The 69,456-nt window shown below is 56.1% G+C and overlaps 1 protein-coding gene across 1 annotated transcript; it reads right to left on the bottom strand.

Annotated features, from left to right (window-relative positions):
- Positions 1–30,848: 30,848 nt before the first annotated feature.
- Positions 30,849–59,351, bottom strand: PRSS38 (serine protease 38). The gene is made up of 6 exons (XM_064595625.1): positions 59,346–59,351; positions 47,365–48,106; positions 38,302–38,485; positions 37,535–37,806; positions 31,508–31,650; positions 30,849–31,103 (listed from the first exon to the last, which is right to left on the bottom strand). Exons 1-6 carry the CDS (start codon positions 59,349–59,351, stop codon positions 30,849–30,851), a joined length of 1,602 nt encoding a protein of 533 aa, XP_064451695.1.
- Between the last annotated feature and the right edge of the window lie 10,105 nt (positions 59,352–69,456).

Genomic DNA, 69,456 nt, shown 5'->3' with positions numbered 1-69,456 from the left:
GCCAGGGTCCCCAGACCAGACCCCAGGGCAGGGCCAGGATCCCCACACCAGAGCCCAGGGCAGGGCCAGGATCCCCAGACCAGAGCCCAGGGCAGGGCCAGGATCCCCACACCAGACCCCAGGGGAGGGTCATGATCCCCAGACCAGAGCCCAGGGCAGGGCCAGGGTCCCCAGACCAGACCCCAGGGCAGGGCCAGGATCCCCACACCAGACCCCACGGCAGGGCCAGGATCCCCACACCAGAGCCCAGGGGAGGGTCATGATCCCCAGACCAGAGCCCAGGGCAGGGCCAGGGTCCCCAGACCAGACCCCAGTGCAGGGCCATGATCCCCAGACCAGAGCCCAGGGGAGGGTCATGATCCCCAGACCAGAGCCCAGGGCAGGGCCAGGGTCCCCAGACCAGACCCCAGTGCAGGGCCAGGATCCCCAGACCAGAGCCCAGGGGAGGGTCATGATCCCCAGACCAGAGCCCAGGGCAGGGCCAGGGTCCCCAGACCAGACCCCAGTGCAGGGCCAGGATCCCCAGACCAGAGCCCAGGACAGGGCCATGATCCCCAGACCAGACCCCAGGGGAGGGCCAGGATCCCCAGACCAGACCCCAGGGCAGGGCCAGGGTCCCCAGACCATGTCCCAGGTTAGATCCATGATCCTCAGACCTGAACCCCACAGCCGACATAAGGACAGATGACAGATTCTCTGAGGCTAGCTTTTTGTGATTCTGCACGGCTCGAAGGAGAGCCTGAGACCTTGCGGCTTTGGGGAGGTGGGAGGTGGACAGGGTAGGAAGTGTGCCCGCAGCCCTCAATGTCTCTGGGCTGCTTGCCTCCAGCCTCAGCCTGGTGCAGCTCTGGGGGGTGGGGAGCTCCTTGTTCACCCGTGGCAGCCCGGCTCTCCTCGGCGTGCCCAGACCCCAGGGCAGGGCCAGGATCCCCACACCAGACCACAGGGCAGGGCCAGGATCCCCAGACCAGGCACCCGGGGGATGGCATCCCTGTCTCAGCCCAGGCTGCTGTTGCAGAGGGGTCTGCGTAGGGTCCAGGATAGCCCCTCCTGCCCACAGCCTCTCTGCACTGGGCGCAGATTGGCAGCGAGCACCCCTGGAGCCCCCTTGGGCCTGTCTGGCTGCCAGAGAGGAGGTGTCAGAGGGGGCAGCCGCAGAACAGGCAGCTTCTTCCCACCCGGCTTCTTCCAGGGGCAGCCAGCTTGGCCCGGAGGCTCATCTGCAGCCCCGGTCTCTCCTGGGCAACCCCCCCCTTACTGGTCTCCACAATCTTTCCCAAAGCTGGGGGTTCTGCCCCTTCGGCACTGGCTGGACCTTCAGGTCTGTCCTGATGGCCAGTGTCCCCTCCTTTCCTGTGGCCCACCCCCTTCAGGGGCTGCGAAGTCAGCTTGGACTGTCCTGAATCTCTCCTCTGCCAGGGGAAGTCCACCACTTGGGACTCCAGGCTGCGTCCCAAGATCGCCTGCCCGTGATGGAGGGGCACCTCTGAGTTCTCAGTGGGGTAGTCCGCTGGGAGGGTGCCTGGTGGCGATCAGGTGGGCTGGCCACGGAGAGCCGGGAAATGGGCTCCTGGACCTCTGCCTGTTGGGGTGCCTCCCCAGCTGGGTTTGCACATGGGGGGAGGCCTAACTGGCTGCATTTGCAGCCTGGAGAGCGGCCCCAGAGACAGACAGCGGTCTGGGCTGGTTGCCTGGAACCGGGGCGGCAGGGGGGCGGGGGGGCAGCCCCACAAGACCGCAGCGTCTCTGCCTCTCGGCACTCCTCTTCCAGGGGCAGGGGAGTATGTCAAGGCTGTGTGCTGCTGGGTTCTGGATTCTGCCGGGGGAAGTCACCCCCCTCTAGCTGGGGGCGCAGAGTGGCCTGGAGGGAGGGCCCTGGAGGGGCTGGGCGGGTCCAGCAAAGGAGGCCTCAGAGCTGCTGGACTGGGAGCGCCTCCTGGCTGGGGGGGGGTCTCTGCCCGCCCCTTCCTCCCCCCAGGCCTCTAAGGGGGAGGGTCGCTGGCTGGGGCGCTGTGTGAGCCTGGAGGGACGGCCGGTACACCATCCGCGCCCCATACCCGCACAAGGGAGTGGACACCCCGGCCTGACTCCCGGAGGGCGGGGCGCTGCTGAGGGGCCTGTAGTGACCAAGGCCGCCCAGGGCAGGTGGCCTCTGTGTGCTGGAGTGGAGGGGCTGGGGGCGGCCAGGGGGAGCCTGGGGCCCTGCACTCCTGCCTGCCCCCCAGGGCTGGGCCCTGCCGTCCTGCATCCGCAGCTCAGGCGGGTCAGGGGGCTCTGTGCCCCACCCACGGGGCCCCGCGTGAGCCGGGCAGCACTGACAGGGAGGCTGGCATGGGAGAGGCTCTGGGAGGCTGCTGGGCACAGAGGCCTGTGCGTGGGTCAGGGACCGCCGGCCGGCCGCCACAAGGTTGGAGCGAAGCTGCTGAGGGCCTCTGTGGCCCTGCCTGCCTGCCCCCGCAGGGCGAACCTCCAAGGGTCCCCATCTGTGCCCCCTCTGGCCCCACCCATGCTGGACGGCACCCTTTGGGACGGCCGAGTCCCTGCCCTGAGTGGTCTGATGGGCGTGCATGGGTGTGCATGCGAGTGTTGTGTGTAGGGGACAGGGCGTGGTCGTGGGTGGCCTCGCGGTTCTGCATGGGGCCGCACAGCTGCCGGTGCCGGGCCATCCCATCCGGGCCCCACGGCCACCCCAGAGGGCAGCTGCTCAGACCCACTCACGGGTAGGAAGACTGAGGCACTGGGGGGTTTAGTACGCATGAGGTCCCAGGGGTACCCCCTGCCACCCCACTTCGGGGTTGACGGGTGAGGGAGGAGACTCAGAGGTGTGCGGGGGGTCGGGCGGGAGTCTGCAGGGCTGGGTGTGGGACGTGTCCTTGCTGGGCCCTGTGTTAGCCGCCCGGACCCCAGGGGCCCGGAACAACAGAGGCTGCATTCCTTCCTTCTGTAGGTAGCTGGGAGGCCTGACGCGGAGCTCCTCGGAACGGCTCAGCCCTGAGGGAGGACGTGGCCCTGTTCCCACGCGAGGCCCACCCTGCATGGGGAGCTGGTAGTCCCTGGCCTTGGCACCACAGGCCCGGGGAGGAGGACGGTGCCCCAGATCCACGAGCTGCTCTCCCCGGGGCCGGGGAGCCTGCAGGGTCTCTGTGTGGGGTCGACAGGACACAGAGCCCCAGGCTGAGCTCTGCAGCCCAGTCCACGCATGCAGCCCCACCCGGGGCCCCTCCCTCGCCCAGGAAGGAAGGGATTTCCCACTGGGTGCCTGGCAGATGGTGTGGGTATAGCTGACAGGCCCTGGGTGGCAGCTCGGGACCAAGACAGAGCAACTTCTGAGCCTGCCCGGGGGCTGCCTGTGTGTGGGGGGGTCTGCACGGTGGGGGTTCTGTGCTCAGAGCAGGGTCCAGCACCAGAGAGGAGGGTCTCACGGGCATCTGCACACCCACCTGTGATGACTCTGCATGCTGAGGCCCCAGCCTGCTACCCTTGCTTCTCCAGCCACTCAGGACCTCAGGGGAGGCCCCAGGGCCTGGACAGTGCCCTGCTTCTTGCAGGTGCCCCCCAGGGTCCAGGGCCAGCATCCTGTAACCCGTGATGGAGGCTAAGCACACGCTGTGGCCAGGGGCATCTGCCGCCGTGGAGGGTGCCTGATGGGGGGCTCCACCCAACTCTCGTTCAGGTGGACCCCGCCTGCCAATCCTGGAATGCCCCATCCTCTTGGCCACTTGATGAAGCACCCCACCAACCCCTGGACCACCCACAGCTGCTGCCCGAGACTCTGTGGGGCCCTGCCAGGTCCGTGGCCCCAAAGAGCCCCCAGGACGGGGCTTATCCCACTCCCCTCAGCACCAACTCTGTTCCCTCTTGCAGGTGGTACCTTCTCCAGGTCGCTTTCCCAAACCCGGGCATTCTTCTGAGTCCCGGTCTCCCCTGGGCTCCGTCCCATTCACCTCTCCTTGGGCCCTGAGGGACCCAGCAGAGCCCCCTTGGCCCAAAGGGATGCTGGCAGGTGCTGGGAGGGGGACTGCCCTCCTGCCTGGGTGCAGCATCCGCCAGAGAAAGCAGGTTCTGTGGCCCGTGGCCTTCCTTGGGCCTGGGGTAGGGACGTGAGACTCAAGGGGTGAGAAGGGGGCCACAAGCACCTCAGAGAAGGGGGCTCTGTGTCGGGGTGTGCCCAGCCCAAGGGGGGAAGCTCCTCTGGAAACCCCCCAGCAGTCCCAGCTGCTTCCTTCTAAACCCCCTGCCTGAGGGAGATTTCCAAAATCACATCTGGCATTTTCTAAAGACAAAACGTTAATGGTTAATGTGATCGTTAATCCTTGGGAACCGGCAGTTCTGCTCCAAGTGGAAACAAGAGTCCAGAGGAGGTAGATGGGGAGGAAATGTGAGCTCGGGGCTGCTTCTTCTGGGCTTTTGGGCCCGGTGAGCTGTAGGGAAGGGGGCGGCCAGTGGGGCCCAGGTGGGCCCGGAACTCTCTCTGTTTGGCTTCCCTGCCTGGGCTAGCTGCCCTGACTACAGTCCCCAGAGGGAGGACTGGACGCTTGCCCTGGATGCTGACAGGTCCTTGGACATTGCTCTGTCCCAACCTGCTGTGGGCCCCCTCCAGGGTGGGCTGGGGTCTGAGCCCCTGGGGCCCCGCATGGGGTCAAGTGAATGAGCCGTTTAGTAAACGAACCAATGAGCAGATCAATGGTGGGACACCCTGATGGGGATCCTGAGGCTCGGGAGGGAGGGAGCCCGTTGAGGCTGCACAGAGCCCTCCCAGGCCCTCCCTCCACTCAACACACAGACAGACATGCTTTGTCCTCTCCCTGGGCTAGCTGACAGCCCAGGCCTTGCTCCTGGGGTCACGGTGGGAGGGGCTGCTGGACTCCAGGTACCTTTGCCCAGTGAGACTCGGAGTGGGGCCTCGTGTGGGTGGCTGGTTCCTGCACGCTCGGTGAGAGGAATCCTGCCTATCGGATCTGGCCCTCGGACAGAATGTGAGAAATGAGGCCCCAGGGGATGCGGCTGGACCATGTCTCCCTGGCAGGCCGGGCTCTGGAGCTGAGACTGCCCGGGAACCAGAGGCCCTGCGGGGGGAGGCATCAGACTGAGAGTGCCAAGCACACTCCTGAACATAGGTCACCAGCAGGCCTCTGAGCCACGGAGCACCCCCCACGTCACATCACATGCTGGTGTGGGCTCCTGGACCTCTGTGCATCCGTGTGTCTGTGTCCCCCTCTCGGTGACACAGAGAAGGCCCCCATGTGTACGCACAGCAGGGTGGGCTCTGCGACCCATGGTAGTACGCACGTACTCTGTGGGCACGGTGCATCCTCAGTGGATCGTGGGCGCTGTGTCCTGGCTGGATCGTGGGTGCCATGCATCCTGGGTGGATCATGGGTGCATCCTGAGTGTGTCGTGGGCACTGTGCGTCCTCAGTGGATTGTGGGCGCCGTGCGTCCTCAGTGGATTGTGGGCGCTGTGCATCCTCAGTGGATTGTGGGCGCCGTGCATCCTCAGTGGATCGTGGGCACCGTGCATCCTGGCTGGATCATGGGTGCATCCTGAGTGTGTTGTGGGCACCGTGCGTCCTCAGTGGATCGTGAGCGCCGTGCATCCTCAGTGGATTGTGGGTGCCGTGCGTCCAGTGGATCATGGGTGCTGTGTCCTGGCTGGATCGTGGGTGCATCCTCAGTGGATCGTGGGCACTGTGCATCCTCAGTGGATCGTGGGTACGTGCGTCCTCAGTGGATCGTGGGCGCCATGCGTCCTCAGTGGGTCATGGGCGCCGTGCGTCCTGGCTGGATCGTGGGTGCATCCTGAGTGTGTCGTGGGCACCTTGCATCCTCAGTGGATCGTGGGTGCATCCTCAGTGGATCGTGGGCACCGTGCATCCTCAGTGGATTGTGGGCACCGTGTGTCCTCAGTGGATCGTGGGAGCCGTGTGTCCTGGCTGGATCGTGGGCGCCATGCGTCCTCAGTGGGTCATGGGCACCGTGCGTCCTGGCTGGATCGTGGGTGCATCCTGAGTGTGTCGTGGGCACTGTGCGTCCTCAGTGGATCGTGGGCGCCGTGCATCCTCAGTGGAGCGTGGGTGCATCCTCAGTGGATCGTGGGCACTGTGCATCCTCAGTGGATCGTGGGTGCCGTGCATCCTCAGTGGATCATGGGCGCCGTGCGTCCTCAGTGGGTCCTGGGCGCCGTGCGTCCTGGCTGGATTGTGGGTGCATCCTGAGTGTGTCGTGGGCACCTTGCGTCCTCAGTGGATCGTGGGTGCATCCTCAGTGGATCGTGGGCACCGTGCATCCTTAGTGGATCGTGGGCACCATGTGTCCTCAGTGGATCGTGGGTGCCGTGTGTCCTCAGTGGATCGTGGGTGCATCCTCAGTGGATCGTGGGCACCGTGCGTCCTGGCTGGATCGTGGGTGCATCCTCAGTGGATCGTGGGTGCCGTGCGTCCTGGCTGGATTGTGGGTGCATCCTCAGTGGATCGTGGGCACCGTGCATCCTCAGTGGATCGTGGGCGCCGTGCATCCTCAGTGGATCATGGGTGCATCCTCAGTGGATCGTGGGCACCGTGCATCCTCAGTGGATCGTGGGTGCATCCTCAGTGGATCGTGGGCACTGTGCATCCTCAGTGGATCGTGGGTGCCGTGCATCCTCAGTGGATCATGGGCGCCGTGCGTCCTCAGTGGGTCGTGGGCGCCGTGCGTCCTGGCTGGATTGTGGGTGCATCCTGAGTGTGTCGTGGGCACCTTGCGTCCTCAGTGGATCGTGGGTGCATCCTCAGTGGATCGTGGGCACCGTGCATCCTTAGTGGATCGTGGGCACCATGTGTCCTCAGTGGATCGTGGGTGCCGTGTGTCCTCAGTGGATCATGGGTGCATCCTCAGTGGATCATGGGCACCGTGCGTCCTGGCTGGATCGTGGGTGCATCCTCAGTGGATCGTGGGTGCCGTGCGTCCTGGCTAGATTGTGGGTGCATCCTCAGTGGATCGTGGGCACCGTGCATCCTCAGTGGATCGTGGGCGCCGTGCATCCTCAGTGGATCATGGGTGCATCCTCAGTGGATCGTGGGCACCGTGCGTCCTCAGTGGATCGTGTGTGCTGTGCGTCCTGGCTGGATCGTGGGTGCATCCTGGCTGCGTCCTGGGCACTGGCAGGGGCATCTGTGCTCCACGGCCCCCTGGCTTGAGCCTTGTCCTACACCCGAGGCAGCAGCTGGGCCACACCACTTGCTTTCCTTCTCGCATGGAAGAGTTCCACTTCCCAAGCTGACTTTCAAAGGCACGGGTTTATGTTTCCAAGGTTCAGAAGAAACTTGTCTAAGATGCTCCAGGGGATAAGTCGCTCCTTTCTACTTGTTTTTGTGCGTTATCCTTGCTGTTTACAGAGGCTGAGTGTTTGAGCACTGGGGCTGGTGGGTGGATGGAGAAGCTGAAGAGGGCCAATGCTGGTCTCCCCCACCTTGGGATGCCGTATTGCAGGCTCCCTTCCACCCGCCCTGGTCTCCCCACCCCTGGGTGGCTCCTCAGGAGGTTCCTGCAGGAGATGCTGAAGGGGCCAGAATGATGCCCACTGGGTATGTGGAGGTCACTGTGGCCGAGGGGAGGGAGCCCCAGAGAGCTCCCAGCTCCAGGCAGGGGATGCTCAGGGCTCAGCCTGACTTCTGTGCCAGCTTCACGTCCTCCCCAGGGCTCCCGGCTCTTCGTGGAAGTTTCTTTGCTGAGGCCAGCAAGCTCACTCTTAACTCTGGCGGGCTCACCCCCGGCCCCAGGGGGTTTTCAGACTGAGCCTGCATGTGCTATGGGGGACTCGCTGGGTGGGTGGCAGAGGGCCAGAGAGAGGGCCTCTTCCTGTCTCTCAGCCTCATGGGCTCACCTCCTGGCAGGGCTGCGACCAAACCACTGGGCACCAACCTGGGAGGACGATGGGACCACTGGGAGGCCGCCCACGGCCTGAGGGATGTCTTTGTCTCCGGCTTTGAGCACGCCCTGCACACCCACCTCCCTCTCCTGGCCGGGAAGCCCAGAGGGACAAAGGCTCTCCGTGAGGGCAGAGATGTGCTGAGCCAGGTCACAGCCCTGTGACCACACGCACCCTCCAAGAATGCCCCAGCCACTCCCGCTCTGTGCCCTGGACCTCAGCCCCTCCCTCCTGGGCCCCAAGGGTCCTGGGGCCGTGCTGCCCCCCAGCAGCCACCCTCAGGAATTAGAGTCACTGAGGCCCTTCGTCATCCATGCCAGGCACACAGCCCCGAGACCCCCGATGGCCCTCGGGCTGCTGCCCTCCCAGGCCCTCTGGGGTCACGCGCTGAGCTAGCTACGGAGAGCTCTGGCCTTGGGTCCTGCGGGGGCCCTGGCTGTGGCTTGCTTCAGGCCCAGCCCTGCAGGCTTGCCCTGGACTCTAAGCCGGGGCCCTCGGTGGCTGGTCCTGCCTCACCTGGACGCTGGCCCTATGCTTCCAAGGACCTAGGGAGGCTCGGGGCAGGAGGGCCCTGGGCAGGGAAAGCCTGTAGGAACAGTGAGGCTGTCTTCGGGCTTTGGGAGGCAGAGGCCCAGTGTGGCCTGCGCCTGGGAGCAGGGAAGTGCTAAGTAAGGGGTTAACAGTTGTTTCTTCTGGTGAGAGAAGCAGAAGGAAGAAAAGTCCACTCTCCTCCCCCTCCTACTTTTCTTCCTTTCTTCTCCCTGTGAATTCCGGGAATTCCTTCTCAATCTCCTTTCCTGCTGGGTGTGATCGAGGGGCGGGCACTTCTACAGAGTCCTTGCCCTGCAGCCTCCAGGCTTGGAACTCACTGCCTGACCCAGCCATCCGAGGTCCAGGGTGGGGCCTGCTGAGACCCGCCCCGGGCGTCTGGGCTGGTCCCCACACCCTGTGGCCACAGGCACTCAGGGCGAGGCCGGGACCCCTGGTTGGAGGCTGGAGCCTGGACTCTGCCTATCTGCAACCGACTGAAAGACCCAGCTGGGGATCCCGGGGTGGAGCCAGGGACATCGCCTTGAGCTCCACCCACCCCTGCTGGCCACAGTCTCCAGGCCTGGCCCTTCCTCCGTGCCCAGTGGGATCCCCTACGCTCATCCCTACCCCCACAAAAGATGTCTGCTGCATTGGGGGCAGGCGGGAGCCCTCCAGGTGTCCTGCTCAGTCAGCACCCACCCTGCCTGCCAACCCCCCCCCACCCCTGGCCCTGGCCTCTTCCAGCCCCAGACAGGTGCCATCTGACTGGCTGTGTCCTTCCAGAGCTGGCCCCCATCTGGTCCAGGGGGCCCTGGATGCAGTTCCAGCCACCATTCCAGAGCTGCCACTGCCTCTGTGTGATGCAGGCCAAGTCCCTAACCTTGCAGGGGCTCTCGCAGTAGATGGGACCCAGAGGTGGGCTGCACTCCAAGTGCGGGTTCTGTGGGCCAGCTGCCAGGAGGTGACAGAGACTCTACTGGGGGCCGCAGAGGCTGAAGCCTGGCATGTCTCTGGCCAGCTCAGGAGGGTTTCAGAAAAGGGGCGCAGACCAGAAGAGTGCAGACGTGGGCTCAGTGCCAGTCTAGGCCTGCAGGCTCTACCACTCCCCACCCGGCCCCCAGAGGGAAGGGCATCTCCTGCCGGCTGTTGAACCAGGGCCTGTGCAGGCCCTGACCCCAAGACACACAATGCTGTGACATGGACCAGGCACCTTGCAGGGCTTTGGTGAGACTCTGCATCCTATTGCCTCACAGGTGAGAAAACCAGCCTGGGCAACGCCCCTCCCCTCCCTGTGGAGATGATGCTCCTCGTGGGAGGTAGTCCTCCCCATGGAGATGATGCTCCTCCCTGTGAGATAGTCCTCCTTGTAGAGATGATGCTCCTTCCTGTGAGATAGTCCTCCTTGTAGGGATGATGCTCCTTCCTGTAAGATAGTCCTCCTTGTAGGGATGATGCTCCTCGCTGTGAGATAGTCCTCCCCGTGGGGATGATGCTCCTCCCTGTGAGGTAGTCCTCCCCGTGGGGATGATGCTCCTCCCTGTGAGATAGTCCTCCTTGTAGGGATGATGCTCCTTCCTGTGAGATAGTCCTCCTTGTAGGGATGATGCTCCTTGCTGTGAGATAGTCCTCCCCCGTGGGGATGATGCTCCTCCCTGTGAGATAGTCCTCCTTGTAGGGATGATGCTCCTTCCTGTGAGATAGTCCTCCTTGTAGGGATGATGTTCCTCCCTGTGATAGTCCTCCCCGTGGGGATGATGCTCCTCGTGTGAGGTAGTCCTCCCTGTGGGGATGATGCTCCTCCCTGTGAGATAGTCCTCCTTGTAGGGATGATGCTCCTCCCTGTGAGGTAGTCCTCCCCGTGGGGATGATGCTCCTCGTGGGAGGTAGTCCTCCCCATGGGGGTGAAGCTCCTCCCTGTGAGGTAGTCCTCCCCATGGGGATGATGCTCCTCCCTGTGAGTTAGATCTCCCTATGGGGATGTTCCTTCCTGTTGGATAGTCCTTCCTATGAGACAGTCCTCCCCATGGGGATGCTCCTCCCCGTTAGACGGTCCTCCCCGCAGGGATGCTCCTCCCTGTGAGATAGTCCTCCCCCTGAGGATGCTCCTCCCTGTGAGATGGTCCTCCCGCTGGGGATGCTTCTCCCTGTGGGGTTGGCCCTGGGGAAGAGGAACCCTGGTGTGATGGATGCTGGCCTCAGAACCACAGCTGAGGGATACATCTTCCTTGTCCCCGCAGGGATGAGGTCTGCAATGGCCCTACTCCATGTCAGCCCCCCGCCGCTGCAGCCAATACAAGGGCCATGCTCCCTGTGACAAGCGCTCAGCCTGCTCTGGTGTCCACGGTGGCTGCAGGCCTGGCGGGCTGTCCCAGCATGTCCCTCTTCTGCAGCCCACCCGTGGCATGGCATGTCCTGAGGGGCGAAGGGAAAGCCCATCAGGCGGCCCCTACAGAGCCTGCCCTGCGCAGCACCGCAGCCCAAGCAGAGGGGCCTCCGGGTTTCAGGGGTCCCCATACAGACCTGGGCCCAGACGCAGCACCCGGGTGCTCTCAGCCCGGCAGACGCTGAGATGTGTGTTATTTCACCTGCGGGGTCCCAGCGTTCCTGAGCAGGGCTGGGGAAAGTCGTAAAAATGGTGCGGTAACCTATATATTATTTTTATGCCAGTGCTTAACACGGCGCCTTTGACACACATGAGGGAGCCCTGTCATAAATCAGGCCCTGGGGTTCACCGTGCGCACACGCAGGAGGCCGCCTGCGCCTCACACGTGCACTCTGGCCCCAGCGGCTGCCTCCGGGGAGCCGGGCCTCGGGGCTAGTGTTTGAGACCCTCAGCCTGGGTCTGGGGTCCAGCTGCTGGCTGGCTCCCCTGCCTCCCACAAAGTTGTCTTGAGTGCAGGGGCAGGGAGGGGGCCAGCCCGTGACAGCTTTCTCCAGCTCCAGGCCAGAAATGGAGGGAACGCCTACACTGCATTTGGCAGCCACGCCCGCCTGCCGGTGAGAGTGTGTTCTCCTGGAATGTGTGCGTGCATGTGTGACTGTGTGCTCTCTGGGTGTGTGTGCATGCGTGTGTGTGTGTGCAGGTTTTCTGGGTGTGTGTGCATCTGTGACTGCGTTCTCTGGGTGTGTGCATGTGCATGTGTGCATTCTCTGGATGTGTGTGCCTGTGTGTGTGTTCTCCTGGGTGTGTGTGCATGTACGTGTGTGTGCATTCCCTGGGTGTGTGTGCATGTGTGCAGTCAGCCCTGGGCACCCCTCCCACCCTGACCCCTCACGTGTGGGTCAGCCAGCCCTGGGCACCCCTCCCACCCCTGACCCCTCACCTGCAGGTCAGTCAGCCCTGGGCAGCCCTCCTACCCAGACCCCTCACCTGCAGGTCAGCCCTGGGCACCCCTCCCGCCCCTGACCCCTCACCTGCAGGTCAGTGAGCCCTGGGCGGCCCTCCTGCCCCTGACCCCTCACCTGCAGGTCAGCCCTGGGCAGCCCTCCCACCCGGACCCCTCACCTGCAGGTCAGTGAGCCCTGGGCGGCCCTCCTGCCCCTGACCCCTCACCTGCAGGTCAGCCCTGGCACCCTTCCCGCCCCTGACCCCTCACCTGCAGGTCAGCCAGCCCTGGGCACCCCTCAGACCCCTGACCCCTGACCCCTGACCTGCCGGTCAGCCCTGGGCCCACTCTGCTCCTGGCGTTCAACTCTCTCCTGCCATCACCTCAGACAGACCCTCGTTTGGTTTGCCCTGTCATTTATGGGCTGAACCCCCCCCAGGGACCCCTGAAGCCCCCGGCCCAGGGTGGGTGGGTCAGTTGTGGGGGAGGTGGACGTAGCCACAGTAAGGGCCAATGCGGGCCACAGCCCACAGACTGCACCCGTGGGCCTGGCAGCATCTGGGAAGGAAGGGCTTCCCACCCCCAAAAGAGGAGGGGATTTGGGACCCTCAGGTGGGAGGGTGGGGCAGGCAGAGGTGGGTGGGAACAGCTGGAGGGCCTGGCTTCGGCTCCTTTCCCAGGGAGTGTCTGCTCCTGGGTGAGGGGTGGGCCCCGGCAGAGGGGAGCTGTGGTAGCCCAGAGTCCCCCCAAGGCCCAGGGCAGGAGACAGGCTGAGGACCTGGAAAAAACGCTCTCATTGTGAGTGTAAACAGGGCTCCACCTCTGCCAGATGTTCCTGGAAAATGTTTAGGATCTGCGTCAACATATTGCCATCAAAGTTTTATTAATCAGAGGCATTTGTTGTCAAGCCCCGCCTGACCCCTCTGGACCGTCCAGGAGGAGCCTGGGCCTGGGGGGTGTCCAGCCCGGCCTCGGGGTCAGCGGGAGGGGTCAGCGGGAGGGCGTGCATCAGGGCTGGGCTGCCCCTGTCCCGCCCACACTGTCCAAGGCCACAGCGACCAGCCTGCCGAGTGACAGAGACCCAGCAAGCACCAGGGTTCCCACACTCAGAGCAGCCCCTCTCCCAGGCTGCTGCAGAGCGCAGCCGCAGTTTCCAGAGGTTCTGGACCGCACACAGCCGTGACCCTTTTATGGGGTGGGAGACTCGTAAAGAACCAAAAGCCCCACTTAGGAGCTGAGAGCTGGGCTGGCTCCCTGGCTAGGGAGAGGGAGGCCAGTGCAGGACTGACTCCTGCGGGAGGAGGTCCTGAGGAGGGGGGTCCTGGGGAGGGGAGTCCTGGAGGTGGGGGTCCTGGGGGAGGGGAGTCCTGGGGGGGTCCTGGGGGAGGAGGTCCTGGGAGGGGAGTCCTGGGGGAGGGGGGTCCTGGGGAGGGGAGTCCTGGGGAATGGGGTCCTGGGGAGGGGTTTTGGGGAGGGGGTTCTGTAGAGGGGGTCCTGGGGGAAGGGAGTCCTGGGGCTCTGGGTAAGGGGTCTTGCGAGGGGAGCTGGTCATGGGAGGGGAGTCCTGGGGGACGGTGTACTAGGGGCATCCTGAAGGAGCTCCAGAAACCACCCAAGCAGCACCTCCTCCTCAGCGCTAAGCCCACGTGGGTGGGACCCCTCAGACCAGGAGCCCCACCAGCCCACGTCTGATCCTGCCATGCTCTCTGCTGCACAGCCCTCCCCAGTCCCCTGCCCCTCCCCCAGGCCTGACACAGGGGTGGGAAGTTCTCAGTTCTCTCTTCTCTGGGAGGGAGAGCTGGGCTCCCAGCTGTCCTGGGAGAGCATCCCAGAGATGGTGGAGGTGAGGGGGAGGCTGGGAGCTGATGCTTAATTCCACACAGAGATACTGCCTGCTTTCGCAAGAACCGCATGTATGTACATATGTATTTTTGCTAGCTCTGGCCAGGGCTGGGGAGCTGGTGGACCGTGAGAACAGTCCCCCACCCCTGCTGGGGCCACCCCAGCTGACTCACTGGCCCTCTGGGTCAGACTTGGAAGGAGGGAGCACTATGTGATCCGCTCTTGGGTTCTGTCCTGGCCCCAGCCAAGGAGTTTGGCAGCCTGGGTCTGTTTTGGGCATTAAGCTACGTGGAGAGGCGCAGCGGGCTGGAGCATGGGGCGAGTGAAGGAAGGGCTGTTTTTGTGATCAGCGGGGCCTGGGTCACTGGGGAGATGGAGCCTGAGAGGGTCCTGGGTGGGCAGGTGGGAGCCTGGTGCAGCCCACCTCCTCCATGACCCCAGCAGTGCCTGCCCACTCCATCTCTGCTTTGGCTGTGGGATGGTGGGCCTGGCCTGAAGGTGGAGGGCATGAGGTTGGGCCTGGGGTCTGGGGAGTCCCTGCCCCCTCTGCCTTGAGGTCCCAGGGCCTTGGGCTGTGGTGGATGCAGGCTGGGGTGCAGCACTTACCATGGCCTCTCTCTTGAAGGAGTTCTGGGACAGTCAGGGTTTGAAGACCCCCCCCCCCACGGTGGTGGGGGCATTCAGGCCGCTGTGGGTGGGTGAGGGGACTCTGCTGCCCTCTATTTTCCCTGGGGCGGGGGTCTGGCTCCAGCCCTTCTGAAGGTGGGGCAGTCCCAGCGCTTAAGCACTGACTGTATACGGGACTGCTGGTGGTTCTGGGGCGGAGGAGTCTTGGTGGGAGGGGGTCTAAGCCGGCTGCCAGGTGTGCATTCCCTCAGGTTACTCACCTGCAGACGGGGAGAGGGCATTTGCCTCGGGTGCGCAGGTGCCTCTCTGGTCAGGGTCCCTCAGACCGAGGGCTGGTAGGGTCGTGCGCCCGCGGCAGCGCGCACTAGACCTGAGCTTTGCGCAGAGAACGTATATTACATTTACATCCGCCACCAGGCCCGCCCCGGGCCACCGTCCCGGGAGCAGGGAGCGAGCGGCTACCCGGCTCGGTGGGCCTGCGAGGGGGCGGGGCGAAAGGCGGGACCTCCAAATGGGGAGTCCCAAGAGAGGAGGGGCGAGGGGGGGCTGCCGGAGGGGAAGGGTCTCTAAAGGGGAGGGTCCCGGGAGGGGCGGGGCGAGGGGAGGGGCTCCCCGAAGGCAGGGTCCCGGGAGGGGCGGGAAGAGGGGAGGGGCTCCCCGAAGCCAGGGTTCCGGCAGGGGCGGGAAGAGGGGAGGGATCTCGGGAGGGCCAGGGAGTCCGGGAAGGGCTTGGGGTCCGCCGGGGAAGTGGCGAGGGCAGGGGCGGAGGCTCCCGCAGGCCTGGGGGTGTTCAGAGCTTCTGCGTAGCCACAGCACCGAGGCCAGGGGCGGGGGTCCTAGGCGGCTGCAGGCGTGCCTATGTTCTCCGCGACCCCTCGAGAAGTGGGGACGGGGAGCGGAAGTGGGGCCACGCCCGACGGGGTCTGCCAAATCTGCCCTGAGCGGCGGCCAGGCGCTTTTCGCCTCGCAGACCCGGGGTCCCTGCAGACTCTGGGAGAGGAGGGGCTTGCCGTGGTGGGATCCCTGGCAGGCAGCACAACCCAGGGGGCACACTGGAGTCTGGGGGGGCGGCTGGCGCGGGCTGTGTGGCCCTCCTGTTCCCTCTCCCCCTCTCTTCCCACCAAGGGTAACATCCTGGCCTGGATGGGCGCTGGGCAGGCAGGGAGGGGGTGGTGCCACCCCAGGAGGTTGGCTGCGCACAGCTTTCTTTGAGCAGGTGCAGCTGACTCGAGGGACCATGTCATTACTTAGTTTGGGCGCCTAGGGGCCAGCTGGGTCTTGATTGGGGGTGGGGGACTGTCTGGCATTTGGGAGCATTTGGGGGCCAGGGAGTATCACTTCTGTTGAGCTCCGAGAGCTTCTGAGGAGCGGGACCCCATGGACAGCACTGTGTGAGGTGCAGAACCTGGTGGGGAGCATGCGGTCAGCAGGTGCCTCCACCTGGGCTTCCGACAACTAGGTGCCCTTCACGCGTCCCCACCAAACGCATGGTCACCTGAGGCTGGGAGAGGCGGATCAGTCAGCCTGGGCCACAGGTGGTGGGGCTGGAGGGGAGCTGGCCTGTCAGACGATGGGTGTCCACTGCCCGAGAGACGGAGGCCTGGACTGATGGACAGACGGAGCAGCGGGGCACAGCTCTGTCCAGACTGCCAGCCGACCTTGCACGCCCAGCTGTCTGTCCTCCTCTGCCTGGAGCAGGGTGTCCCTGCTGAGCCGCCATCCTTGGCAAGCCTGGGGTGGGCATGGCTCCTTCTCCCAAAGACTGTCCTGGGGCTGAGGCCTCCACCCCGTCGGGGACCCCAGCTGGGGTGGGGTATCAGACCTGGGCGCAGAAGCCCTTGGACGGCAACCTCATGCCAGAAACGGGGGCCAGTGGTCTCCCAGGGCTTGTGTCCCTCTGCCCAGTGGGGGCCTGGGAGTGCACTTGGGCCTCAGTCCTGCACCCCCTCCTGGCACCGGACTGCTTTGCAGAGCCCCATCCGTGCAGCAGGAAGCCCGTTTTGCTCTTGCCACCCGTGTGGTCACTGAACACAGTGTCTAAACTACACGTCTGGTTGCAACTGGACGAGCTCCCACCACGCCCAGGTGGCCCACCTGCCTGCCCCTTGTGGCGCTCCTTGCCTGGCCTGAGACCCAGCACTCCCCCAGCAGTGCCTCTGGCAGGTAGGTGGGCAGGGCAGACCAGAAGTGCCCCTCCACGATGTGACCAGGGCCCTTGGCTTGCTCAGTGTCCTGGCAGGACTAAGGGCTTTATCTTGTCCTCTGGCTTGTCCAACTCCATGGGGGCTCAAATCCTAGATCTGGACCGACCTGAGGAGAAGGGGTGTCCTGGCTTCTCCATTAGGACCAAAGAGGCCTGGAGGGACCTGTGCGGCTCCACTGAGACCCAGCTCAGCCCCCCCCCCCATGATGCCCCAGGGGCTCCCACCTCTGGCCTTCCCATCCGTTTCCCTCTCCTGGTCCTCCAAGACGGGGCCTCCCTGGGTCAATCCTCCCTCCTTCTGTTCCCCACTCCCCCTTCTCTCCCTGCCCACCCTCTCCCTCCTCCCTTCTTCTCCCATGGCTCCCTCCTCCTTGTGCCCCCTCCTCCCCTTCTCACCCACCTGCCCCCTTCTGTCCTTGGCCCTCCTCCCCTGCTCCCTCCTTCCCTCTTCTCCCCCTCCCCCTTCTCCCTCTGCCCTCTTGGCTCCCTCCTTCCCTTCGCCCCCTTCTCCTTCAGATTCCTCTTCTCCCTCCTCCTCTTCCCCCTCCTCTCCCCTATCCCCCTGCCCTTCCTTCTTCTGCTCTAGTCCAGGATATTCTTGGGAGCTTGCAGGGTTTGGCACAGAGTCCCTCACTATCACACGGGCCCACGCCTACCTTAACCTTACCACACAAATTACACGTGAAAAACACAGATGCCTGTTGCTGAGACTGGGACACATCCCAGAGCCCCCAGGCCCTCATGTCCCTCGGAACTGGGGACAAATCAGCTTCTCAGAATCATTGGTTATTTGAAAACGTCCGGGAAAAGAAGGTGTTTGTTCGCGTTTAAATGCCACGTGACATTCCTCTGCTTCATGACCTTCTATTTGTCTCCCTGCTGGACCCGACCAGGGAACTCACTCTTGAGCACTAACCCGCCTGCCCGCCTCCACCTGCTGATGCCGGGCCCGTTGGGCCTGCCGCGCGCCCCGCCCCCGCCCCAGTCTGGCCACACCCCCGCCGAAAGTTAGCCCCGCCCCCGCCCGCGGAGCGTTCCCCTACCCCGGCCTGGCCCTGCAGGTTGACTGCAGACTGCCTAGGAGCCGCGGAGGGTAGGTGAGCACCAGCCGTCGGTGAGGATGCTGCTCGGGTGGCAGGTGTGGGGGCCCAGGTACTGCAGGCGGACCTGCCAGAGCCATGTGCGCAGAGGCGCGTCCCGGCCCTGGATGACCTTGCCTTGCGTCCGAGGGGCTCGTCTGATGCTCCGGGCAGGGGTGGCGGAGGCGTCCTCACCGGCCTGCAGCGCGGATGACTGTCCACCTTACAGAAAGACCCCAGGCGCCGTGCCCGTCTTCAGACGGCTGTGCGCTCCCGTCCTCACTGGGGTGGGAGAAGCAGGCTGAGGCCACGGCAAGGTGAACAGGCTGTCCCAGCTCCTCTCGCTCCTCCTTGGGGAGCCGGTGAAGCCTGCCGCCCCGGGGGTCCCAGGCTGTGGGCGTGCGGAGGATGGACTGGCGATGCCCAGCGAGGCCTTCCGCCGTGCGTCGGTACCCATTCTCTGCTGTGCGTCCGCCCTCCCCCGTGTTCCCCTAACCAGAAGGCTTTCTTTGGGCCAGTCCTTGCCTGGGGCGTCTTTCCCCACGTTCTTGCTCTCGACGTCCCGCGGGCAGCCGCGTCCAGCTGGGAGCTGAGGCTTTTTGTGAAACCCGGCCCCACACTGTCTCTTGGCTGAACACCAGCCCCCGTGCTTACAGTGATTATGGATTTGCTTGGACTTGTTCCTTTGGTTTTACACTTTGATTCCACTTTTACCCATTTTTCTCTTATCTACTTTCTTGCCTTGCTTTTTATTTTATTTTTATTTATTTATTTATTATTTTTATTTTATTATTATTTTTAAGAATTTTATTTATTTATTTGACAGAGAGAGACAAAGCGAGAGAGGGAACACAAGCAGGGGGAGTGGGAGAGGGAGAAGCAGGCTCCCCACTGAGCAGGGAGCCCGATGCGGGGCTCGATCCCAGGACCCTGGGATCATGACCTGAGCCGAAGGCAGACGCTCAACGACTGAGCCACCCAGGCGCCCCTATTTTTTTATTTTTTAAAAGCTTTTCTTTATTTATGTGACAGAGAGAGACACAGCAAGAGAGGGAACACAAGCAGGAGGAGTGGGAGAGGGAGAAGCAGGCTTCCCACGGAGCAGGGAGCCCGATGCGGGGCTCGATCCCAGGACACTGAGACCATGACCTGAGCCGAAGGCAGACGCCTAACGACTGAGCCACCCAGGTGCCCCTTGCCTTGCTTTTTATTTTATTTTTATTTTTATTTATTTATTTATTATTTTTATTTTATTATTATTTTTAAGAATTTTATTTATTTATTTGACAGAGAGAGACAAAGCGAGAGAGGGAACACAAGCAGGGGGAGTGGGAGAGGGAGAAGCAGGCTCCCCACTGAGCAGGGAGCCCGATGCGGGGCTCGATCCCAGGACCCTGGGATCATGACCTGAGCCGAAGGCAGACGCTCAACGACTGAGCCACCCAGGCGCCCCTATTTTTTTATTTTTTAAAAGCTTTTCTTTATTTATGTGACAGAGAGAGACACAGCAAGAGAGGGAACACAAGCAGGGGGAGTGGGAGAGGGAGAAGCAGGCTTCCCGCCGAGCAGGGAGCCCGACATGGGGCTCGATCCCAGGACCCTGAGATCATGACCTGAGCCGAAGGCAGACGCCTAACGACTGAGCCACCCAGGTGCCCCTTGCCTTGCTTTTTATTTTATTTAATTTTTTATTTTTAAAGATTGTATTTTTCAGGAATGTGGGGCTGGAACTCAACCCCGAGATCAAGAGTCCCACGCTCTTCCGACTGAACCCGCCAGGCGCTCCTTGCCTTGCCTTTTAAACGGCAATTTTGTTTTAATATTCTTCCCTCCCTTACTGATTGCCCCCCGCCCCCCGACAGGCTTGAAGTTTGTACCTGAGGGTTCTATCTGTTCCGTGCTGTCCCTCGAGCTGTTGCCTGCCTGTTTCACAAAGACTTAGGTAGCACCTGACCAGTCCCAAGGCAAGAAAAGCCCAGGAGAAAGTTGGAGCTCCCATTACCCCATTTTAGCCTGACTTTCATTCCCAGGTCAGACACTGGACAATGTCCGTTTGCAGTCATGCACACGTGCTGTTCTGTTGTTCATCTTCCTTCTCACACGCTGGCCTGTCCCTCCAGGGTTATGTTCCCTCCCCGAGCCCTTATGTGACGGTGGGCTCTGGTGTTAAGTCCCCCCGTTTTTGTTCATCTTGAAAGGGTTTTATTTTGCCTTTGTCCTGGAGGAGCAGATGTGTTCCATACACAACTGTAGGCTGGCATGTTTTCTCTCACAACTTCACAGCTATTCTAGTGCATCGAGGGTTTATTGTTGCAGAACAGATGATGCTAATACTCAGTGACTCAACAGTTATTTTCTGCCATTTCTGTGGATCGGAAATTGGGGTGTGGGGCCCTGGTCTGTTTTGCCTCTGGCTCTATCATGAGGTTGCAGTTGGATGTGGGCTGGCTTCAGCGTCTGGGGGCTTGAGCATCCTGTAGACCTGCTTCCAGGGTGACCCACTCCCGTGGCTGTTGGCTGGAGGCCTAGCGTCTCTCCACGAAGACCCTTCCAGGGCTTGACTGAGTGCTCTCCTCTGGAGGCAGTGGCTTTCTCCAGAACCTGCCCCCAGCATGGATGCTGCTCGGCTTCCAGCCTCCAACTCACAGGTCACCACTTCCCCACACGGGACCCACTACCCAGGGAGGGGCCACGCAAAGGCACGGGGGGGGGTGCCTCTGGGAGGTGACCCCAACAGCCCCATCGCAGAGTAGAGGTCTGCACAGCTCTCCTGTACTGCAGAGTTCTACTCTTTCTCTGGGTTCCTGCAAGATAGCCTCTTTGTTGTTGAGGTTCCTCGGCTTCCCTGTAGTGTGTCTAGGTGTAGGACAGGTGTGCTTCCTGCAGCTGTGGATTTACATTTTTCTTCTCCGTTTTTTGGCAGTATAATTAACGCACAGTGTTATGTTAGTTTCAAGCATACAGTACAGCGATTCAACACTTCCACACATCACCCAGTGCTCATCACGACAAGTGCCCTCCTTAAACCCCATCACCTGTTTTCCCCATCCCCCCACCCACCTCCCTCTGGTCCCCATTAGTGGTTCTCTGTAGTTAACAGTCTTTCTTTGTTTGCCTCCCTGTTTCATTCTTTTTTTTCTGCTTGCTTGTTTGTTTTGTTTCTTAAATTCCACATATGAGTGAAATCATAAGGTATTTGTCTTTCTCTGACTAACTTATTTCACTTAGCATAATACCCTCTTGTTCCATCTGCATCAATGCAAATGGTAAGAGTTCATTAATTTTATGGCTGAGTAGTATTCCATTGTATATACACCACATCTTCTTTATCCATTCATCTGTCGATGGACATCTGGGCTGTTTCCACAGTTTGGCTATTGTTGGTAATGCTGCTATAAACATTGGGGGGCAGGTGCCCCTTCGGATCACTACGTTTGTGTCTTTGGGCTGAATACCCAGTAGTGCAATTGCTGGTCACAGAGTAGTTCAATATTTAACTTCTTGAGGGACCTTCATACTGTTTTCCAGTAGGGAAAACAGAGTGGCTGCACAAGCTTGCATTCTCTCCAGCAGTGCAAGGTTCCCCTTTCTCCACATCCTCACCAACACCTGTTGTTTCCTGTGCTGTTAATTTTAGCCATTCTGAAGGTGTGGTGGTATCTCATTGTGGTTTTGATTTGTATCCCTGATGATGAAAGATGCTGAGCATATTTTCATGTCTGTTGGCCATCTATGTCTTTTTTGGAAAAATGTCTTCTGCTGATTTTTTAATTGGATCATTCATCTTTTGGTGTTGAATTGTATAAGTTCTTTATATATCTTGGATACTTACCCTTTTGCTGTAAAGAAACTTATCCTAATGAAGTCCTAATAGCTCATTTTTGCTTTTGTTTCCCTTACCTTTGGAGACATGTCTAGCAAGAAGTTGCTGTGGCCAATGTCAAAGAAGTTGCTGCTTGTGTTCTCTTCTAGGATTCTGATGGATTCCTGTCTCACAGTGAGGTCTTTCATCCATTTTGAGTCTATTTTTGTGTGTGGTGTAAGAGAATGGTCAAGTTTCAATCTTCTGCATGTGGCTGTCCAATTTTCCCAGCACCATTTGTTGAAGAGACTGTCTTTTTTTCTGTTAGATATTCTTTCCTGCTTTGTCATAGATTAGTTGACCATGGAATTTTGGGTTTATTTCTATGGATTTACATTTTTCACCAGTTCTGGAAAATTCTCTTTATATATAATTCTCTTAATGTATATGGCCATTCCTAAATAAATGCTCACCATTTTCTTCTTCAGAGTTTCTGGACAGACACAGATCTGGTCCTCTTACTATAACCCTTGTGTCTCTCAGCGTCTCATATTCTCCATCCTCTCACCTCTGTGGCATTCTGGATAAGTTCACTGGGCATGCCTTCCACTTCACTACTTCTCTCTTCAACTATGTCTAATCTGCTGCTGAGCCGACCATCCACGTGTTTTTATTTTTTTTCAGTGATTACATTTTACATTTTTAGAAATTATGTTTGCTTTTATATGCTAGCTGTGTAATTGTACTCTTCACTCCTCATTTCAAAAAATATTCCATTTGAAAAATAACATTGATACAGAAATTTAAAAAAAAACAAGATTGTGCAGCTGAAAGTTGTCATAAAGGGATTGCTTTTATGGTGGGAACTCACCCAGATCAAGAATAAAAGGTGATTGGTACACCAGCTGCATCCTGTGCTCCTCCTGATAATTCCCTCTTTCCTCCTTTTTTTTTCCTTAAGTTTTTATTTATTTTTGACAGAGAGAAAGTGTGTACAAGCAGGGGGAGTGGCAGGCAGAGGGAGAGGGAGAAGCAGGCTTCCCGCTGAGCAGGGAGCCCGACGCGGGGCTCGATCCCAGGACCCCGGGACCACGACCCGAGCCAAAGGCAGACGCCCAACCATCTGAACCACCCAGGGGCCCCTCTCTTTCCTCCTTCTTAAGACTTCCTCCAGGCAACCACTGTCCTGACTTTATAGAATCAATTTCCTTGCTTTTCTTTAAACCTGCATTCCTGACACCATAGTTCAGTCTTGCACGCAACTACATAGTGTATGTTTGGTGGTGTTCATCTTTTTTTTTTTTTTTCTCAATAATAGAGTTGTGAGGTTGCTGCATAGTGTTTTTTTTTTAAAGATTTTATTTATTGTTTTGTCAGAGAGAGAGAAAGCACAAGCAGGGGAAGGGCACACTGAGAGGGAGAAGCAGGCGTCCTGCTGAGCAGGGAGCCCGATGCAGGACTTGATCCCAGGTCCCTGGGATCATGGCCTGAGCTAAAGGCAGACACTTAGCCAACTGCTGCATACTGTTGCTTGTCGTAGCCTTTTCATTGCTCCATAGTATTCCATTGTATGAATCTACCACTATTTTTTTTAAAGATTTTTTAAAATTTATTTGAGAGAGAGCAAGAGAGAGAGCATGAGCGGGCTGAAAGGCAGAAGGAGAAGCAGACTCCCTGCTGAGCAGGGAGCCCGATGCAGGGCTCAATCCCTGGACTCCAGAATCATGGCCTGAGCTGAAGGCAAATGATTAACCGACTGAGCCACCCAGGCGCCACGAATCTACCACTATTTTCATTTTTATTTTTATTTATTTTTTAAGATTTTATTTATTTATTTGACAGAGAGAGAGACAGCGAGAGAGGGAACACAAGCAGGGGGAGGGGGAGAGGGAGAAGCAGGCTTCCCGCTGAGCAGGGAGCCCAATGCGGGACTCGATCCCAGGACCCTGGGATCACGACCCGAGCCGAAGGCAGATGCTTAACGACTGAGCTGCCAGGCGCCCCTACCACTATTTTTAAAGGCCTTCTTCTGTTGCTGGTTATTTGGTTTTTCCCGTGTTTGGAGCAATTGGGAATAACAAGGCTATGAGCATACCTTCTTCATATTCCTCAGTGTACACGTGCATGCATTTCTTTTTGGGGTATACCTAAATATGGATTGCTAGGTCAAAGGATGAAAACATATTTAACTTGAGTAGGTAATGCCAAACCAGTTGAATCAATTTAAACTTTCCCTAGCAGTGTATGAGAATTCTAGTTGTTCTACACGGTCAGGTTTTATTTTGTTTTAAAATGTTAGGTATTGTGGCGGGTATGTACTTGTATCCCATTATAGTTTCAATTTGCCTTTCCCTGATGAGTAATGATGTTGCCATTGGGATAACCTCTTTTGTAAGGCGTCCATTTAAGTCTCTTATCTTTGGGTTGGGTTGGATTGTCAGTCTTTTCTCAATTTTTGGAATTCCTTATATTTGTCAGTTTTATGAGTTACAAATAATTTTTTTAAAACCCAGTGGCTTTTCCCTATCTTATTAATGTCTTCTGATGAGCAGAAAGTTTTAATTATGTCAAAATTTTCATATTTTCCCTCATAGCTAATGCTTTTTATGTGTGCACACACTTTTTTTTAAAAGATTTTATTTATTTATTTGACACAGAGAGAGAGAGAGAGAGAACAAGTAGGCAGAGAGGCAGGCAGAGGGAGAGGGAGAAGCAGGCTCTCCACTGAGCAGGGAGCCTGACGCGGGGCTCGATCCCAGGACCCCGGGATCATGACCTGAGCCGAAGGCAGACGCTTAACGACTGAGCCACCCAGGCGCCCCTGCACACACCTTTTTAGGAATTATTTGCCTAGAACCAGGTTATGAAACTATTTTACATTATCTTCTAGAGGCTTTGTTTTGTCTTTCACAGTTGGGTGTCTGTGCACCTGGAGCTGGCAAGGTGGGAGCTATGATTTGAGCCTCTCACTGTCCAGGCGGTAATGGAAAGCACCACCACCTTTGTCCACCACCAGCATCAGGTGTCACGTGCAGACTCGTCTGCCCCTCCACTGTCTGTTCCATTCCTGGCTCATGTGTTTATCTGGACACCAGCACCTCCCTATCTTATTCACTGTGGCTTTACTGTATCCAAGTGAATAAATGTTCCCACTGTGCTTGGGGGCTGCAAGCATGTCGTGGCTGTTTGTGCCTTTGCACTTCTGTATAAATTTTAGAAACAGCTTGTCAATTTACACAACACGATGGGATTTTTACTGCAATAGCATTGACTTTATAGTCCAGTTTGGGAAGACTTAACACCTTAAAGTATCGGGTGTTCCCACTCATGCGCATGACATGGCTCTGTGTTGTTAAGGGAATCTGTAATTTCTTTCAATATTGTCCCTAGGTTTTGAGGGTGTAAGTCCTGCACATATTTTGCTAGATTTTTTCCTAAGCAGATATTTTTTATTCTGTTGTACATGGTAATGGGTCTTAGGTTGAATTGATTGAATCTGTGAAAGCAGACTCTTTCAGGAAAAGGCGCGTGGGTTAACAGCGTAGGCAGAAGAGGAAGCCAAGCCATGATGTGGTCCACACTGAAGCGCCAGGGGAAGGTGATGCCCAAGAGCTGGTGGCATTGTTGTTCCCACCTTGAGGTGCTGGCCGTCCCTGCAGTCAGCCCATGGTCCCTGGCCGAGGTCTGCCCTGCAGGGGCAGAGCTGTCCCCCCAGGCCCGGCACTCCCACTGGGGTGAGGATAACCCTCCTGAGGACAGACAGTGGTGAGCTGCTCCAGCCAGCTCCCCAGATGCGAGCTGCAGGCACCTTGGCTGCTAGGGGGGGTCTGGCGGGGAAACCATGGGCATCCACCACATCCTTGCTTCTCTTATTAAACCACTCTACCTGCCCACTTCCTTGGGATTCTGTCGGTCCTAATTCTGAGAGAATGTTGAAGACAGTCAGTGGGATGAGCCATGACCCTGCTGCTATTGGTCCTGAGCCCTGTGATGTTCACCACCACCTCCTTTAGCCCCCATTCCAAATCCTGCCCACCTTCGCCACCCTGGGCTGGAGGCAGCTTGGGCCCTCATCCATGAGGGGTCTGACACTTGCCCCTGCTGCTCACACCTGGGCATGGAAGGGCCAGAGACGCCCCGCTTGCCTGGGCCCCAGGCACATCCTTTCTGCCCCTTCCTTCACTGTGGGGCCGGATCCCGAGTCCTCCTGTCGGTCCAGGCCCACCAGCCCTGACAGCCCAGAGACTCAAGCAGGTGCACCCAGAGCCTGGAGTCTGGCACAACTCTTACTGTCTCCCTTTTGGGGACAAAACCCTGCACCGGGTGGTGGCTGCTATAGTTCTCCCTCCTGGCGGGGCTCTTCCTCCAGCACATTGCTCCACTGCACCTTCTAGGTGGTGGGATGCTGGATCCCATGGTCATGCTGTAAAGGGGGCACATGGTGAGGTTCTGTGGGACCCCACGTAAGTGAACGTGACCTGGGTATGCTGAGATGGGTGCTGCCGAACCACTGTGGGTGGCAAAGGCAAGCCCATCCTGGGGACTCAGGTCAGCCTTGGTTGGACGGAAGCCTTGTCCAAGGCAGGCAGTTGTTGGGTCTCTTTGGGGGGTTGTGCCACACAGGACCTCAGCCTTGGCCTCTCTGGACGGCAGTGGACGCTCATGGGTGAGGCAGGCCCCCCTCCCTGTCTGCCATCATGGCAGCTCCAGAGCTCCCTGCACAGCACCTGGTGGCGGTGGTCTCTTCTGCAGTGGGTGCTCTCAGGCGGGCTTCACATGCCTCTTCCCTGGACCTCCTCCTCCCTGCTCTCCCAGTTTGCTCCCTCCAGCTCCCTGCCCAATTAGCCTTACCATTTGCTGCTTATATTTAGCCAGATTGTTCTTCTGCTCCTTTCATACCCTTATCCTGGGCCCCAGGTGCCCTGTCAGGTGCTCCACCCATTGGGAGGCCCCTTACCACTCTTTTCAGGGCCACCCCTGGCTGACGTAGCAGTCTGCTCTCTGAGCCAACCATCTGGCTTTGTATTCTTCTATCAGCTGGTCATAGGGCCCCCAGGAGGTGGGGGCAGGGGACTGAGGAAATGTGTCCGTACAATAATAGCATGGGATGGCACCTGTTTATGCAGCCTATTGTCCCCTCTGGACTTGCATGGACCCAGTCCCAATGAACCACTGTGGTGAGCAGTGGGGCCACCTAACTTTGACATGTGGGCTCAGCCCATTTTGGGCATCTCTGGTCACATGGCCCCTCGAATTCCATGCCCAGATGCCCTGGCAGGGCCTGGTGCATGCCAGGGACTGCATACATGGTGCACAAGGAGGGGCTGCCCAGCAAACTTCCACCAGGACTGGTCAGATGCTTTGCACAGTGCCCGTCTGCTCCCCACAGGTATCTGGTGCCATGGGATCTGCTGAGACACCCTGTCTGGTTGGCCAGGACCACATACAAAACCCTTTCTTGCCTGGGACCCCACGTGATTCAGTACTGCTGGTGAGGAACATGCTGCCCCCAAAAGCCAGAGGGGACCTCTGTCTCCTCCCTGGTGGGAGGAGGTGGAGGGGCAGTGCCTTGCCCTTGCTTTGAAAGGAAGTCCCAGGCCACAGAGCCTTAAATCCCACACTGACGGGGCAGGTCTCTGAATCTCTTACTGTCCACCTTGCAGAATGCAAGTGTCTTTTCAAGGCACCCAGTGTTCCTGGCTTTGTGGAACTTGGAGAACGACTGTGGGTGGAGACACTGGGACAGGCCTGGACCAGTACCTCACCTGTTCTTAGACCTCATACATGCCTTGTCCATCAGGAGGGCCGTGTGGCGCTTTGAGTCCCCAGCTGTCAGAGTGGACTTGGACCCTGTGTTCAACAGTCTTTGAAAGACCTGGGGACCGCTTCTCCCTGAGACATGATTACTGTGTAAAGGGTATAGATCATTACCACTGTATGCACACTCTTGCCAGGAGGTGCCCAGGTTCTGGGTCTGAAAACTGGCTCACACACGAAAGCAGGGGTACAGACTACACTTCGCACAGGGATGTCTGCCTCTCTTCCTTTTGCTCATTCTGATTTTGTGTATTAGCTGTTTCTCTGTCCTTTCCCAGAAACAACAAGTTCTCACTGGGTTCATCCCTATGGCCCCCAAGGGTTAGATCCCCGTGGCCACCATTCTGGCCCCACTACCCTTTATTGTCATTATGCCCACCTGCTCCTGATAGTCGTGAGTTGCCCTAACCCCACTGTTCCAGGGCCCAGCTTCCCCACAGTGACCATGGAGCCCAGTTTGGGAGCAGCATCTCCCACATTTACCTCTGCCCATAGAGAGAAGCTCTCTGGGGCATACTGTATGCCCCTGACACGTGCAGTGTTTCTTAGGTCCTCCTGTAGAATGTGGCCATTGCTGGTTTCTGGTCTCATATTCCGGCATGCCCACTTCTCCAAAAAGGCCATTGGGATTTTGATAAGCATTGCATTAAATCTTTAGAGAATATTGCCTACTTAATAATATTAAGCCTTCTGATCCATGAATCCGGGATGTCTTTCCATTTATTTAGGTCTTTTAATTTTTCTTTTTTTTTTTTATTATGTTCAGTTAGCCACTGTATAGTATATCATTAGTTTTTGATGTAGTGATCCACGATTCATTAGTTGCATATAACATCTGGTGCTCATCACAGCACGTGCCCTCCTTAATGTCCATCACCCAGGTACCCCATCCCCCCACCCCCCTCCCCTTCTGAAACCCTCAGTTTGTTTCCTGGGGTCCAGAGTCTCTCATGGTTCGTCTCCCTCTCTGATTTCTTCCCATTCAGTTTTCCCTCCCTTCCCCTGTGGTCCTCCATGCTATTCTTTATGTTCCACATATGAGTGAAACCACATGATAATTGACTTTCTCTGCTCGACTTATTTCACTTAGCATAATCTCCTCCAGTCCCATCCATGTTGATGTAAAAGTTGGGTATTCATCCTTTCTGATGGCTGAGTAATATTCCATTGTGTATATGGACCACATCTTCTTTATCCATTCATCTGTTGAAGGGCATCTCGGCTCTTTCCACAGTTTGGCTATTGCGGACATTGATGCTATGAATGTTGGGGTGCATATGGCCCTTCTTTTCACTACATCTGTATCTTTGGGGTAAATACCAAGTAGTGCAATTGCTGGGTGGTAGGGTAGTTCTGTTTGTAACGTCTTGAAGAACCTCCATACTGTTTTTCAGAGTGGCTGCACCAGCTTGCATTCCCACCAACAGTGTAAGAGGGTTCCCCTTTCTCTACAACCTCTCCAACATTTGTTGTTTCTTGTCTTGTCAATTTTTGCCATTCTAACTGGTGTAAGGTGGTATCTCAATGTGGTTTTGATTTGAATTTCCCTGGATTCCTGTCTTACATTGAGGCCTTTCATCCATTTTGCATTTATCTTTGTGAATGGTGTTAGAGAATGGTCGAGTTTCATTCTTCTGCATGTGGCTGTCCAATTTTCTCAGCACCATTTATTGAAGAGACTGTCTTTTTTCCATTGCATATTTTTTTCCTGCTTTGTCGAAGATTATTTGACCATAGAGTTGAGGGTCCATTTCTGGGTTCTCTATTCTGTTCCATTGATCTATGTGTCTGTTTTTGTGCCAGTACCATGCTGTCTTGGTGATCACAGCTTTGTAATAGAGCTTGAAGTCAGGAAACATGATGCCCCCAACTTTGTTTTTCTTTTTCATCATTCCCTTGGCGATTCGGGGTCTCCTTGGTCTGGGAGTGTACTGCGTCCATGACAAACTCTATTTGGCCATGCTGAATTCATGCACACGTGCACACACTTGGGTTGATCTGCCCGAGAAATAGACTATGTTAACATTCGTTCAAATCTACTTTTTCTTCTTTCCCCCCAGGAGCATTTTAAGGGCTTCTTCATATGGATTTTCACATATCTTGTTAAGGCCATAGGCATCTTCTCTCTTTTGCTGTTAATGTAGTAGGCGTCTTCTCTTCTGTTATAGATCTTCTAGCAGGAGTATGTTTTTTTGTCATGTTTTGTCGAGTGGCTTTGCTGGATGTTCTTACTGCTTCTGGGAGTTTCTTGCTCTTGTCTTGTTTTCTGAGATAGCTTCAGTGACTCTGCCCTGCTTTCCTGGATGTTTCTCTTGGGCAGCTGTGGTGGCTACTCTTCCAACAGGTAAGACACAGGAGCGATGTCTGGCAACCCAGCCTTAGCAGGGATGTACTGTATCTCCCCACAAGGAAAGGGTGGCTTTTAGGCCGAGGCAGGAGTGTATCTTATTATCAGGTGATCGCTATCTTTTCTCTTTTTTTTTTGAAAATGGGTTTTGAATTTGTTAAAAGTCTCTTCATTAATATTACTCTCCTTAGTGAACTAATTACTATGTGAATTATATCTATGAGTTTCCTCGCGTTACCAGAATAGCGCCTACTTGCTTATGGCGTGCTATCTTAAAACAAAGTTGGATTCTGTCTGCTAGTCCTTCACCGGGGTTTCTGAACTGTAAGCTGCTTGTGTGTGGTCAGATATGTTCACGCACACGATGTTAGTGTGAGTCTGGAAGGCCCTCCCTGGGCCGCGTCGGGGCTGCGTGGGAAGCTCAGGGACGGCCCTGCAGTGGAAGGTTTGATGGGTTCCTAGGGAAACCATCTGAACCAAGGGCTTCTACTGGGAGGGAAGGTTCTTTCTGAAATGTCTCCATTTCTCCTCTGGACTCTGGCCAATGTACACCTTCCATCTCTATGGGGGTTAGCTTTGGTAAGTTACTGTTTTCCTAAAAATTGAAACTTCTCATTTTACATTTATTTACATAGGATTATGATTTCTGAAGTTGTCTGTGTTAAATAGATATTTTCTCCTTGCCATTTCTTGTTTTGTGTGTTTTCGGTCTCATCTTATATCTTGATTAGGTTAGTGATTTCTTAGTTTTCGATTTTTTCTCAAAAACCAGACTTTCAGAATGTCAGTATTTCCCTGGTGTTTGGCCCACTGATTTCTGCTTTCATCTTTTTTGTTCCTTCGGTGTGCCTACTCTTAGCTCACATCTTCCAATTTTCATATTGGAATTTTAGGTATTTAGGAACTCTTTGCTCTTGACGGGTCTGAGCATGTAAATCAATGACCCTCCCTCTGTCTGGCTTTGGTTGCACCTGGACAGCAATGCTTGTGTGGCTGTCCTTTCTAGGTGGCTGGGTCTGTGCTTCTCACCCAGCCGCCTGTCACCCCAACAAGGCCACTGAACACCCGCTGATGGACACGCTCTGTCTTCGTGCGGGAGCCTGTGCTCTGGGTGGACAGATGACACGGGACTTCTGGGACGCTCACTTGGTAAACATTTAATATCTTACCAAATCTCACCCAGAGCACTGAGCCGAGGTGCTCTGCACTTCTGTGGTGAGACCTGGCCCCACATCTGGGCCTGGCTGGTGGCCCTCACCTTGCTCAGGTGTGAGGAGACCTGAGGGGCTGAGCTGGATGGGGACAGAGTTTCATTCTTCTGCATGTGGCTGTCCAATTTTCAGTAAGAAGATCCAGTGTGAGGAAGCCCTCACAACATTGACAGGACAGCCAGCATGGTCACAGGGACGCTGACGGTGGCCCCCACCATGAGGGAGAGGGCGGGGAGCGGCTGAAAAGGCAGGGGTGTGTGCTCTCGGTAGTAATGGATCCACTTTGAGAAATAGGAGACCCGGGCGTAAACTGCAGGATACATAGGGTATGTGCAACCACGGCCCCAGCTCACTACTCCAACCTGCAACCAGGTGTGGTTGAAGTCACAGACGAGCGGACCCCCAGAGTCACCCTGGAAGAGAAGAGGGTTTCCCGTGAGGGGGGAGTTCAGGGCCTGCAGCCTCCTGCACAAGGGGGGCCCCATCTCGCCCGTGCCGAGGCTCTGCTGCAGGTGGGCTGTGCTCATGGCACTGTCCTGCCTGCTCAGGGTGGGTGGCGCGGGGTGGTGGGCAGCAGGCAAGGCCTCCCGGGCAGACGTGGAGCCCTGGGCTGTTCCAGCAGCACTGGGGTCCGTGGCGCTCTGGGCACGGACTGTGGCTGCATAAGCCACCCCAGGCCCTCCCCCCCCAGCTGAAGGCCACATGGGGATGTGCTTCCGAGGCCTGCAGGGGCTAGGCCACCCAGGAGTACCGCCCACCCAGAAGTGCCCCCTGGCTCAGTGCAGACAAACATCGGGAAGCCCCTCTTGGAACGCACCTCGCACACGGTCCTCACGTTCCAGATGTCCCCGGCGCACAGCATGTCCGACATAACGTGTGACAGGTGTCCGTAGAGCAGCTGGCACAGGGGCAATGAGATCAGAGGCACGCGTACCTCCTGCAGCTTCTCTGGGACGCGGCCTGTCGGAAAGGAGTGCAGGCCTGTGAGAGGCCCGCAGGCTCACCCTGCGGCCCCTTCTCTTGCTCCTGCCCTCCACATGGCTCCCTCTCTGCACGGGGGCATCTGACTTGGGTCAGCGAGTGTCCCCTTAAATGTCATAGGACTCTTTCCAAAGGGGCTGGAAGAGCCAGCCCCTCCCACTGCAGCAGGTCCAGAGCACAGTCGCCTCTGTCCGTGGGGCTCTGGGCACGGGTTGTGGTTGCATGAGCCGCCCAGGCTCTCCCAGCCCGCTGAATGAGGGGCTGACGGTGCAGGCGAGAGCGAGCCTCTGGGTTCTGCGTGTCACGCCGCGTGGCCTGGTCTACCCTGACGGGCACAGTAGTTGGTCCCCGAAACCTGTGGTCTCCCGGCCAGTGTGCACGTGGGTCCCGCGGCTCTGGCCTTGCTTCAGCTGGAGGGGGGCTGTTTGCACAGGCATCCAAGGGGTGTGGGGTGCTTGTCTGGGGAAAGGCAAGGAGGCCCGGGGAGTCAGTTTTGAGCTAATGGATGGAGGACGGCAGAAAGCAGACGTTAGCCGTGCTTGTGCTGCCGCTGGCCGTGGGGGCAGGGCAGCGTCAAGAGGCAGACGGCGCAGGTGGAAATGCAGTGCAGTAGAGAGCCCACCAACCCCGGGTCTGCAGGGCTGGAAGAGGCTGCCCAGTAAAGAGCATCTGGAAATCCCGTGGCCCTGCCCAGGGCCTCTGCCGTGACCAACCAGGGTAACGGGGAGTGCACGTCCCTCCTGCCAGAAGTAAGTGCTGACCCGGATGCGGCGGGGTGGGGGGACTGTTTTCCCACTGGGCACCAGGCAGGAACACACAACACATGAGGCGAGGCCCTGCAGGGGCGCTCCCCAGGCTGCGACATGAGGAGGCCCACAGGCAGCTGGACCCCCAAGGCGGACACCAGAAGAAGGCCATTCCAGAGAGCAGGTGGCCCAGAGGGCCCTGGCGCCCTCAGCCTGCTGCTGGGCCCTGAGCCATCCATGCAGAGGGTGCAGGGAGTGTGGGGCGGGCAGAGGGTGGCAGCATGGACTCCGCAGCCCCCAGAGCTCACAGGGGCCTGGGAGGCCGAGTTCTAGCCAGTCCAGAGTGGACCGTCCTGCCGACCACCCAGGACAATGGTGGAGACAGAGGACAAGAGGTGCCACGCTCCCCCGACAGGGCCCCACGGAGCCCAGCAGACGGAGGACCAGAGTGACGAGCCTGCATCAGAGCACAGAGGATGAGGTGGAACAGAGAAGCGGGTGGGAAGAGGTCAGCCATGATTTCAATGACTTCCCTAGGAGAGGACTGGGAAACCGGAAGGGAGGTCTGCCTGTCCCCCGAGTCTCCCCTGCGAGCCCTCGAGATGGCAGTGGAGGCAGGCAGGGGTCGGAGAGAGAGCCCCTTGATGCAGGTGTCCAGTGGGTGGTCAGACACCCGAGCTGCTTCCTTTCTCCCACAGAGCACGAGCCTTCCGCCAGTTGGGAGGGGCCCCGGTGCTCCGGCCCCGGACACAGAGGGGAGCGTGGCTGCCCCCAGATACAGCAGCACAGAGCACAGCGGCCCGTTTCCGAGCGGCCTCCGGCACGGCCTGAGACCAAGGCTGGAACACGGGAAGTCAGGGCTCCTGCCCCCCAACGCCAGCCTAACAGTGAGCGTCAGGGCGGGCAGGAACGCGCCGTGGGTGTGCGGAGATGCTGCGGGGGCAGCTGGAGCAGGAACACAGCCCTCCCAGGCACCATGGAGGGACCTGAGCCTCTACTGTGCTGACAACCCAGCTCAAGTTCTCGCTGGGCTGGCTCGTCCCGCCCCAGGTCTGTTTGGGGTGCAGAGACTTCAGTCCTGAGTGTTCTCTTGTAATGTCTGGCATTCCACACTCACAGGCACGCATGCACCCACTCACACCTGAACTCACCGACACGCGTGTGCACACACACACCACCCACGTGCCTACACATACGTGCACACACGCACACGCATGTGCGTGCACATACTTGTGCACTCACATGCATGCATGTGCATGCCTACCCGTGCTCACACATGTCTTAGTGCTAGAAGCACATCGTTTGGATTACCGTCACTTCGCGGTATGTTTTGAAAGTGGGAAGCATGAGTCTGTCCAGCTTTGGTCGTCTTTCCTGAGACTGTTTTGGCTATTCTGGGCGCCTTCCAGTTCCATGTGGACTCAAGGGTCAGCTTTTCCATGTCTGCAGAAAAGCCACTGGAACTCTGGTGGTTCCATCAGATTGCCCTGGACGTGCAGGTCACTTTGGCTTGTGTTGCCCTCTTAGCAGTATCGAGTCTCCCAGCCCACAAACACGGGCTCTCTGTATATTTATTTAGGTCTTTCAAAATCTCTCTTGGCAATGTCTTGTAGTGTTTCACCTCCTTGGATTAATTTTCTCACAGGTGGCTTTTCTTCTAGGTGATGTACGCTTGCTTCCTTAATGTCTTTTTGTGACAGAAACCCAGCTGATTTTTTGTGTGCGTTGATCTCGTACCCTGAAACTTTGCGGAAATTGTCTGTAGTAGTTGGTTTTGTGTATTTGTTTTTAGGATTCCTTGGAATTTTCCATATGTCTGATTATGTCATCTGTGAAGAGAGACCGTTTTTATTTCATTTCCAACTGGGGTGACTTTTCTTTTTCTTGCCTAATTTAATGTCAGAGCTTCTGGCACAACACAGAATACCGGTGGGGAGAGTGGGCTTCCGATCGTGTTCCTGGTTTTAGGGTAAACTGTTCATCTTCCTCCACTGAGTACGAGATTAGCTGTGGGTTCTTCAAAAATGCCCTTAGTTGTGCCGAGGAAGTACCTATTCCTAGTTCTCTGAGTGGTACTTTCTCATTATGAAAGGACAGTAGATCCTCTCACATGCTTTCTCTACATCACTTGAGATGAGCATGTGGGTTCCCCCCTTCATTCCTTGAATGTGATGTGTTACACTGGTCAATTTTTGTATTTTGAACAGCCTTTGTATTCCTGGGACAAATACCCCTTTGTTGGCGTGTATGATCCTTTTAATGTGCTGTTGGATTCAGTTTGCTAGTGTTGTGTTGAGGATTTTTACATCTATGTTCACGAGGGACAGTGTCTGTACTTTTCTTTTCTTGTGCTTTCTTGTCTGGCTACAGTGTCATGTTGGCTCCTTAGAATGAGGGCAAGTGTTCCCTCCTCTCCTCTTTTTCAGAGAGTTTTAGAGAATTGATGTTAACTTTTCTTTAAATGTTTGGTAGTATTCATTAGGGAAGCCACCTTGTCCTGGACTTTCATTGTTGAAACATTTTTAAATACTGATTCACTCACTCATTCAGCATTTCAACTCTTTCTGGAGTCAGTTTTGGTAATTTGAGTGTTTCTAGGAATTTTTCCATTTCATGTGGGTTATCGAATTTGTTGGCATAGAGTTATTTTAGTGATCTCTTGTGATCCTTTTATTTCTGTGATGATAGTAGTGATGTTCTCAGTTTCATTTCTGTAGTCAGTCTAGCTAAAGGTTTGTTACTTTTGTTGATCTTTTCAAAAACCAAACTAACGTTTGACTCATTGACTATTTTTTTTTCTATTCTGTATTTCATTTTCTGTGCTCTAATTTTTATTATTCTGTTCCTTCTCCTAGTTTTGGGCTTAGTTTGTTCTTCTTACAGTTCCTTACGTCATAAAGTGAAGTTATTTATTTGAGTTCTTTCTTCTTTTATAACTGTAGGTATTTATAAAAGAATAAATGCTACAGCTATAATCTTTCCCTGTAGCACTGCTTTTGCTACATCCCTTAAAAAAAAGCTTTGGTATGTTGTCTCCTTTCTTTTTTTTCCTTTCCTTTCCTTCCCTTTCCTTTTCCCTTTCCCTTCCCTTCCCTTCCTTTCCTTTCCTATTATCTCCAAATATTTTATAACTTCCCTGGTGATTTTTTTTTCTTTGATCCATTGGTTATTTAAATGTGTGTTGTTTACTTTCCACAATTTTGTGAATTTTTCTGATTTCTTTACATTATTGACTTCTGTTTCATCCTGTTGTGGTCAGAGAAGCTACTTTCTGTGCCATTTACCTTTTAAAATCTACTGAGACTTCCTTTGGGTACTAACATATGGTCTATCTTAAAAAACATCGCAGGCGCCCTTGAGGACGGCTGTCTGTGTGTGTCTGTCAGACCTGGCTGGTGTGCCGTGCTGTTCAAGTCCTCAGTTTCCGTGCTTACCTTTGTCTGGCTGTTCGCTCCATTCTTGAGAGAGGCATACTGAAGTGCTCAACTACTGCTGTAGAGCTGCCTATTTCTCCCTTCAGTTCTGTCATGTGTGGCTTCCTCTATTTTGATGGTTTGTCATTAGGTGTGTGTTTATAATTTTTGTATCTTCTTGCTGTATTGAACCTTTTATTAATCTGTTATGTCCTTTTTTGTTTCTTGTAGCCTTTTTTATTTTAGGGTCTATTTTACCTGATATTATTAGTATAGCCACTCTGCTCTCTTTGGTCATTATTTGCATAGATATCTTTTTCTGTCCTTTAATTTTCAACTTGTTTGTGATTTTGGATCTCAAGTGAGTCTCAAAGACAGCATAGAGTTGGATCCTGTATTTTTATCCATTCTTCCAATCTTTCTTTTTTTTTTTTTTAAGATTTTTATTTATGTATTTGAGACAGAGAGAATGAGAGACAGAGAGCATGAGAGGGAGGAGGGTCAGAGGGAGAAGCAGACTCCCTGCTGAGCAGGGAGCCCGATGCGGGACTCGATCCCGGGACTCCAGGATCATGACCTGAGCCGAAGGCAGTCACTTAACCAACTGAGCCACCCAGGCGCCCCCCAATCTGTCTTTCGATTGGAGAGTTTAATCTACTTAGATTTAAAGCAATCACTGATAAGGAGAGACTTCCATCCTGCCTGGTGTTCTTTGTTTTCTTTACGCTCTGTAGCTTTTTGTCCCTCATTTCCTGCATTTCTATCTTCTATGGTGTTTAAATGATTTTTTTGTAGTGAAATGTTAAAATTCCTTCTTCATTTCCTTTTCTGTATATCCTACAGCTATTTTCTTTGTTACCACGGGATTACTTTGAACATCCTAAAGTTATAACTTTCTAATTTGAATTTATAGCATCCTACCCTCAATAGAATTTTTTTAATTAAGTAAATCAAACATTAAACTTTCTTAACCTGGTATAAGGTATCAAGCTAAAGTCTCCAGGCCAGGCCATAAGATACAGCAAATCATGAGAAGCATTTTCATTAAAATAAAAAACAGGAAAAGGAGACCTAGTACCGTTTCTAATTGGAGGTTCAACCATTGTAGTAAGACCAAAAAATATATGTAAAGGATAAAATGTGGGAAAAGAAGTCATGAAATAGTCTTTATTTGAAGGAAATATGATTTCTTAAATCAAGTAATCAATTGACAAGCTATTAAAAGTGAATTCTATAAGGTGGCTGGAAAGGTCAATGTGCAAAAATCAACTGTGACTGATCAGCAAATACAATAAAAAAGAATGTTTTCAGTAACTGTAAGTATTCTAAGGTACTGGGAATAAACCTAGCAAGAAAATATGAGGTCATTATGGAGAAAACCAGAATAACTAATAGATTTTTAAAATATGCTTAAAAAGATGGTTTCCCAGTTGGATTTAGAATCTTAAAGAAGACTGTTTCGAAGTTTGTGTTCTCAGTATACTAAACATCAGTCCCACAGAGTAGATGTAACTGCTTCTCTGTGCGCAACAAAGACAGCCAGGGATAAAACAGCACCGCACACATAGTGACTGACGAGTGGGGATTCCAGTCTCCGGATACCTGCACCCCCAAAACTGACAGAATTCTTTCTTTCCTGGAGTGACACAGAGCCATCGTCCTCTGCAAGCCCCAATAAAGGAACTGGCCCTTTAGTTATCTTACCTTGTGGGGAGATGAGTCCCCATCCTGTAGACCAGCAAGTAACATTATGAAGGTTCACATCTGGGGGTGCGATGCAGACAGGGAGCACAGAGTCAGAAAACACAATGCGAGATTTCAGCTGCACCAGGGCGATGTCACCTCCAACAGGGTGGTACACTTCATATGTAGGGTGCAAGATCACCTTGTTCACCTCAAACCACTGGGTGTGACTGCCTACAAACCTGAGGTCCACCAGGCCCACATATATATCAAACGCCTCAATGTTCTTGTCCCTGTGGGGACAGAGAACAAAGGTACGGTGACTTGAGCATCTTGCACCTGGGAAGCCTGGAGCATGGTGGCCTCAGTCTCCAGGCTCTCAGCCAGGATATGGAAAAGCAAGTTTCCAGCACACTGAGAACCTGGTTGTCTGGCAGAACTGTTCCCAAAGAAGTCCCGACCTGGGCCAATGGAGGATTCGGGGACTCATCACGACCTGCTGGTCAGCCACAGCCCAGGATGGTGAACTTGTCTGTGTACAGCGAGCCGCCTCTGAAGGTAGGTCTTTCCTCTCCTCTCCTCCTGTGATGTGTCTCCACACCTATCTCAAAGAACCAATGGCCCTAAGGAGCCCTCAGCCCTGTGCAAGGAGAAGCTGCAGTGGATGGAGCTGTGTGCTGGGCCCCACCCTCTCCCGTCCCTGAGAAGTCTCAGCTGGATGCAGCCCACCTGGTCGGTCCAGCAGCCCTGGACCTCCAAGGAGATGGCTTCTGGCACTGCCCACTCACCTATCGAAGCAGTGGGCTGCCGACAGGATCCAGTACTCGTCGATGATGGTCCCTCCACAGATGTGGAAGCCTCTGTAGTGCACGCTGACCTGCCATGGCCACTTCCCCTCCAGGGCATCCATGCCCCCCACAACCTTCCCCTGTATGTAACGATGGCCACAGTCTGAGGAGAAAGGAACAGAGCCTGCGAGTAGCAGTGGTGGCAGGGTGGGCTGGGTGTAGACATGGAGTGGTTGGGAGGTCTTGGGAAGGGGAGGACCCAAAGGGCAGGACGGGGGAGAGGAAGGGAGAGCATGGGAGGGGAGGTAAGGAAGGGGAGGGTCAGAAAGGACAGGAGAGGGGAGAGGAAGGGAGAGCATGGGAGGGGAGAGGTACAGAGGGGAGGGTCAGAAACGGCAGGAGAGGGGAGAGGAAGGGAGAGCTTGGGAGGGGAGAGGTACGGAGGGGAGGGCCAGAAAGGACAGGAGGGAGGAGAGGAAGGGAGAGCTTGGGAGGGGAGAGGTATGGAAGGGGAGGGTCAGAAAGGAAAGGAGGGAGGAGAGGAAGGTAGAGCTTGGGAGGGGAGAGGTACGGAAGGGGAGGGTCAGAAAGGACAGGAGGGAGGAGAGGAAGGGAGAGCTTGGGAGGGGAGAGGTATGGAAGGGGAGGGTCAGAAAGGACAGGAGAGGGGAGAGGAAGGGAGAGCTTGGGAGGCGAGGTAGGAAGGGGAGGGTCAGAAAGGAAAGGAGAGGGGAGAGGAAGGGAGAGCTTGGGAGGCGAGGTAGGAAGGGGAGGGTCAGAAAGGAAAGGAGAGGGGAGAGGAAGGGAGAGCATGGGAGGGGAGAGATACAGAAGGGGAGGATAAGACAGGACAGGAGGGAGGAGAGGAAGGGAGAGCTTGGGAGGTGAGGTAAGGAAGGGGAGGGTCAGAAAGGACAGGAGAGGAGAGAGGAAGGGAGAGCTTGGGAGGGGAGAGGTACAGAAGGGGAGGGTCAGAAAAGAAAGGACAGGGGAGAGGAAGGGAGAGCTTGGGAGGCGAGGTAAGGAAGGGGAGGGTCAGAAAGGACAGGAGAGGGGAGAGGAAGGGAGAGCATGGGAGGGGAGAGGTACAGAGGGGAGGGTCAGAAAGGGCAGGAGAGGGGAGAGGAAGGGAGAGCATGGGAGGGGAGAGGTACAGAGGGGAGGGTCAGAAACGGCAGGAGAGGGGAGAGGAAGGGAGAGCTTGGGAGGGGAGAGGTACGGAGGGGAGGGCCAGAAAGGACAGGAGGGAGGAGAGGAAGGGAGAGCTTGGGAGGGGAGAGGTACAGAAGGGGAGGGTCAGAAAGGACAGGAGAGGGGAGAGGAAGGGAGAGCTGGGGAGGGGAGAGGTATGGAAGGGGAGGGTCAGAAAGGACAGGAGGGAGGAGAGGAAGGTAGAGCTTGGGAGGGGAGAGATACAGAAGGGGAGGATAAGACAGGACAGGAGAGGGGAGAGGAAGGGAGAGCTTGGGAGGGGAGAGGTACGGAGGGAAGGGCCAGAAAGGACAGGAGGGAGGAGAGGAAGGGAGAGCTTGGGAGGGGAGAGGTATGGAAGGGGAGGGTCAGAAAGGACAGGAGGGAGGAGAGGAAGGGAGAGCTTGGGAGGCGAGGTAAGGAAGGGGAGGGTCAGAAAGGAAAGGACAGGGGAGAAGAAGGGAGAGCATGGGAGGCGAGGTAAGGAAGGGGAGGGTCAGAAAGGACAGGAGAGGGGAGAGGAAGGGAGAGCTTGGGAGGGGAGAGGTATGGAAGGGGAGGGTCAGAAAGGAAAGGAGAGGGGAGAGGAAGGGAGAGCATGGGAGGGGAGAGATACAGAAGGGGAGGATAAGACAGGACAGGAGGGAGGAGAGGAAGGGAGAGCTTGGGAGGCGAGGTAAGGAAGGGGAGGGTCAGAAAGGACAGGAGAGGGGAGAGGAAGGGAGAGCATGGGAGGGGAGAGGTACAGAGGGGAGGGTCAGAAAGGGCAGGAGAGGGGAGAGGAAGGGAGAGCATGGGAGGGGAGAGGTACAGAGGGGAGGGTCAGAAACGGCAGGAGAGGGGAGAGGAAGGGAGAGCTTGGGAGGGGAGAGGTACGGAGGGGAGGGCCCGAAAGGACAGGAGGGCGGAGAGGAAGGGAGAGCTTGGGAGGGGAGAGGTACAGAAGGGGAGGGTCAGAAAGGACAGGAGAGGGGAGAGTAAGGGAGAGCTTGGGAGGGGAGAGGTACGGAGGGGAGGGCCAGAAAGGACAGGAGGGCGGAGAGGAAGGGAGAACTTGGGATGGGAGAGGTACAGAAGGGGAGGGTCAGAAAGGACAGGAGGGAGGAGAGGAAGGGAGAGCTTCGGAGGGGAGAGGTACAGAAGGGGAGGGTCAGAAAGGACAGGAGGGAGGAGAGGAAGGGAGAGCTTGGGAGGGGAGAGGTATGGAAGGGGAGGGTCAGAAAGGACAGGAGAGGGGAGAGGAAGGGAGAGCTTGGGAGGGGAGAGGTATGGAAGGGGAGGGTCAGAAAGGACAGGAGGGAGGAGAGGAAGGTAGAGCTTGGGAGGGGAGAGGTACGGAAGGGGAGGGTCAGAAAGGACAGGAGGGAGGAGAGGAAGGGAGAGCTTGGGAGGGGAGAGGTACAGAAGGGGAGGGTCAGAAAGGACAGGAGAGGGGAGAGGAAGGTAGAGCTTGGGAGGGGAGAGGTACAGAAGGGGAGGGTCAGAAAGGGCAGGGGAGGGGAGAGGAAGGGAGAGCTTGGGAGGGGAGAGGTATGGAAGGGGAGGGTCAGAAAGGACAGGAGGGAGGAGAGGAAGGGAGAGCTTGGGAGGGGAGAGGTAAGGAAAGGGAGGGTCAGAAAGGACAGGAGGGAGGAGAGGAAGGGAGAGCTTCGGAGGGGAGAGGTACAGAAGGGGAGGGTCAGAAAGGACAGGAGAGGGGAGAGGAAGGGAGAGCATGGGAGGGGAGAGGTATGGAAGGGGAGGGTCAGAAAGGACAGGAGAGGGGAGAGGAAGGGAGAGCTTGGGAGGGGAGAGGTATGGAAGGGGAGGGTCAGAAAGGACAGGAGGGAGGAGAGGAAGGTAGAGCTTGGGAGGGGAGAGGTACGGAAGGGGAGGGTCAGAAAGGACAGGAGGGAGGAGAGGAAGGGAGAGCTTCGGAGGGGAGAGGTACAGAAGGGGAGGGTCAGAAAGGACAGGAGGGAGGAGAGGAAGGGAGAGCTTGGGAGGGGAGAGGTACAGAGCGGAGGGTCAGAAAGGACAGGAGAGGGGAGAGGAAGGGAGAGCTTGGGAGGCGAGGTAAGGAAGGGGAGGGTCAAAAAGGAAAGGACAGGGGAGAGGAAGGGAGAGCTTGGGAGGCGAGGTAAGGAAGGGGAGGGTCAGAAAGGAAAGACAGGGGAGAGGAAGGGAGAGCTTGGGAGGCGAGGTAGGAAGGGGAGGGTCAGAAAGGACAGGAGAGGGGAGAGGAAGGGAGAGCTTGGGAGGGGAGAGGTACGGAAGGGGAGCGTCAGAAAGGACAGGAGAGGGGAGAGGAAGGGAGAGCTTGGGAGGGCAGAGGTACAGAAGGGAGGGTCAGACAGGACAGGAGGGAGGAGAGGAAGGGAGAGCTTGGGAGGCGAGGTAAGGAAGGGGAGGGTCAGAAAGGAAAGGACAGGGGAGAAGAAGGGAGAGCATGGGAGGCGAGGTAAGGAAGGGGAGGGTCAGAAAGGACAGGAGAGGGGAGAGGAAGGGAGAGCTTGGGAGGGGAGAGGTATGGAAGGGGAGGGTCAGAAAGGAAAGGAGAGGGGAGAGGAAGGGAGAGCATGGGAGGGGAGAGATACAGAAGGGGAGGATAAGACAGGACAGGAGGGAGGAGAGGAAGGGAGAGCTTGGGAGGGGAGAGGTATGGAAGGGGAGGGTCAGAAAGGACAGGAGGGAGGAGAGGAAGGGAGAGCTTGGGAGGGGAGAGGTATGGAAGGGGAGGGTCAGAAAGGACAGGAGGGAGGAGAGGAAGGTAGAGCTTGGGAGGGGAGAGGTATGGAAGGGGAGCGTCAGAAAGGACAGGAGGGAGGAGAGGAAGGGAGAGCTTGGGAGGGGAGAGGTACAGAAGGGGAGGATCAGACAGGACAGGAGAGGGGAGAGGAAGGGAGAGCTTGGGAGGGGAAGGTATGGAAGGGGAGGGTCAGAAAGGACAGGAGAGGGGAGAGGAAGGGAGAGCTTGGGAGGGGAGAGGTATGGAAGGGGAGGGTCAGAAAGGACAGGAGGGAGGAGAGGAAGGTAGAGCTTGGGAGGGGAGAGGTACGGAAGGGGAGGGTCAGAAAGGACAGGAGGGAGGAGAGGAAGGGAGAGCTTGGGAGGGGAGAGGTACAGAAGGGGAGGGTCAGAAAGGACAGGAGAGGGGAGAGGAAGGTAGAGCTTGGGAGGGGAGAGGTACAGAAGGGGAGGGTCAGAAAGGGCAGGGGAGGGGAGAGGAAGGGAGAGCTTGGGAGGGGAGAGGTATGGAAGGGGAGGGTCAGAAAGGACAGGAGGGAGGAGAGGAAGGGAGAGCTTGGGAGGGGAGAGGTAAGGAAAGGGAGGGTCAGAAAGGACAGGAGGGAGGAGAGGAAGGGAGAGCTTCGGAGGGGAGAGGTACAGAAGGGGAGGGTCAGAAAGGACAGGAGAGGGGAGAGGAAGGGAGAGCATGGGAGGGGAGAGGTATGGAAGGGGAGGGTCAGAAAGGACAGGAGAGGGGAGAGGAAGGGAGAGCTTGGGAGGGGAGAGGTATGGAAGGGGAGGGTCAGAAAGGACAGGAGGGAGGAGAGGAAGGTAGAGCTTGGGAGGGGAGAGGTACGGAAGGGGAGGGTCAGAAAGGACAGGAGGGAGGAGAGGAAGGGAGAGCTTCGGAGGGGAGAGGTACAGAAGGGGAGGGTCAGAAAGGACAGGAGGGAGGAGAGGAAGGGAGAGCTTGGGAGGGGAGAGGTACAGAGCGGAGGGTCAGAAAGGACAGGAGAGGGGAGAGGAAGGGAGAGCTTGGGAGGCGAGGTAAGGAAGGGGAGGGTCAAAAAGGAAAGGACAGGGGAGAGGAAGGGAGAGCTTGGGAGGCGAGGTAAGGAAGGGGAGGGTCAGAAAGGAAAGACAGGGGAGAGGAAGGGAGAGCTTGGGAGGCGAGGTAGGAAGGGGAGGGTCAGAAAGGACAGGAGAGGGGAGAGGAAGGGAGAGCTTGGGAGGGGAGAGGTACGGAAGGGGAGCGTCAGAAAGGACAGGAGAGGGGAGAGGAAGGGAGAGCTTGGGAGGGCAGAGGTACAGAAGGGAGGGTCAGACAGGACAGGAGGGAGGAGAGGAAGGGAGAGCTTGGGAGGCGAGGTAAGGAAGGGGAGGGTCAGAAAGGAAAGGACAGGGGAGAAGAAGGGAGAGCATGGGAGGCGAGGTAAGGAAGGGGAGGGTCAGAAAGGACAGGAGAGGGGAGAGGAAGGGAGAGCTTGGGAGGGGAGAGGTATGGAAGGGGAGGGTCAGAAAGGAAAGGAGAGGGGAGAGGAAGGGAGAGCATGGGAGGGGAGAGATACAGAAGGGGAGGATAAGACAGGACAGGAGGGAGGAGAGGAAGGGAGAGCTTGGGAGGGGAGAGGTATGGAAGGGGAGGGTCAGAAAGGACAGGAGGGAGGAGAGGAAGGGAGAGCTTGGGAGGGGAGAGGTATGGAAGGGGAGGGTCAGAAAGGACAGGAGGGAGGAGAGGAAGGTAGAGCTTGGGAGGGGAGAGGTATGGAAGGGGAGCGTCAGAAAGGACAGGAGGGAGGAGAGGAAGGGAGAGCTTGGGAGGGGAGAGGTACAGAAGGGGAGGATCAGACAGGACAGGAGAGGGGAGAGGAAGGGAGAGCTTGGGAGGGGAAGGTATGGAAGGGGAGGGTCAGAAAGGACAGGAGAGGGGAGAGGAAGGGAGAGCTTGGGAGGGGAGAGGTATGGAAGGGGAGGGTCAGAAAGGACAGGAGGGAGGAGAGGAAGGTAGAGCTTGGGAGGGGAGAGGTACGGAAGGGGAGGGTCAGAAAGGACAGGAGGGAGGAGAGGAAAGGAGAGCTTGGGAGGGGAGAGATACAGAAGGGGAGGATCAGACAGGACAGGAGAGGGGAGAGGAAGGGAGAGCTTGGGAGGGGAGAGGTACAGAGGGGAGGGTCAGAAAGGACAGGAGAGGGGAGAGGAAGGGAGAGCTTGGGAGGCGAGGTAAGGAAGGGGAGGGTCAAAAAGGAAAGGACAGGGGAGAGGAAGGGAGAGCTTGGGAGGCGAGGTAAGGAAGGGGAGGGTCAGAAAGGACAGGAGAGGGGAGAGGAAGGGAGAGCTTGGGAGGGGAGAGGTATGGAAGGGGAGGGTCAGAAAGGAAAGGAGAGGGGAGAGGAAGGGAGAGCATGGGAGGGGAGAGATACAGAAGGGGAGGATAAGACAGGACAGGAGGGAGGAGAGGAAGGGAGAGCTTGGGAGGCGAGGTAAGGAAGGGGAGGGTCAGAAAGGACAGGAGAGGGGAGAGGAAGGGAGAGCATGGGAGGGGAGAGGTACAGAGGGGAGGGTCAGAAAGGGCAGGAGAGGGGAGAGGAAGGGAGAGCATGGGAGGGGAGAGGGACAGAGGGGAGGGTCAGAAACGGCAGGAGAGGGGAGAGGAAGGGAGAGCTTGGGAGGGGAGAGGTACGGAGGGGAGGGTCAGAAAGGACAGGAGGGAGGAGAGGAAGGGAGAGCTTCGGAGGGGAGAGGTACAGAAGGGGAGGGTCAGAAAGGACAGGAGGGCGGAGAGGAAGGGAGAGCTTGGGAGGGGAGAGGTACGGAAGGGGAGGGTCAGAAACGGCAGGAGAGGGGAGAGGAAGGGAGAGCTTGGGAGGGGAGAGGTACGGAGGGGAGGGTCAGAAAGGACAGGAGGGAGGAGAGGAAGGGAGAGCTTCGGAGGGGAGAGGTACAGAAGGGGAGGGTCAGAAAGGACAGGAGGGAGGAGAGGAAGGGAGAGCTTGGGAGGGGAGAGGTACGGAAGGGGAGGGTCAGAAAGGACAGGAGAGGGGAGAGGAAGGTAGAGCTTGGGAGGGGAGAGGTACGGAAGGGGAGGGTCAGAAAGGACAGGAGGGAGGAGAGGAAGGTAGAGCTTGGGAGGGGAGAGGTACGGAAGGGGAGGGTCAGAAAGGACAGGAGGGAGGAGAGGAAGGGAGAGCTTGGGAGGGGAGAGGTACAGAAGGGGAGGGTCAGAAAGGACAGGAGAGGGGAGAGGAAGGTAGAGCTTGGGAGGGGAGAGGTACAGAAGGGGAGGGTCAGAATGGACAGGAGGGAGGAGAGGAAGGGAGAGCTTGGGAGGGGAGAGGTACGGAAGGGGAGGGTCAGAAAGGACAGGAGGGAGGAGAGGAAGGTAGAGCTTGGGAGGGGAGAGGTACGGAAGGGGAGGGTCAGAATGGACAGGAGGGAGGAGAGGAAGGGAGAGCTTGGGAGGGGAGAGGTACGGAAGGGGAGGGTCAGAAAGGACAGGAGAGGGGAGAGGAAGGTAGAGCTTGGGAGGGGAGAGGTACAGAAGGGGAGGGTCAGAATGGACAGGAGGGAGGAGAGGAAGGGAGAGCTTGGGAGGGGAGAGGTACGGAAGGGGAGGGTCAGAAAGGACAGGAGGGAGGAGAGGAAGGGAGAGCTTGGGAGGGGAGAGGTACGGAAGGGAGGGTCAGAAAGGACAGGAGGGAGGAGAGGAAGGGAGAGCTTGGGAGGGGAGAGGTACGGAAGGGGAGGGTCAGAAAGGACAGGAGGGAGGAGAGGAAGGTAGAGCTTGGGAGGGGAGAGGTACGGAAGGGGAGGGTCAGAAAGGACAGGAGGGAGGAGAGGAAGGGAGAGCTTGGGAGGGGAGAGGTATGGAAGGGGAGGGTCAGAAAGGACAGGAGGGAGGAGAGGAAGGGAGAGCTTGGGAGGGGAGAGGTACGGAAGGGGAGGGTCAGAAAGGACAGGAGAGGGGAGAGGAAGGTAGAGCTTGGGAGGGGAGAGGTACAGAAGGGGAGGGTCAGAATGGACAGGAGGGAGGAGAGGAAGGGAGAGCTTGGGAGGGGAGAGGTACGGAAGGGGAGGGTCAGAAAGGACAGGAGGGAGGAGAGGAAGGGAGAGCTTGGGAGGGGAGAGGTACGGAAGGGAGGGTCAGAAAGGACAGGAGGGAGGAGAGGAAGGGAGAGCTTGGGAGGGGAGAGGTACGGAAGGGGAGGGTCAGAAAGGACAGGAGGGAGGAGAGGAAGGTAGAGCTTGGGAGGGGAGAGGTACGGAAGGGGAGGGTCAGAAAGGACAGGAGGGAGGAGAGGAAGGGAGAGCTTCGGAGGGGAGAGGTACGGAAGGGGAGGGTCAGAAAGGACAGGAGGGAGGAGAGGAAGGGAGAGCTTGGGAGGGGAGAGGTACGGAAGGGAGGGTCAGAAAGGACAGGAGGGAGGAGAGGAAGGGAGAGCTTGGGAGGGGAGAGGTACGGAAGGGGAGGGTCAGAAAGGACAGGAGGGAGGAGAGGAAGGGAGAGCTTGGGAGGGGAGAAGTACAGAGGGGAGGGTCAGAAAGGAAAGGAGAGGGGAGAGGAAGGGAGAGCTTGGGAGGGGAGAGGTACGGAAGGGGAGGGTCAGAAAGGACAGGAGGGAGGAGAGGAAGGGAGAGCTTGGGAGGGGAGAAGTACAGAGGGGAGGGTCAGAAAGGAAAGGAGAGGGGAGAGGAAGGGAGAGCTTGGGAGGGGAGAGATACAGAAGGGGAGGATCAGACAGGACAGGAGAGGGGAGAGGAAGGGAGAGCTTGGGAGGGGAGAGGTACGGAAGGGGAGGGGAAAGCTGGGAGGGGCAGGGCAGGGGAGGGGAAGGGAGGGACAGCTGGGGAGGGGAAGGGCAGGGGAGCCCGGTCTCCACCCCGGGGAGGAAGAAGCCCCGGAATCGCCACCAGGACTCCAGTTAACTTGGGCCCCAAGGGGTCCTACCCACGTGGGGGATCGAGGCGCGGGCCTCGCTCAGGGGGCGTCCGTGGGCCACGGCTGCAGCCTGGGCGGGGGGCAGGAGGAGCAGGAGCAGGAGCAGGCTGGGGGCCACGGACGGTGACGCCCCAAGCACCGGGCGTGGGTCAGGCAGCGGGGCGGCCATGAGGTCGGAGGGTCCTGCGGAGCGAGCCGGCGGGCCCTGTGCCCGCGCGAGGCTGCACAATGTGTGAGGGCATCAAAGTGCGACACCAGCAGCGCGCGACGGCCCCAAAGTGCGACGGCGCAGCGCACGTGACACCAACGGCGCGCGACGGCCCCGAAGTGCGACGGCGCAGGCAGGGCACGTGACACGAACGGCGCGCGACGGCCCCGAGGTGCGACGGCGCAGGGCACGTGACACGAACGGCGCGCGACGGCCCCGAGGTGCGACGGCGCAGGGCACGTGACACAACGGCGCGCGACGGCCCCGAGGTGCGACGGCGCAGGGCACGTGACACCAACGGCGCGCGACGGCCCCGAGGTGCGACGGCGCAGGGCACGTGACACAACGGCGCGCGACGGCCCCGAGGTGCGACGGCGCAGGGCACGTGACACGAACGGCGCGCGACGGCCCCGAGGTGCGACGGCGCAGGGCACGTGACACGAACGGCGCGCGACGGCCCCGAGGTGCGACGGCGCAGGGCACGTGACACCAACGGCGCGCGACGGCCCCGAGGTGCGACGGCGCAGGGCACGTGACACCAACGGCGCGCGACGGCCCCGAGGTGCGACGGCGCAGGGCACGTGACACGAACGGCGCGCGACGGCCCCGAGGTGCGACGGCGCAGGGCACGTGACACGAACGGCGCGCGACGGCCCCGAGGTGCGACGGCGCAGGGCACGTGACACGAACGGCGCGCGACGGCCCCGAGGTGCGACGGCGCAGCGCACGTTACTCCAGGAACACGCGACGGCCCCAAATCGCTAAGGCCGCCCGGCACTCCATGGGCGACAGCACCGAAGAGCACGTGAGGAGGCCCTGACTGCTATATGGGCATCTGAGACAGGTGGCAGTGCCCTCCTGCCCCCCTGCCCCGCCATGTGGGACCCCCCCCCCAGAGCCCATGGCAGGTCGCAGGCCCCTTAGTGCCCATCACAGAGCCCGCTCTTGGGGGTCTCCTGGTGGCCTTCCCTCCCAGATGGACCGCTCTGGGCCCCTTCCCTCCCGAACGGACCGCTCTGGGCCCCCTTCCCTCCTCTACGGCCCCGTCTGGGCCCCCTTCCCTCCCCGGGGGCCCCCTCTGGGCCCCCTTCCCTCCTGGATGGACCGCTCTGGGCCCCCTTCCCTCCTCTACGGCCCCGTCTGGGCCCCCTTCCCGCCCGGACGGACCGCTCTGGGCCCCCTTCCCTCCTCTACGGCCCCGTCTGGGCCCCCTTCCCTCCCCGGGGGCCCCCTCTGGGCCCCCTTCCCGCCCGGACGGACCGCTCTGGGCCCCCTTCCCTCCTCTACGGCCCCGTCTGGGCCCCCTTCCCTCCCCGGGGGCCCCCTCTGGGCCCCCTTCCCGCCCGGACGGACCGCTCTGGGCCCCCTTCCCTCCTCTACGGCCCCGTCTGGGCCCCCTTCCCTCCCCGGGGGCCCCCTCTGGGCCCCCTTCCCTCCTGGATGGACCGCTCTGGGCCCCCTTCCCTCCCCGGGGGCCCCCTCTGGGCCCCCTTCCCGCCCGGACGGACCGCTCTGGGCCCCCTTCCCTCCTCTACGGCCCCGTCTGGGCCCCCTTCCCTCCCCGGGGGCCCCCTCTGGGCCCCCTTCCCGCCCGGACGGACCGCTCTGGGCCCCCTTCCCTCCTCTACGGCCCCGTCTGGGCCCCCTTCCCTCCCCGGGGGCCCCCTCTGGGCCCCCTTCCCGCCCGGACGGACCGCTCTGGGCCCCCTTCCCTCCTCTACGGCCCCGTCTGGGCCCCCTTCCCTCCCCGGGGGCCCCCTCTGGGCCCCCTTCCCTCCTGGATGGACCGCTCTGGGCCCCCTTCCCTCCCCGGGGGCCCCCTCTGGGCCCCCTTCCCGCCCGGACGGACCGCTCTGGGCCCCCTTCCCTCCTCTACGGCCCCGTCTGGGCCCCCTTCCCTCCCCGGGGGCCCCCTCTGGGCCCCCTTCCCTCCTGGATGGACCGCTCTGGGCCCCCTTCCCTCCCCGGGGGCCCCCTCTGGGCCCCCTTCCCGCCCGGACGGACCGCTCTGGGCCCCCTTCCCTCCTCTACGGCCCCGTCTGGGCCCCCTTCCCTCCCCGGGGGCCCCCTCTGGGCCCCCTTCCCGCCCGGACGGACCGCTCTGGGCCCCCTTCCCTCCTCTACGGCCCCGTCTGGGCCCCCTTCCCTCCCCGGGGGCCCCCTCTGGGCCCCCTTCCCTCCTGGATGGACCGCTCTGGGCCCCCTTCCCTCCCCGGGGGCCCCCTCTGGGCCCCCTTCCCGCCCGGACGGACCGCTCTGGGCCCCCTTCCCTCCTCTACGGCCCCGTCTGGGCCCCCTTCCCTCCCCGGGGGCCCCCTCTGGGCCCCCTTCCCTCCTGGATGGACCGCTCTGGGCCCCCTTCCCTCCCCGGGGGCCCCCTCTGGGCCCCCTTCCCGCCCGGACGGACCGCTCTGGGCCCCCTTCCCTCCTCTACGGCCCCGTCTGGGCCCCCTTCCCTCCCCGGGGGCCCCCTCTGGGCCCCCTTCCCGCCCGGACGGACCGCTCTGGGCCCCCTTCCCTCCTCTACGGCCCCGTCTGGGCCCCCTTCCCTCCCCGGGGGCCCCCTCTGGGCCCCCTTCCCGCCCGGACGGACCGCTCTGGGCCCCCTTCCCTCCTCTACGGCCCCGTCTGGGCCCCCTTCCCTCCCCGGGGGCCCCCTCTGGGCCCCCTTCCCTCCTGGATGGACCGCTCTGGGCCCCCTTCCCTCCCCGGGGGCCCCCTCTGGGCCCCCTTCCCGCCCGGACGGACCGCTCTGGGCCCCCTTCCCTCCTCTACGGCCCCGTCTGGGCCCCCTTCCCTCCCCGGGGGCCCCCTCTGGGCCCCCTTCCCTCCTGGATGGACCGCTCTGGGCCCCCTTCCCTCCCCGGGGGCCCCCTCTGGGCCCCCTTCCCGCCCGGACGGACCGCTCTGGGCCCCCTTCCCTCCTCTACGGCCCCGTCTGGGCCCCCTTCCCTCCCCGGGGGCCCCCTCTGGGCCCCCTTCCCGCCCGGACGGACCGCTCTGGGCCCCCTTCCCTCCTCTACGGCCCCGTCTGGGCCCCCTTCCCTCCCCGGGGGCCCCCTCTGGGCCCCCTTCCCGCCCGGACGGACCGCTCTGGGCCCCCTTCCCTCCTCTACGGCCCCGTCTGGGCCCCCTTCCCTCCCCGGGGGCCCCCTCTGGGCCCCCTTCCCTCCTGGATGGACCGCTCTGGGCCCCCTTCCCTCCCCGGGGGCCCCCTCTGGGCCCCCTTCCCGCCCGGACGGACCGCTCTGGGCCCCCTTCCCTCCTCTACGGCCCCGTCTGGGCCCCCTTCCCTCCCCGGGGGCCCCCTCTGGGCCCCCTTCCCTCCTGGATGGACCGCTCTGGGCCCCCTTCCCTCCCCGGGGGCCCCCTCTGGGCCCCCTTCCCGCCCGGACGGACCGCTCTGGGCCCCCTTCCCTCCCCGGGGGCCCCCTCTGGGCCCCCTTCCCGCCCGGACGGACCGCTCTGGGCCCCCTTCCCTCCTCTACGGCCCCGTCTGGGCCCCCTTCCCTCCCCGGGGGCCCCCTCTGGGCCCCCTTCCCTCCTGGATGGACCGCTCTGGGCCCCCTTCCCTCCCCGGGGGCCCCCTCTGGGCCCCCTTCCCGCCCGGACGGACCGCTCTGGGCCCCCTTCCCTCCTCTACGGCCCCGTCTGGGCCCCCTTCCCTCCCCGGGGGCCCCCTCTGGGCCCCCTTCCCGCCCGGACGGACCGCTCTGGGCCCCCTTCCCTCCTCTACGGCCCCGTCTGGGCCCCCTTCCCTCCCCGGGGGCCCCCTCTGGGCCCCCTTCCCTCCTGGATGGACCGCTCTGGGCCCCCTTCCCTCCCCGGGGCCCCCCTCTGGGCCCCCTTCCCGCCCGGACGGACCGCTCTGGGCCCCCTTCCCTCCTCTACGGCCCCGTCTGGGCCCCCTTCCCTCCCCGGGGGCCCCCTCTGGGCCCCCTTCCCTCCTGGATGGACCGCTCTGGGCCCCCTTCCCTCCCCGGGGGCCCCCTCTGGGCCCCCTTCCCGCCCGGACGGACCGCTCTGGGCCCCCTTCCCTCCTCTACGGCCCCGTCTGGGCCCCCTTCCCTCCCCGGGGGCCCCCTCTGGGCCCCCTTCCCTCCTGGATGGACCGCTCTGGGCCCCCTTCCCTCCCCGGGGGCCCCCTCTGGGCCCCCTTCCCGCCCGGACGGACCGCTCTGGGCCCCCTTCCCTCCCCGGGGGCCCCCTCTGGGCCCCCTTCCCGCCCGGACGGACCGCTCTGGGCCCCCTTCCCTCCTCTACGGCCCCGTCTGGGCCCCCTTCCCTCCCCGGGGGCCCCCTCTGGGCCCCCTTCCCTCCTGGATGGACCGCTCTGGGCCCCCTTCCCTCCCCGGGGGCCCCCTCTGGGCCCCCTTCCCGCCCGGACGGACCGCTCTGGGCCCCCTTCCCTCCTCTACGGCCCCGTCTGGGCCCCCTTCCCTCCCCGGGGGCCCCCTCTGGGCCCCCTTCCCGCCCGGACGGACCGCTCTGGGCCCCCTTCCCTCCTCTACGGCCCCGTCTGGGCCCCCTTCCCTCCCCAGGGGCCCCCTCTGGGCCCCCTTCCCTCCTGGATGGACCGCTCTGGGCCCCCTTCCCTCCCCGGGGGCCCCCTCTGGGCCCCCTTCCCGCCCGAACGGACCGCTCTGGGCCCCCTTCCCTCCTCTACGGCCCCGTCTGGGCCCCCTTCCCTCCCCGGGGGCCCCCTCTGGGCCCCCTTCCCGCCCGGACGGACCGCTCTGGGCCCCCTTCCCTCCTCTACGGCCCCGTCTGGGCCCCCTTCCCGCCCGGACGGACCGCTCTGGGCCCCCTTCCCTCCTCTACGGCCCCGTCTGGGCCCCCTTCCCTCCCCGGGGGCCCCCTCTGGGCCCCCTTCCCTCCTGGATGGACCGCTCTGGGCCCCCTTCCCTCCCCGGGGGCCCCCTCTGGGCCCCCTTCCCGCCCGGACGGACCGCTCTGGGCCCCCTTCCCTCCTCTACGGCCCCGTCTGGGCCCCCTTCCCTCCCCGGGGGCCCCCTCTGGGCCCCCTTCCCGCCCGGACGGACCGCTCTGGGCCCCCTTCCCTCCTCTACGGCCCCGTCTGGGCCCCCTTCCCTCCCCGGGGGCCCCCTCTGGGCCCCCTTCCCGCCCGGACGGACCGCTCTGGGCCCCCTTCCCTCCTCTACGGCCCCGTCTGGGCCCCCTTCCCGCCCGGACGGACCGCTCTGGGCCCCCTTCCCTCCTCTACGGCCCCGTCTGGGCCCCCTTCCCTCCCCGGGGGCCCCCTCTGGGCCCCCTTCCCTCCTGGATGGACCGCTCTGGGCCCCCTTCCCTCCCCGGGGGCCCCCTCTGGGCCCCCTTCCCGCCCGGACGGACCGCTCTGGGCCCCCTTCCCTCCTCTACGGCCCCGTCTGGGCCCCCTTCCCTCCCCGGGGGCCCCCTCTGGGCCCCCTTCCCGCCCGGACGGACCGCTCTGGGCCCCCTTCCCTCCTCTACGGCCCCGTCTGGGCCCCCTTCCCTCCCCGGGGGCCCCCTCTGGGCCCCCTTCCCTCCTGGATGGACCGCTCTGGGCCCCCTTCCCTCCCCGGGGGCCCCCTCTGGGCCCCCTTCCCGCCCGGACGGACCGCTCTGGGCCCCCTTCCCTCCTCTACGGCCCCGTCTGGGCCCCCTTCCCTCCCCGGGGGCCCCCTCTGGGCCCCCTTCCCTCCTGGATGGACCGCTCTGGGCCCCCTTCCCTCCCCGGGGGCCCCCTCTGGGCCCCCTTCCCGCCCGGACGGACCGCTCTGGGCCCCCTTCCCTCCTCTACGGCCCCGTCTGGGCCCCCTTCCCTCCCCGGGGGCCCCCTCTGGGCCCCCTTCCCGCCCGGACGGACCGCTCTGGGCCCCCTTCCCTCCTCTACGGCCCCGTCTGGGCCCCCTTCCCTCCCCGGGGGCCCCCTCTGGGCCCCCTTCCCTCCTGGATGGACCGCTCTGGGCCCCCTTCCCTCCCCGGGGGCCCCCTCTGGGCCCCCTTCCCGCCCGGACGGACCGCTCTGGGCCCCCTTCCCTCCTCTACGGCCCCGTCTGGGCCCCCTTCCCTCCCCGGGGGCCCCCTCTGGGCCCCCTTCCCGCCCGGACGGACCGCTCTGGGCCCCCTTCCCTCCTCTACGGCCCCGTCTGGGCCCCCTTCCCTCCCCGGGGGCCCCCTCTGGGCCCCCTTCCCGCCCGGACGGACCGCTCTGGGCCCCCTTCCCTCCTCTACGGCCCCGTCTGGGCCCCCTTCCCTCCCCGGGGGCCCCCTCTGGGCCCCCTTCCCTCCTGGATGGACCGCTCTGGGCCCCCTTCCCTCCCCGGGGGCCCCCTCTGGGCCCCCTTCCCGCCCGGACGGACCGCTCTGGGCCCCCTTCCCTCCTCTACGGCCCCGTCTGGGCCCCCTTCCCTCCCCGGGGGCCCCCTCTGGGCCCCCTTCCCTCCTGGATGGACCGCTCTGGGCCCCCTTCCCTCCTGGATGGACCGCTCTGGTCCCCCTTCCCTCCGGGATGGACCGCTCTGGGCCCCCTTCCCGCCGGGATGGACCGCTCCGGGCCCCCTTCCCTCCTCTACGGCCCCCTCCGGGCCCCCTTCCCTCCCCCGGGGCCCCCTCTGGCTCTTCTTCCCTCCTTGACAGCCCGCTCGTGGGGGTCTCTCAGAACACACATCCCGGCTTATTTGGGTGGGGTGAGGTTCCCACAGCAGGGCTATTCTGGTCTGTCCGTTGCCTGTGTCCCAGATAACAGGACTCCACCTTGGTCTCGTCCATGTAGCCTTGTGATGGGGAGGAGTGCTGCCTCATGCTGCGGATGGGGAGACACGAGGGCCTCATAGGTCCAGCTTCCTAAGGGTCCTTCCTGCAGGAGGGGTGTGGGAGACATAGCATGGCTTCTCAACCAGGGGACCCTTGGTCGTGTCTAGATACACTGTTGATGATCAAAATCGGGGGCCTGTGATACTGGCATCTAGTGGGTTGTTCAGGGATGCTGCTGAGCATCCCATAATGCACAGGACGCTTTCCAAGAACAAAGAATTGTCCAGACCCGAATGTCAGTAATGCTGAGGTCAAGGTAACTTGGCTGCACAGGGACCACCTTATGGTGAGGAAAGGGGCTGAAAGTTGGCCTTCCCCGGATGCACTCAGCTTCTGCAGCGCCTGTTGGGGGACAGAAGGGTGCGGATTTTCTCATGTTTGCCTTGAGAATAAGCAGGGTGGTTAGGTTTCCATCATGTTGGGCCACCCTTTTCTGTGGCTTCAGTTGGGGCTATTGCGTGCACATGTGCGTGCACTTGAGTGTGTGTGTGTGTGTGTGTGTTGGCGTTTCAGCTTCTACACCCAAGCTGGACACATGGGAGGAGAGAAAAGCCTGGGGAACTCCCTATTGGGTTGTTCTTCAAATCCTGTGGCCCTTGTCTAGTATCTACCCTTCACAATCTTCTGGAGGAACAAAATGGAACGTATTCATCATCCTTGTCTCAACCTGAAGGAACTTCTCCCAGCTGAGTTAATTTCTTCCAAACTGCTATTTCCACTTGATTGATTGGGTGTTTAATTTCCGTGTTAGAGGCTTTCCTTCGATGTCTGCTATTCCTTTGTCTTGCCTTTGAAATTAAGACTGCTGGAATGAAAAGTGATTGGAAGCTCTGGGGTGTGGGCAGTGCTGGGTGGATCATGAGGAGCTACTGATGTCCCTACCTTCAGGACATCCCTCTAAGCATCCACATGACCCCAAACCCCTTCCTGAATAGCAGGGATCTTGCTGCAGGTTCTGGAAGCTCAGGTAGAAGGTTGTTGTGTCTGAACATTGTGCATTAAGTATATATACCGTCTCCTAACCTAATTTTGGCATCCAGGGCCCTCAATTATGGATTGCCTGTGTTACTCTCAAAGAAAACAGAACTCCAGATTTCTGCAAGAGTCAGTGGGGTCCATTAGCCCAGAGATACGGAGTTGGGGGAAGACTTAGGGATATGACCGCTTCTCAGTTTCTGCCCAACATTCCTGGGTTTACCATTCCCTCCCACAGTCATATCTAGACACACCGGTTCTTGTAGAGGATTCAGGATGTTTTCCACTTTCTCAATGGCCTGCTCAATTCTCTTAGGTCAGTTACTACTTACATATCTGCCATCCACCTGATCAAAACCTTTCTTATTAGGGTATCACTTATATACAGTAAAATTTATCCAATCATGCAAGTTTTGACAAGTGCTTGCAGTCATGTGACCACCACAGTCAAGCTATAGAAGAGTTCCACTGCCTTCCCAGTTCCTTTGAGCCCCTTTAGAGTCCTTCTGCCCATAATCCCTTGAAATAACGAATCTAGATTTCTTTTTTTTTTTTAAAGATTTTATTTATTTATTTGAGAGAGAGAAAGAGAGAGAGAGCACAAGAGGGGGGAGCGGGAGAGGGAGAAGCAGACTCCCCGCTGAGCAGGGAGCCCAATGCGGGACTCGATCCCAGGACTCCAGGACCATGACCTGAGCTGAAGGCAGTCGCTTAACCAACTGAGCCACCCAGGCGCCCCAGTGGCATGATATATTTAAAAAGCTGAAAGGGAAAAAACCTACAGTGACGAATATTTTACCTGGCAAGGTTATCACTCAGAATTGGTAGAGAGATAAAGATTTTCCCAGACAAACAAAAGTTAAACGGGTTCATCCCTACTACACCAGCCTTCCAAGAAAAGTTAAAGGGACTTAAAAAAAATTTTTTTTATTTGAATTCCAGTTAGTTAACATACAATGTAATATTAGTTTCAGGTGAACAATATAGTGATTCAACACTTCCATACAACACCTGGTGCTCATCACAACAAGTACACTCCTTAATACCCACCACCTCCTTATACCATCCACCCACCCACCTCCCCTCTGGGAACCATCAGTTCGTTCTCTATAGCTAAGAGTCGGTTTTTTGGTTTGCCTCTTTCTTCTTTTTTTTTTTTTTTTAAGATTTTATTTATTTGCGAGAGAGAGAATGAGAGACAGAGAGCATGAGAGGGAGGAGGGTCAGAGGGAGAAGCAGACTCCCTGCCGAGCAGGGAGCCCGATGCGGGACTCGATCCCGGGACTCCAGGCTCATGACCTGAGCCGAAGGCATTCACTTAACCAACTGAGCCACCCAGGCACCCACGAATCTAGATTTCTATCCACATCGTTTGTCTTTCCCAGAATGTCATATATACAGTCCTGTACTTAGCACAATGCATTTGAGTTCCACCCATGTGATGGCCAGTAAAACCAACTGGTCCTCAAAATTTCTGTTCTGAGGGTTTTAAACTATGAATATAAGCTCTGTAATACTTATGGGACTGTTTAGGCTATTGGTTTCTTTTTGAGGGAGTTTAGGTATTTTGTACCTTTCAAAGAAATTGTCCATTTCACTTGAGTTGTTGAATTTATGGCCGTAAAGTTGTTAGAAAATATTCCCTGAATCATTTCAATGCCTGTAGTAACAACCCCTTCTGTTACTGATATTGGTAGCTTCTAACTAGCTACTGTTTTATTTGTGAAGTCCATTGTCTCTTTGTATGCTACTTTACTGAATTTTCTTCCATTTGTGATAGTTTCACAGTGATTCTTTTTTAGTTACTGAGTTATAACAGCTCTCTATTTCTGATACAGGTATCATCAGATCTATGATTTGCAAATACTTTCTCACAGTGGTTAGACTGTCTTTTCACCTTTTTGAGTGTGTTCTATGACACAAAATTTTTAACTTTAAAGAAGTCCAATTTATCTATTTTCTTTTGAGATTTGTACTTTTAGTGTCATATCTAAGAAATCATTGCTTAATCCAAGGTCATGAAGCGTTACTCCTACGTTTTCTTCTAAGCGTTTTACAATTTTTGCTCTTATATATAGGCCTATAATCGTTTTGAATTAAATTTCAGGATGGTGTGAGGTGGGGGTCCGGATTCATTCTTTTGCATGTGGATGTACACTTGTCTCAGCACCATTTGTTGAAAAGACTAATTTTTTTTTCCTATTGATTGTCTTGGAACCCTGTCAAAAGGTGATTGGCCATAAATGTAAGGTTTATTTCTGGGCCCGTGATTCTGTTCTATTGATGTATATTTCTATAAGAATAGAAATCCAAGTTCCACACTGTTTCAATTACAGTAGTTTTGTAGTAAGTTTGTCATCACAAAATTAAACCCTCCAACTTTGTTTTTCTTTTCCAAGGTTGTTTTGTCTATTCTGAGCCCTTTTTCATATGAATCTTAAGGTCAGCTTGTAAATTTCTAAGGAAACCCAGCTGGAATTTTGATAAGGACTGCAATGAATCTGTAGATCAACTTGGAGAGTACTACCGTCTGTTATGGTTTGAATTGTGTCCCCCCAACAGATATGTTGAAGTCCTATTCCCAGTACCTCGGAATGTGACTTTATTTGGAAATAGGGTCATTGCAGATGTAATTAAAGTTAAAATGAGGTCAAACTCAGTGTCTTATGAGCAGAAGAGAGAAAAGATGGCCACGCGAAGATGCACAGAGACACAATCTGTGGAGGCAGAGATTGGAGGGAGTGATGCATCTCCAAGCGAAGGGATACCAAAGATTTCCAGCAGCCACGAGAAACTAGGATATGGAGATACACTCCCTCAGAACCCTCAGACACAATGAGCCCTGCTGACACCTTGATTTTGGACTTCTGGGCTCCAGAACTGTGAGAGAACAAATTTCTATTGTTTTAAGTCAGATGTGTGCTACTTTGTTATGTCAACCCCAGGAAACTAACACGGATTTGGGACCAGGACTGGGGTCTGGCAAATTTGAAAGCCTGGAGACTCGAGCAAGTGTCAAACTTAAGGTCTTAGTCTGCAATCTGCAGGGCAGGTGGGCAGGTTGGAAATTCAACAGGATTTCAACATTGCATCTTGGGTCTGCCATCAGCAGGGCAAGTGGGCCGGCTGGAAACGCAGGCAGGATTTGTATGTGGCAGTCTTTTTTTTTTTTTTTTTTTTAGGATTTTATTTATTTATTTGAGAGGGAGAGAACAAGCAGTGGGAAGGGTCAGAGGGAGAGAGAGAGAGAAGCAGACTTCCCGCTGAGCAGGAAGCCAGATGTGGGGCTCGAACCCAGTACCCGGAGATCATGACCTGAGCCGAAGGCAGACGCTTAACCATCTGAGCCACCCAGGCAGGCGCCCCATGTATGTGGCAGTTTTAAAGCAGAACTTGTCCAGGATACCTCAAAGTTTTGTTGTGAAGGCCATCAAGTGGCCAGATGATGCCCACTCACGTATATTTATTAAGTAATCTCCTTTAGTTAAAATACACTGTAAATATTGACACATTTACAAAATACCTTTACAGCAACGTCTAGAGAGCATCTGAGCAAACAATTGGACACCATAGCCTAGCCCAGCTGACACATAAAATTCACCGTGGCAATCCATTCCTTGTCAATTCAGCACCCATACACATCTCTTTAATCCATAGTTAATTTTCAAATAAAGACAATAATGAAGTCGTATTTCCATTAAGGTGATAGAACCATCCTGAGTATAACTGAAAATGAACTAACCTTTTCCCAGGACGGGATGAAAAGTCCATGGGTGATGCTCACTCTTCTCCTTGACGCCCTAAAAACACACACACACACACACACACACACACTCTCTCACTCTTCTCCTTGACACCCTATAAACACACACACACACACACTCACTCTTCTCCTTGACGCCCTATAAACACACACACACACACACACACATCCTTAACAAACTGAGGAAAAATTACTCATAACAGTTACAGTTTCTGCAAATGGCCATGTGGTCCTTGCTGGTATCTGGAGTGCTCTGTCCCCTCCTCAGTCCCTATTCCCTTTGCCCTCAGCAAGCACCTGTGGCTCTTGACCTGGTGTGGTGACCCAAGTCTTCCTTCCTGCAGGACCTTCCATTGGTCCTGCCTGAGTTGTGTTGTTTGTTTTCTATTAATGTAATCACAGGGCATGGTAGTGCTGGAGACACCCTGAGAAGCCTCCTGTGTCCCAGACATACTCTTCCTCACCTCCATGGTGGACAGGTGGATGGTGTACCTTTGGTCTAGCTGCTCTTGGTTTTCTTCATGCCCCTTTTTATTTCGTTAGGGTTCCTAGTGATGGCTCCACTTTCTTTCCTGAGTTTTTGTCTTGGTCAGGTTAGCTAAATCACACTGATTCTTTAGGGTTGACCTATATATTTAAATTATCAAGAAGGGACAGCTTTAAACCATCCTTTGTCAGTTCCTCAAGTTATATTCTTCTGTCCAGTAATTTCAATACTGGGTTGCACAGTGGCTTAGTTGTTTCATGGGGAATGCATCTGGGAAGAAATGTGATTTGTGGCTGGAGCATGTAAATATCTATTCATCATGAGTATTATGCATCCATAAACTCTTATTTTTAAGGATTTCTATGAGAAATGCCAGGGTGATGCACTGCATGTGTAACACGGGTCTGTGTTACCCTTACTCCACCCTGATGTGATTTTGGTTGGTGTTTCTTCTTTCACGGCTTCCCTGGTTCCCCTGTCAGACCAGGAGGGACGTCCATGCTACCATTCTGCAATGCTGGTGGCCTCATCTAGAAGGCTTGGGGAAATGTGCATAGTTCCCCATTCTTGTTTTCAGCTGCATGTCTCCATTCTCATGTGGTGCCCGGGGCTGCTGGTACAGACTCTGTTCACTTGTGTGAAGGAACCAGAGTCCTGGGGGCACAAGGCCACATGCAAAACCCTCATGTGGGGCCTCTCATCTCCTAAGCTTCCAAGGAATCTGTCAGTATCTCAGTGATAATTACCATTCAGTGAACACTGTTCTCTTGCATCTGATCTCTGGAAATCTTCATCCCGTTCATTGTCCTTTAGGACCACTGCCCTTCAAGGCCCTTCACATCAGTGCCCTTCCTTCAGGGGGTCTAACACCCTGAACTCCTCCTCAGCTCGCCCCAGACCCCAGGCTGGAGCCCTGCCCCTTGGACCTTCCATGCAGTTGGCAGAAGGTAAGAGCACTTGGAGGAGAAAGCTACCCAATTTGAAAAGGCAAGAGCATGGTGGCGGGGGGGGTGGTGGATGGGGAAGTGGCCTTGGAAGAAGGTCTTGAGGAAGGGGATGAGCCTTTCAGTTCGTGGTGGAGGGAAGAGCATGGTGACCAGGTGTGGGATGTGCCCACAGGGCTGGCGCCTGCACCCTGTTGGGTTGGGTGCAAGAGGTGGGCGGGCAACAGCTCTCCAGAGGCACCCTGACCCATTCCGTGTGGCTAGCAACATCAATGAAGCATACAGACATAGCATGTTTTCATTTATCCTGGAGCAGTTTAGGACAGATCATCATTCCAATTTGTAGTTGTAAGTATAGCACCCTGGGAAGAAAGAAGTAGTTTGGTCTGAGCTCGAAAGAGCTGGGCTTGCCTGTCTCTGGTAGTCACAGCTTGGTCCCCAGGTGTGCAGGTGGCTATGCTAGACACAGCCAAGATCTGGGTCCGGCTGACTCCTGCAGGTGTGGCAAGCCGCGGTGCTTGCCACTCCCAGACCCTCTGCCCTGGAGACAGGTCCTAGCCCTCCTTCTGCTCGTAGAATGCTCACAGCCCGGAGGTAATGCTTCTCTGCTGCAGGGGTCACCAACGCTGCCCTGCAGAGCCAGAAGCCCCAAAGGACAAAGGAGAGCTGATAAGAGAGGACCCACGGAACCCCAACTACCCATGCTCCATCAGGCCAGGGTGCCCATGGCCACATTCCCTCTTCCTTTACACCATCCTGATCTAACAAACTTGTGGTCCTGGGCTGCTCTCAGCACTCCTGGGCACCCCTGGCTGGGGCGGGGCTGCCTTTTCTGCCTGCCCTTCCTTGTTCCAGGTGAGTCTCTGCAGGTGTGTCCTCATCTTCCAGGCCAGAGTGTGGAGTGTTGCATACTTAGACTTCAATGCAGCCTCCTGTTGGAGAAAGCTGTCCCCTAAAAGCTAAAGCATTTCAGAACCATTAGCTTTCCCCTCTCGTTTCTGTCACAACACTCACACTCATGGCGGCAACTGCCTCACCAGACACCTTTGTTCTGTCCTCTTCGCACATGGCATGTCATCTTGAACTCTTCCAGGGGAAGACCATAAAGTGAGCACCAGGACACCCATGCCTAGTCTCCTGTGGAAACTCTGACTTTAAGACTGCCGGAGGAAGAGCTTAGGGCGAGCAGCTAGAGGATCACCCCCTCTTCTTTCATCAAAACCCAAGGAAACTATCAGGTGTGAACAACAAGCCAGGAAAATGAATTATGGACCGGGAAAGGATGTGAAGGATGTATGGCAACATGCAGCATGGACCAGGGCTTTGTCACGCATCTGCTATTCATGGAGACACTTGAGGAGCTTACTTTCTCACTTCTGTACATGAGGGCACCAGGATGCATGGAAATGGTCAGGGCTGAGGTAGACAGTGAACAGTGCTCACCCAGGAGCTAGAAGCATATATTAATGGAACAGGTCAACAAGAGCGATGAAGCAACCTTTCCTAGTCCAGACTATATAGCGATTGACCCTAGGTTCTCCCCAGGGTCATACAGAATAGTTATAACACCTCTCTTACTGATTATACAGTGAATAACCCTAGGTTTTCTTCATTTATGGTAATTTTTCCATGCCTTTGTTGTCAATTTTTAAAAAAATTATTTGAGAGAGCGAGCATGCACAAGCAGGCAGCCCAACAGGCGGAGGGAGGGGGAGAAGCAGAGAACCCGATGCGGGACAGGATCCCAGGACCCTGGGGTCATGACCCAAGCCGAAGGCAGATGCTTCACTGACTGAGCCGCCCAGGAGTCCCTGTTGTCAGTTTTTAAAGCATCTCTTCTTAAAGTTAGGGAAGTTTTGTCTTTTAGCCTTAGTAATTTTTTTTAGAAGATTTTATTTATTTTTTTGATGGAGAGATAGAATAGGTAGAGAGGCAGCAGAGGGAGAGGGAGAAGCAGGCTCTCCACTGAGCAGGGAGCCTGACCCGGGACTTGATCCCAGCACTCTGGGATCATGACCCGAGCTGAAGGCTGCCACTTAACCGACTGAACCACCCAGGTACCCCATTAGTAGTTTTTAATCATGTATTTTTAATGCCCATTATTAAATGCTTTCCTACTTTCTTGAAGTGAGCTTGTCTTTTTATTGTATTAATGTAAATTTTATACATATATATGAATATTATTGCCTCATTACATTCCTGTATTATGAAACTAAGAAAATCAAATGCTGAGAGTGGAAGAGTTTGGAACCAATGTGTCATACAAATGATCTGGTTGTCTATGTGGATAATTCAGAAGAATTTACAAATTATTCTAGTAGTAGGAGAATTTAGCAAGTTTCCTAGATTTTAGATCAAATGTAAGCCATCATATGTGTATACATAAGCAATAAAATCTGGGACACATGCTTAAAAATATGACAATGTTTACATACAACTGAATGTTTAAGGATTTAGGATGATCTAACAAAGGGTCAGAAAAATTATAAAAGTTTATTGAGATGTTAAAGACAAATGAATGGAGAAATATCTAATGTTCATGGATATAAAGGCTTAATGTAATAAATGTACCTGTCTCTAAATCAATCTATATGACTAATGTGAATCTAGTCAAAATATGACATAGCAATTACTTGAGTGGCATGGCAGACAGGAATGGGTCCCCAAAGTTGTCAACATCCTAATCCCCATGTCCTGTGAAAATGTACCTCTCATGGTAAAGGGGACTTTGCAGGTGTGATTAAGCATTGAGATGGGGGAGATTTTCTTGGATTATCCATATTGGCCCAGTGTGAAAACACAAGGGTCTTTATACAAGATAGGGAGGAGGATTCTTTTTTTTTTTTTTAAGATTTTATTTATTTGACAGAGCACAAGCAGAGGGAGAGAGAGGGAGAAGCAGGCTCCCCGCTGAGCAAGGAGCCCGATGTGGGACTCGATCCCAGGACCCTGGCACCATGACCTGGGCTGAAGGCAGCCGCCCAACCGACTGAGCCACCCAGGCGTCCCAGGGAGGAGGATTCTTGTAAGAGAAGGCAGTGGGTAACCATGAAGTAGAGGTTGAGTGACATGGTCATTGGCCAAGGCATGTGGCAGCCTCTGGAAGTTGTAAGCAGCAAGGAGTGGGTTATCTTCCAAAAAGAACCAGCCCTGCAAACACAATTGTTGATTGTAGCCCCATCAGACTCACTTCAGACCCCTGACCTCAGAACTGTCAAAGAATAAATTTGTGTTGTTTCAAGCGACACACACACATATACAAGTCTGGGATAGTTTTTAAATGTACACTAAAGACTGGTCTTGAAAGTTATAATTCATGTGGAAGGCTAAGATCCAATAAGAATAAGACATAAATTTTCCCTTCAAATACCAAGTCTTATTATGATGCCATAGTAGTGAAAACCCAGTGGTGCTGATGCTGGCACAGGAGCTGGCTGGTACTGGACAACTGACGGTGGAACTGAGTGCAAGACTGGGTCTTTCTGTGTGTGGAAGTTTGACACAAAACCGAGGTGGTATGGGAGGTCAGTGGGAGAGGAGGAGGTGTTTGGTAAAATGTTCTTGGAAAAGTAGCTACCACTTGGGGAAAGGAACTAAGAATACCACCTCACACTATACAGAAATAAACAATGAGAACACTTTAAAACATTTAGTTTAATATACGGACAGGTTTCCTATAATGGCAAATGGTGTAATAAGGGCCTTCCCATGAAGACAACACGTAGACGTCATCCTCACAGAGGCAGAACACATCTAAATCATGGTGATGAATCACCAGGCTTAGGGGAGCAAGGAGGTGGGGAGGTGAGTCAAGCAGTCAAAGGTGCTCCTGCTTTTTCAGAAAGAGCAGCTTTGTGGTGTCACTTTTGGCAGTGTTTGGGGTTAGGGAAGCAACAGTAGGAGGCCAGGGTTTGCCAAGGGTGTAGACCATGGTAAGCCACACCTGCCCTGTGCGGCAGACAAGATGGGATGTCTCCCAGGAGGGAGTGGGTGGTGAGCCAGCTCTCCCATGGACTGCAGCCCAGCCTTGAATGACATGGCGGCTTGGAAAATCTCAAACCCAAACTTGATGTAAGGGGGCTCCAGATTGCTAGTGCACCCTGCCCTCAGAGAAGCAAGCAGAAATCCTCTTAGGATAACAGGCACATCACCCTGGACCTGAGATTATTTCTGAAAACGACATTTAAATATCATTTCAGCATACAAACAAAGATGAACAGAAACATGAGATGATATGCCATGACTGAGAACCAGCAGAAAAACAGATCTGAAGAAACCCAGATACTCGAGTTATAAGCCAGAAACTGTAAAACAAGTGTGCTTACTATGTTCAAGGGGATAAAGCCAGGCCTGTTAAACTTCTGCAACAACTGAAAACTATAAATTTGACAGAGTAGGTTTGAAAAGGAACCAAATAGAACTTTCAGAAATGAAAACCACAAAAATCAAGATTCAGAACTCATCAAATGGAATTAATAACAGCTTAGACCCAGGTGAAGAGGGACTCTGTGGACCAGAATGCAAGTCGGAAGAAACCACCCAGAATGGGAAGGGAAAAGGGAAATTCAGAAAAGAAGCATGAATGTATTTCAGTGCTATTGGTGTGTATATTTTTTAAGGAAAAAGTGCGATTTTGTTTTGATTTTGGTTCGAATAAAATAAGAAGAAACTCTGATTCTGGCTAAGATGGAGTAACTGGGACAGACTTACCTTCCATCTGAAACCACCAAGAACTACAAAAAGAATAAATATAGGAAACTGGTTGTCAGGACCTGGATATCAGGCAGTGCATGACTGTAATCCCCGAGACACAGGAAATAACTGGAAGAGCCCTGGGATTGTCTCAGCTTCCAGGCCACAGCACAGGAAGAAGGCTCCTGGAAGAGGCCTGGAAAAGAACCTGCCTGAGTCACAGTACACCATGGTGGCCCAAAGTCTCCACACAGAGAACCACAGTCATGAGAGCTACACAGAGGTGAACTGTGGAGAATTGAAAAGGACCCCCTGTGGGTCAGCTGAGAACTGATCACCACAAATGCATGCAAAAACTGCCTGAAGCCTGCTAAAGAATCTTCCAGAAGAATGAGAGGGAACGGTACCCAGTTTTCACATAGGGCCGGGAATAATGATCCCATCAGCCAGCCTCGAAGAGCTCATAATTCACAAAGCACAGAATAGAATGCTCCTTGAGTTGTCACCGCAAAAGTGTGGAATAATGAGCCCCAGACTGAGCTCCACACAGACCCACCTAACAATCCCAAAAGCAAGACCTGAAAGACCTGTCTATATTCAAGTAACTTCAATACATCCCAGATCAGAGCTGAGAAAGATGTGTAGGAATAAAAAAATATCCTGCACCAACAAGGTGAAACTCACAGTATCTGGTATCCACTCAAAGAACACTGGGCAGGTAAAGAAGTGAGAAAACACAACTCACAATGAGGAGAATTAAAAAAAAAAATCAAAGCAGAAACTAACAATTGTTGGTGCAGATGTGGAGAAACTGGAACCCTCATGCACTGTCAGTTGGAATATAAAATGGTGCAGCCACTGTGGAAAAATAGTACAGCCATTCTTTTCTTTTTTTTTAAAGATTTTATTTATTTATTTGACAGAGAGAGAGACAGCGAGAGAGGGAACACAAGCAGGGGGAGTGGGAGAGGGAGAAGCAGGATTGCCGCAGAGCAGGGAGCCCGATGCGGGGCTCGATCCCAGGACCCCGGGATCATGACCTGAGCCAAAGCAGACGCTTAATGACTGAGCCACCCAGGCGCCCCTAGTACAACCATTCTTAAAAAATTACACCTAGAATTACCACATGACCCATCAATGCCACTGCTGGGTACATACCCCAAAGAACTGAAAGCAGGATATCGAAGAGATATTTGTACACCCATATTCATAGCAGCATTATTCACAGTAGTTAAAATATGGAAGCCACCCATGTGTCCATCAGTGGATGAATGGACTACCAAAACATGGTCTATACATAGAATGGAATGTTATTCTGCCTTAAAAAGAGGGAACTTCTGACACATGGTACAACCTAGATGAACCTTGAGGACATTGTGTTATGTGAAATAAGCAGTCACAAAATGACAAATACTGTAGGATTCCACTTACATGAGGACCCTAGAGTAGTCAAATAGACACAGAAAGTACAGTGGTGGTGGCCAGGGGCTGGGGATAAGAGAATGGGGAGGTATTATTTAATGGGTATAAAGTCTTAATTTTGCAAGATGGCTGCACTATAATGAGAATGTAATTAATGCCACTGAACTGTACACTTTAAAATGGTTAGGATGGTAAACTTTATGTTATGTGTATTTTACAACAAAATAATTAGGGATGCCACAGGAAGTCTGTCCTCAGGCCCACAATTGTAGCACACAGTGAACACAGCCAGGTAAACAAAGCCTCACACTAAAGGCCCTTTACCCACACATCACGTCAGCTTTGACAATAGTTACAAGGCACACTGAAGGACCAAACACAGTTTGAAGAGACAGAGCCGCACCAGAACCAGACCTGGAGGTGGAAAAGGTGCTGGAATTACCAGACCAGGAATGTAAACTATGACTCATACACTAAGGGCTCTGATAGATAAAGCAGACCGCATCAGAAACAGACGGGCAGTGTGAGCAGAGAGAAAGAAGTGCTAAGGAGGGGTTTAAAAGGAAATGTTAGAAATCAAAATTCTGTCACAAAAATGAAGACTGCCTTTGCTGGGCTCATCAGCAGACTAGACACAGCCAAGGGGACAGTCACAGATGCCAAAGATGTGTCCAAACCAACAGGCAAGTAGAAAAAAATGAAAAAAACCAGAATGCCCCAAAACCATGGGACAATCACAAGAGATGTGATGTACACATAATGGGAATATCAGGAGGAAAGGAAAGAAAGAAAGGAATAGAAAAAATATTTGAAGCCATAATGACTGAGAATTTCCCAAAACTAATGATAGACACCAAACCACAGATCCAGGAACCTCATAGAACATCAAATAGGATGAATGAAAAAATATACACCTAGACATATCATATTCATTGCAGCAGAAAATTAAAAACAGGAAATCTTGAAAGACATCAGAGGGAAAAATCTTGCTGGTAGAGGAGCAATGTCAAGAACTACATCCAACTTTTCATCAGAAACTATGCATGCAAGAAGAGACTGCAGTGGGATATTTAAAATGTTGAGAAAGGAAAATCCCCACTGACCTAGAATTCTGTATTTAGTGAAATTATCCTTCAAAAGTGAAATGGAAGTAAAGATTTCCTCAGGGGCACCTGGCTGGTTTGGTCAGTGGAGCATGTGACTCTTGATCTTGAGGTCATGAGTTCAAGCCCCACACTGGGTGTAGAGATTACTTAAACAACAACAACAATAACAAAACCATAATCTTGAAAAAAAGAAGTAAAGACTATCTCAGGCAAAAACAATTGAGGCATTTCATCACCACAGATATTTTTTTTTATTTTTTTTTAAGTTTTTATTTAAATTCCAGTTATTTAACATACAGTGTAATATTAGTTTCAGGTATACAATATAGTGATTCAAACTTCCATACAGCACCCAGTGCTCATCACAGCAAGTGCACTCTTCAATCCCCATTACCTATTTTACCCATCACCCCCCCACCTACCCTCTGGTAACCATCAGCTTGTTCTCTATAGTTGAGTCTGTTTCTTGGTTTACTTCCCTTTCTCTTATTTTTTTTCCATTTTGTTCATTTGTTTTAGTTCATAAATTCCATATATGAGTGAAATCATGTTATTTATCTTTCTCTGGCAAACATTTTAATTAGCATAATACTCTCTCACTCCATCCATGTTGTTGCAAATGGAAAGATTCATTCATTTTTTTGGCTGAGTAATATTCCATTGTATAAATATGCTATCTCTTCTTTATCCATTCATCAGTTGATGGACACTTAGGCTGTTTCCATAATTTGGCTATTGCAGATAATGCTGCTATAAACAATCACCACAGATATTTTAAACAGTATTCATAAGTCAACAATGGCAGTCAGAAGGAAGCAAATAACATTCAAAGTGCTGGTGAGGGAAAAAAACTATCAACGAAGATTTTTATATCCAGCAAAACTATCTTAAAAAAAATGAAGGCATAATAAAAACATTCCCAGATAAACAAGAGCTGAGAGAATTTGGTGCTAGCAGACTTGCTTCACGAGATTTATTAAGGAAAATTCTTTGTGTTGAAAGCATGTGACAATAGATGGCAATTAGGATGCACATGAAGAAATGAAACACTCTGTGATAGGTACTTTTATAGCTCATCCTAAGATACCACATAATGGGTGGTGCAGTCAGTTACGTGTCAGTTAAGTGTCTGATTCTTGGTTTCAGCTCCGGTTATGATCTCAGGATTGTGAGATCAAGCCCCGTGTCAGGCTCTGTGCTCAGCACAGAGTCTGCATGAGATTCTCTCTCCCTCTTACTCTGTCCCTCCTGCTAGCTCTCTCTCTCAAATAAATAAATCTTTGGGGGGAAAGACACTACATACTGCATATTCTCTTACGACCCCTTTAACTTGTTTAAAAAGCAGTTGCAGGGACGCCTGGGTGGCTGTTGGTTAAGCGTCTGCCTTCAGCTCAGGTCATGATCCCAGGGTTCTGGGATTGAGTCCCGCATCGGGCTCCCTGATCCGCGGGGAGCCTGCTTCTCCCTCTGCCTCTGTCTCTCTCTCTGTCTCTCATGAATAAATAAATAAAATCTTAAAAAAAAAAGCAGTTCCATAAGGCAATACATACATACTTGTATTTGGGGTCAGTAACAAAAACATGTAATATTTCTGATACTAACAGCACAGAGGACATGGGTGGGTAAGGAAATCACACAGGAAGATGTGCACAAACTACCACATTGATGTGACTGAGTACTATTGTACAGTGTAAAGGGGATACTGCTTATAAAACAGCAGTATGGAGGGGAATTTCCAAAACCATCATGCCCTGGGGGTTTTTTGTTCAATAGATCTTCCCTCTGGTTATGTTTCCTCTTTCATTTTCTCTGTGAGAGCAAGAAGAAACCCAGCCTCCCTGTGAAACAAGCTTTGCTAAGCCTTCTCCCACTGCACAGCGAGGAGCCCCCTTCCCCCAGTTTCCAACAGCACCCTTATCTCTAA

This window comes from Mirounga angustirostris, unplaced genomic scaffold (assembly GCF_029215605.1).
Source record: "Mirounga angustirostris isolate CCGP_5_RB_7025 unplaced genomic scaffold, mMirAng1.0.hap1 SCAF_7, whole genome shotgun sequence".
Lineage (NCBI taxonomy): Eukaryota > Metazoa > Chordata > Mammalia > Carnivora > Phocidae > Mirounga > Mirounga angustirostris.
Note: the sequence above shows the minus strand (reverse complement) of the source record. Positions and strands in the feature narration are given on the sequence as shown.

What these genes read in the sequence shown, in the direction of transcription:
- PRSS38 (XM_064595625.1), bottom strand. An exon ending in CTTTGATGCCCTCACACATT is followed by an intron (nt 38,486 to 47,364) that starts GTGCAGCCTCGC and finishes TGCTACTCGCAG; the next exon opens with GCTCTGTTCCTTTCTCCTCA. An exon ending in GCAGCCCACTGCTTCGATAG is followed by an intron (nt 37,807 to 38,301) that starts GTGAGTGGGCAG and finishes CTGTCCCCACAG; the next exon opens with GGACAAGAACATTGAGGCGT.